The 72,089-nt window shown below is 42.0% G+C and overlaps 4 protein-coding genes and 1 pseudogene across 4 annotated transcripts; 1 reads left to right on the top strand and 4 right to left on the bottom strand.

The window, feature by feature from the left end:
• Positions 1 to 17,976: 17,976 nt before the first annotated feature.
• LOC139444042 (lysosomal proton-coupled steroid conjugate and bile acid symporter SLC46A3-like) lies at positions 17,977 to 23,779 on the bottom strand. Its single transcript, XM_071224948.1, has 4 exons — positions 22,653 to 23,779; positions 21,580 to 21,663; positions 18,594 to 18,750; positions 17,977 to 18,162 (listed from the first exon to the last, which is right to left on the bottom strand). Exons 1-4 carry the CDS (start codon positions 23,767 to 23,769, stop codon positions 18,060 to 18,062), a joined length of 1,461 nt encoding a protein of 486 aa, XP_071081049.1. The 5' UTR covers positions 23,770 to 23,779; the 3' UTR covers positions 17,977 to 18,059.
• Positions 23,780 to 34,551: 10,772 nt separating this feature from the next.
• Positions 34,552 to 38,099, bottom strand: LOC139444424 (lysosomal proton-coupled steroid conjugate and bile acid symporter SLC46A3-like). The gene is made up of 4 exons (XM_071225411.1): positions 36,578 to 38,099; positions 36,363 to 36,446; positions 35,847 to 36,003; positions 34,552 to 34,672 (listed from the first exon to the last, which is right to left on the bottom strand). The coding sequence occupies exons 1-4, from the start codon at positions 38,097 to 38,099 to the stop codon at positions 34,552 to 34,554; spliced, it is 1,884 nt and encodes a 627-aa protein (XP_071081512.1).
• A 1,471-nt stretch (positions 38,100 to 39,570) lies between these two features.
• On the bottom strand, positions 39,571 to 43,258 carry LOC139441988 (proton-coupled folate transporter-like). Its single transcript, XM_071222740.1, has 4 exons — positions 41,761 to 43,258; positions 40,699 to 40,782; positions 40,128 to 40,284; positions 39,571 to 39,720 (listed from the first exon to the last, which is right to left on the bottom strand). The coding sequence occupies exons 1-4, from the start codon at positions 43,256 to 43,258 to the stop codon at positions 39,603 to 39,605; spliced, it is 1,857 nt and encodes a 618-aa protein (XP_071078841.1). The 3' UTR covers positions 39,571 to 39,602.
• Positions 43,259 to 52,348: 9,090 nt separating this feature from the next.
• LOC139443813 (uncharacterized) lies at positions 52,349 to 59,328 on the top strand (annotated as a pseudogene).
• Positions 59,329 to 65,134: 5,806 nt separating this feature from the next.
• On the bottom strand, positions 65,135 to 71,287 carry LOC139443812 (lysosomal proton-coupled steroid conjugate and bile acid symporter SLC46A3-like). Its single transcript, XM_071224724.1, has 4 exons — positions 70,171 to 71,287; positions 67,691 to 67,774; positions 66,203 to 66,359; positions 65,135 to 65,276 (listed from the first exon to the last, which is right to left on the bottom strand). Exons 1-4 carry the CDS (start codon positions 71,285 to 71,287, stop codon positions 65,135 to 65,137), a joined length of 1,500 nt encoding a protein of 499 aa, XP_071080825.1.
• Between the last annotated feature and the right edge of the window lie 802 nt (positions 71,288 to 72,089).

The following is a 72,089-nucleotide window of genomic DNA, read 5'->3' as shown; positions in this document are numbered from 1 at the left end:
GTACGAAAATATTCAACCTCCACTATTATACACTGTTATACACATGCTCCTTTGTAGCTAACATATGTTAATTGTTGTCATCAATGTTACATGTAATCAACTATCACTGAGTTCACTCAACGCTGTTATTTTCTTACATCAACAGACAGAAACAAAAGTGAACCATGCTGATGAGGTGAATTCCAAACATTGGGATCAGGAATAAGACCCATAAACAAAAGGTTGGCAATACCAACAAGTTTAATTCATCACATCTATCCACCCTCAGGATTGCCTGAAACATCTACCAGTACACATTTTCCCAAGGCAAGGGAGTTACCTGACTATAAAAGTCCAGTTTGTGGAAACTAGACTTTTATGGTCAGTTAACGCCCTTGTCTCGGAAGATGCCCAGCAGAGTGCAATTTGTACTATATATTAGATGATGAAGATAGTATTACTGCTGTCAATATATGGTGTTTCTACCACGATGTTTTAAAAAGATATCCTTCTATATGTCGTAGGAGTGGATTCTTTAGTAAAAGTGCAGCACAGCATATAAAGCCTCCGTACGTGAAGTTGGCATTTTAAAGTGACAGTGACTGGGCTGTTCTGACGGAGAGGACACCCTCAACTAGTACTTCACCTAAGTCTGTAATATATATCATCATTGTACAGCATATGCTTCTGAAATGACAGCTTGAGGCTTGCCATGTTGAATAAAATGAGCACGTTCACATCAATGGTATACACGTTCACAGGATATATTGGGGATAACTACCGAAGAATATGAATACTAATAAAAACATTTTATTAATGACATCTATATTTACACTCAAACCTGTATCGAAGACAAAATGCGATTGAACATATTATTAATTTATCTGTTATATAGTTTAGAGGTTTATCAATATTCTTTCCTATCAAAAAACGACTGTACGCTATTTTCAAAATGAACTATCGGAATAACATTACCACCACAAGGTTGGAAGAAAGTAGGAAGGTTTGAACGTGGAAGTGGGTTTTAGTTGTTGCTTACGACCAGTAAGTTGTACTGGGGACGTGAATGACGTGACTATCCCCGCGAGAAATATCTCAGCACAAAAACACTCACTTGCGCCAGTATTCACGGGATGGTCTGTCTGCTCCATATTCGAAACTTCAAAAGCCGCATTGAAATTACTGCTATATTGTAAAATGCGGTATTCAACATTCACTCACTAACTGATCATATTTGTAGCGCAAGCGCAATAAACATAGTTTGTCCATTACTCTTCCCGACCTTTTTCACTTTGATATCTGTATCTATCATACACGTCACTTTGTGTAGCCACACAGCTGAAGCACAGATTACAGACAAAACGATAACCCATGGTCATTACCTCCACAGAGGACCCGTGAAGGTCCGGGGTGGAATAGGTCATGCCCATGCTTGCCGTAAAAGGCAACTATGCTTGTCGTGTGAGGCGACTAACGGGATCGGGTGGTCAGGCTCGCTGACTTGGTTGAAGCATGTCATCGATCCCATTGCGTGGATCGATGCTCATGATATCAGTCACTGGATTGTCTGGTCCAGACTCGATTATAGTGTTTGTTTGCTGTATAACGTCGCACTCAGCAATATTCCAGCTATATGAGGGCCGTCATAATCGATTCTCGACCTGACAATTTCAGTGATTGACATCATGAGCATCGACCGGAGCAATACGAATACGATGACATACATCAACCCGATCTCGTTAGTCGCCTCTTACGACAAGCATTGTCGCCTTTTACGACAGGCATTGTCGACTCTTACGACAAGCATAGACGCCTCTCACGACAAGCATAGTTGCCTCTTACGACAAGCATAGTCGCCTTTTACAAGCATAGTCGCCTCTTACGACAAGCATTGTCGCTTCTTACGACAAGCATTGTCGCCTCTCACGACAAGCATTCTCCTCTCACGACAAGCATAGTCGCCTTTTACAAGCATAGTCGCCTCTTACGACAAGCATTGTCGCTTCTTACGACAAGCATTGTCGCCTCTCACGACAAGCATTCTCCTCTCACGACAAGCATAGTCGCCTCCTACGACAAGCATTGTGGCCCCTTACGACAAGCATAGTCGCCTCTCACGACAAGCATAGTCGCCTCTCACGACAAGCATAGTCATAGTCACACGCTGCAAATTTCCCTCCTCGCATACACCCTACTCTGTCACACATACACCCTACTCTGTCACACATACACCCTACTCTGTCACACATACACCCTACTCTGTCACACATACACCCTACTCTGTCACACATACACCCTACTCTGTCACACATACACCCTACTCTGTCACACGGCGCATATTTCCCTCCCTCACATACACCCTACTCTGTCACACAGACACCCTTCCCTCTCACACGGCGCATATTTCCCTCCCTCACATACACCCTACTCTGTCACACATACACCCTTCCCTCTCACACGGCGCATATTTCCCTCCCTCACATACACCCTACTCTGTCACACATACACCCTAATCTGTCACACATACACCCTACTCTGTCACACAGACACCCTTCCCTCTCACACGGCGCATATTTCCCTCCCTCACATACACCCTACTCTGTCACACAGACACCCTTCCCTCTCACACGGCGCATATTTCCCTCCCTCACATACACCCTACTCTGTCACACATACACCCTACTCTGTCACACATACACCCTACTCTGTCACACATACACCCTACTCTGTCACACAGACACCCTTCCCTCTCACACGGCGCATATTTCCCTCCCTCACATACACCCTACTCTGTCACACATACACCCTTCCCTCTCACACGGCGCATATTTCCCTCCCTCACATACACCCTACTCTGTCACACATACACCCTACTCTGTCACACATACACCCTAATCTGTCACACATACACCCTACTCTGTCACACATACACCCTACTCTGTCACACATACACCCTACTCTGTCACACATACACCCTACTCTGTCACACATACACCCTACTCTGTCACACAGACACCCTACTCTGTCACACATACACCCTACTCTGTCACACATACACCCTTCCCTCTCATACGGCGCATATTTCCCTCCCTCACATACACCCTACTCTGTCACACAGACACCCTTCCCTCTCACACGGCGCATATTTCCCTCCCTCACATACACCCTACTCTGTCACACATACACCCTTCCCTCTCACACGGCGCATATTTCCCTCCCTCACATACACCCTACTCTGTCACACATACACCCTAATCTGTCACACATACACCCTACTCTGTCACACATACACCCTAATCTGTCACACATACACCCTACTCTGTCACACATACACCCTACTCTGTCACACATACACCCTTCCCTCTCACACGGCGCATATTTCCCTCCCTCACATACACCCTACTCTGTCACACAGACACCCTTCCCTCTCACACGGCGCATATTTCCCTCCCTCACATACACCCTACTCTGTCACACAGACACCCTTCCCTCTCACACGGCGCATATTTCCCTCCCTCACATACACCCTACTCTGTCACACATACACCCTTCCCTCTCACACGGCGCATATTTCCCTCCCTCACATACACCCTACTCTGTCACGCATACACCCTTCCCTCTCACACGGCGCACATTTCACACATCTACATCTACGGTCGGGTAGCCTATAGCTAGTGGTTAAAGCATTCGCTCGTCACGCCGAAGACCCGGGGACGATTCCTGACATGGGTACTATGTGTGAAGCCCATTTCCGGGGTAGGGTGTATGAGAGAGGGCGATAAGTGTATGTGTGAGAGGGTAGGGCGTATGAGACAGGACGATACGTGTATGTGTGAGAGGGGTAGGGCGTATGAGACAGGACGATGCGTGTATGTGTGAGAAGGTAGGGTGTATGAGACAGGACGATACTTGTATGTGTGAGAGGGTAGGGTGCATGAGACAGGACGATACTTGTATGTGTGAGAGGGTAGGGCGTATGAGACAGGACGATAAGTGTATGTGTGAGAGGGTAGGGTGTATGAGACAGGACGATACGTGTATGTGTGAGAGGGTAGGGTGTATGAGACAGGACGATAAGTGTATGTGTGAGAGGGTAGGGCGTATGAGAGAGGGCGATAAGTGTATGTGTGAGAGGGTAGGGCGTATGAGACAGGACGATACGTGTATGTGTGAGAGGGTAGGGCGTATGAGACAGGACGATACGTGTATGTGTGAGAGGGTAGGGCGTATGAGACAGGACGATACGTGTATGTGTGAGAGGGTAGGGTGTATGAGACAGGACGATACGTGTATGTGTGAGAGGGTAGGGCGTATGAGACAGGACGATACGTGTATGTGTGAGAGGGTAGGGTGTATGAGACAGGACGATACGTGTATGTGTGAGAGGGTAGGGCGTATGAGACAGGACGATACGTGTATGTGTGAGAGGGTAGAGAGAGTATGAGAAACAATGTCTCCGAGGGTTTACAATCTCTAGTAATCTCGAGGAGACATGGTTTGTCCAACTTATAAACCGACTCATCGCATAGACAACGTTTTTAGTTAAATAACTGTAATAAAAACTCTCAAATGTATAACCTGTATCGGAGATGAAATATCGCCTGCAGTCGCGAACTCGGTTCAATGAAACTGGTGACCTCAGCACGTGGGTTTCGTAACGGTGCAAAATCTGCACGTGTGTCTCGCAATGGCACGAAATCTGCCCGTGCGTCTCCTAGGCTGTTCGTAGTTTTTGTTCTATCAAGAGTTTACAATGATTGTAAGCCTTCCTGCGAGGTGTTACAATCGTTGTAATACCTACTGCGAGGTGTTACAATCGCTGTAATACCTCCTGCGAGGTGTTACAATCATTGTAATAACTCCTACAAGGTGTAACCACAATTTCAAAAACTCCATATCGAGTTACACAAACAGCCAGGAGTTTTATAAGTCGTTATCAAATATCTTGCTTCTGTTAAAAGACGGACTGGCTATAAGTTTCCTGAGTCTTTCTTCCTCATTAGTTCTGACCAATTTAACATCAACACACTTCTTTAGATTCTCAATAGTTTTACCAAATACTGAGTTATTCATGAGCTTATATAGGTTCTTTTCAAAATCGCTGGCAGCCATCTTTCTTAAATCTGTGTATAGGGCTCCATTCAAGGGCTTTAATCAAACTTTAGAACTCTGTGTATTTTCTTTAGTTTCATACCTAACGAAAGATATAAATGGATATTTCTGTAGTGAACTATATATTTTGTATTATCCATCAAATTTGGTACGAGTTTTTCTACGTTAGACAACCTAGTATTACCCATCAGGGAGTGTTGATATTCCGACATCCAATCTTTATTCACCATTAATCTTTGGGGAGCTAGTGGATAACTCTTATGGTCTTTGTGCAACGAATTTGGATATACCAAGTCAACTTCTGGTATGTATCCTTTATCGGAATCTGTGGGGATATCATTCACATCAATCCACTCAAAACCACCCGTGGGTAAAGGTTGACTCATAGCCCACCCGTACAAATTATTGCATCGAGATATAATATATGCGTATCAGGTTTACTTGGATCATATCCTTCCACTAATTTATTATTAGCCTTAGAATACCTTTTCGCCACCATCGATATACCACCTGTTAATCCTTTCTCAATAAACAAGTGCATATCGTAAACCGTGAGTAGTTTTAGTTTTACACTGGTCTTCTTCAACAATGCATCCCACGATAGTCCGGGACTGGAATAATACCATGCCGGATCCAAGCCGTATTGTTTTAGACATGTCTTTCTAAATATCTCGAATATATCGGCGAGTAACAGTACAGATCGTGATAATCGCCTAAATTCTTACAACCTAATTTATCCCAGACCGTCAGAGTGTGTTCATAATCGGCATCGGTTATTTTAGATTTTGTTAAGTTACTATAAAATGATTCAATGGGTGGTAATTTAGTTTCATCGAATCTAGACCAATCATCCATATATTTGTAAGATTTTACACCTTTTCATAACAACAAATGACGTGTTAACCGATCAGTATATTGATTTGTTATTGCAAAGTCATTGGGATTGTTCGCATTAGCTAAATTGTCCAGGGAAGATAACAGAAACTGTACGGAGTCTATGAATCTAAGCCCATTACTTTGCTTTATTCTAACTTTCCCATCCTTGTCCGTATAATGTATAGTTTTAGTCAACGAGAATGATATGTATTTTTCCATTTTATTAGGAATGCATGTTAAGCCACTGTCGGTCGTTGAGATAGCTTGAATGATGAGATGAGAATCATATCCTCTAAGGTTGAAACACAACAGGGATGGGTATTGTTTGAGAATTAATTTTTAGTTTCAAGTTACACTCGTTATGCACGGGTCCCCAATAATTACCCGTGACGTGGCAATGATCTCTTACAGAATCCCCATTCAGGGGTTTATTACAAACATGACAACTCTTTGACTTCTTATAGTCCATACAATCATCCCTCGTCATACACTTGGGTTTCCTACGTGATAAATTTTCCCTGATTATTCTTTCTTCGTTTTGTAGATAGTCTACGAACTTTCCCGCTGCATCGGGACCTCTGTAAATCACGGGCGGGTTTGTTTTCCATCATACCTTACAACTATATATCCAAACCCACATGGAATATGTTCTTGAGTTTTCTACATAAAACTATCTTGATTGCTTCGGTCGGTATTTTCTATAGGTTTGATAAGTGCTTCGAAGTCAGCGTAAATTACATACGGTACTGGCATTTGATTACAATAATGTTCAAATTTTGATATAGTTTTTCCCTCTTTAGGCTTATCAATCCTGATAGCAATCTGTCCAACACCTCTACAGTCTTCTTTATGTGCTTCTAATAGATCTTGTCTGCTGTACCCATGCTGGCATCTTTCCCGAAATATTTCTTTTTCTTATGTTTTTTTTTTATCGTATAATAGTCTGCTTAAACTCATTATCCATGTATAACGATATTTACTATTTTTTTCGATCAGAAATAAATTGATTCTCGGGATATGTTCTGGGCGGAGCTTATCCTTTATGAGGATGTCCAAAAACATTTATAGCTAAATTATTTTGCTTTTCCACTTTATCAATTTGTGAGATTGGTGTAGGTTCGTCTATACCATCGAAGTTGAGTCCATCGTTTTGAGGATAGCTAGAAGGTCTATTTGCAATTTTAGAATCTGCGGGGAACGATGCAGATCTTATCATCATTCTGAAACAGTCATTGCCTTTATTCTTTACATTATTTATGGCTTTTTTCTTCGTATAATACGGGGGTTAATCTATATAAGATCCACCTTTGAAAGGCATATAATTTGCTATCTCTAAATATAAACTATCGATTTTATCCACACCCACACCCGAACCTCTATTAGTCCAGCATTCTAAAGTTTCTTGTATCTTCTGCATTGATGTATCCAATGATGTGTTTATAGTATCGGATTCGGTTATAACTTCTTGATTGCCTCGGAAATAAGGGACGGTATATTCAGTGCTATCGTCTGCATTACTTTTACTCAATGACATTTTAACCGTCAGCTGTGGGTACAAATTTAAACTCATTATTATCAACAACAGTGGGTTTATCAACATCGTCAACTGATATATTATTATCTAGTAAAGCGATCAATTCAGCTTTTCTCATTCGAGAATAACCTCTCAGCCCACTTTTTTTTCACTTGAGCTTTGAGTTCTCTAACAGTCTGGGGTTTGTTGTATTCCAAACCGAGTAAATCAATCAATACAGCTTTTCTCATTCGAGAATAACCATGTAGACCACGTTGTTTTTCCAAAGCCTTCAACTCTCTCACAAAACCATTGTGGTTTAATGGTATATGCAAAATGAGTCAAATCTCTAAATGGTTGTTTTTCATAGATCTAAATACGTATTCACCCCAACGTATTCCTCTCGTTGATGTAATCTCTATCCCTATCCCACATACAGAACATATGTATTTTATATTTCCCTGTCTGATGTAATAAGAATGGATCTCACAGTAAACACCCACACAACAGCGGCTGCATTGAATCGGCTTCCCCATGAGTGTAAATCTGCACAGATTCATCGTTATACATCTATCATATCATTTGTCTAAATGCAAATCACATATCCACTGATGAGTCATAGTTGTCATCGCTATTTATAGATTAGCAGTCAGGGTTATTATTAATGGCTGATACGCAATAGATCATGGATTATGCGTAGTTATTGTGAAGTTAATAATAGCAATGACTGATAACCCAAACACTATAAACGCTATCTCGCGGTCTTTCTGAGCCTCTGACGGTGTATAAAACTGACTTATTGTTGGTCTCTGTATTGGATCAAGTTTTTTTCCATTAAACAAGGAAGTATTCGTGTATTGCAGATTCAACATCCTTAAATGTTTGAATTCATTGCCCCTCTTTACGCAGTTCATCATGAATAAAATCTAATCTTAACATCCTATTTCGAGCCCATCCTATTTCGAGACTGGGCTGTTTTGAGTTGTTCTAATGCTTTATTTTGTCTTTTACACTCCTCTCCTCTCATACTAGAAAATAAAAAAATACTCCCGAAAAAACTAAAGCATTAACAATAGCTCCACCGACCATCTGTTGCCATATTCAAATGTTTTATATGAATATAAAATATTCAAATGTTCAATAATATAAAATATTCAAATGTTTAATTACTTCATTATGTCTTCTTGGATAAGTCCTTGTATGATAAGCATATCTTTTGTAGCCATTGCCAATCCTATATGAAGAATCATCATACCGATATCATAACCATTAAAATCTAGCTTGGGTGGTGTGGCTTTAGTAATCATTTTAGCCATACGGGCATAGCCAATGGCCAAGCCGCTGACCACCCCTGAATGATACGTTGCATTGACCAACATTTTACCATCTGTAACTGTAGTCATTGCTTTTATAACATTATATAACTCTAATTGAACTTGTTGTTGTGATTGTGCAATCGGGGTTGACGTTTTCTCTTCTCCGATCTAATAAGACTATACTGCTGCTATAGCAACAACCCCAAGTACATAGGGAGACCAAGTTTTAATCGGACGACTATGTTCAATATTTGAATTGTGTATTAGTTTTGACTTTCTCGCTACTGCACCCTTCCTACCAGCTGCAACTTTTCGAGGATTCTCAATTTTTTCAGTGGTATAATTTTCCCCAAAATATTGGGAACATTTTCCACCAGCTACCAAAGTCGTGAGTCTTTCTTTATGTTTATCTAAAGATTTATCTGTATGTTGATCTGCATGTTGATAAGGTTCTTTTGAGCATTTGTTCGATAAGTTTGTCGCATTCCATAATGTTATACCTAAGGAGATATTTAAGTGAAACATAATAAAATATGACATATCCAATACAGCCCAAAATAATGAACTGTTGCAAAAGAATGAGGATTTCAAACCACATTATTACATAATAACCGCTAAGGTTCAATTTATCGTATTTTTGCTATTTTTGCTTTATTATTGCTATATTTACTATATTTTTGCTTAGCAGTTGCTATATTTTTGCTCAGCATTTGCTATATTTTTGCTTAGCAGTTGTTATATTTGGTATATTTTTGCTAAGCAATTCTATAAGCAGCTGGTTGATCGGTTTTTAATACGAGTTTACAATGCTTGATTTCCGGTTACAGTTTTCTGACTTGATCTCGTTCGAGCTTGGTATAAATAACATCATTTTCGTGTAGACATTTCTCAAATGAATCTCGGTCTTTGCAATGAAACAGGGCTACCCTTTTGGTCTGCTCTCTGAGATCTTTCAGGACAGAGTTGTATTTTTGAGTAAGTACCCACACGCTATGCTTCATATGCCTGACCGGAGAATGCTAAATATGAAAGCATATCTTTCTTTTTGGTAAGTTCTTTACTCGTACTGCAGTCGTGACATACTCATAAACAGTTTTGTAAACGATCGCCTGGATCAACTCTGTGCACCCATGGATCATTCATTACCCAATCTCTCGATAGGTATGCTTTATTAACGCTTATAGTCAGGCACAGAATAATAATATGGTCCAATACATCATGATAATGACTAGAAAAAAAATCTAGAACAAAAACTGTTTTCCACAACACGTTTGCCCGCAGATGATAGCACAGTGCGGTTCTTTAGATAAAAGATTATTAATAGATCACTTGCACGAATCTTCCATTCTGTATATTAAGTTGCGCGTCCATAATCACGTACAAATATATGTTTATTTTACCAGCCGCTTCCTGGAGCTTCGTTATTTGCATAGTAACAACCTCACTAGCATTTTCTATTCTCTGCCCACTACCGTGTAGTTGGTCATTGTCTGTGGTTCGCATGTCAAGCCATCGTGCATACTTCGTGGTAAGGAATTCAGCCATCAATACATCCCCGAGAGACAGATCTTTCATGACTGCGTTAATTTCTGGGCTTTGTTTTATAGAAGGGAGTTTTTTTAATCTCATCTCACTGACTATATAGTTGATTAGGCACACCCTCGATAGTCAATTCTACTTTTGTAATATTGGGGTTGTAGAACTTCTCTGTATCTCTTGCAAATGCATCAGAGGGGTCCTCGAACAACATTAAAATAACGATCTCGCGGGGATGTTGAGATTGATATTCCATGTCATATCTTTTTTGTTCCTGGTGATCTTTGATGTCGAAGCACGCGATTGTACAAAATGGCTAAACTTCCGTTATACTGGTTACGAATTTGTCTTGCTAATTCAGGATCTGTTATCATGTCTTACTCTAGTGAGATATTGTCAATAGAATAGCTAGTACCATCTTCAGCGGCTTTGATTACTCTCCTGTAGTCATTAAAAGTGAGTTTGTATTCTAACCTATCACCTAGGGATGCTTGATAAAAGGGCATGTGACTATCTAGTAATTCAAAGTCTAGCGGGAATATGGAATCAGTTAACTAATGCATCAGCAATAGCCTTATCTCCTACGACGGTATTATTGCCACTATCAGCACCCACACGCAGTCTCAATGTGTTCTGATTACAAATACCTTGGTATTGTAAGTTTTCCCGTTCTTTAGACATTCTCAAGAGATCCATGTAACAGAAATATACATTGCTGTTGTCAATACTCAAAACTTCATTGCCACTAATTTTAGTTGCGATTTTCTTAACAATTGCACGACCTATGTTCTGACTGAGCTCTCTGCTAGCGTCGGTAGAATTCAAACTAATTGTAAATGATAGTCGGTCAGTTCCCGGAACTAACACATCATGAGCTCCGAGATTAGGAAAGCTAACCAGAAGTGTTTGATGCTGATCAATGGTATTCGGGTTATTAGTTATAGTTACAGACTTGCGAATTGCTTTGACCTAATGGATCCTGAAGTGTACGTTGTGGGTTTCACTTGCATCCGTATCGCATGTGAAGACATTGTTATATTGAAATTATGTAACCTTATGTTTCATATAAAAATGGATGATTTGAATCTAGAGATTTTTTATAATCCAAGTACAGTCGAAAAGGGTACTGATGAAACCAGCTTTATGAATCTTAACGATGAACTTTTGCAATCAACCGTGAGTGATTAGTACGATGCCTTAAAAGATAGTCCTATTGGTAGTGACTATTCAAAGTTTACGATAGATAGTAAAGGAATACTGTGACTGCGTGGCTCTCTGGATATTGACCTTATGAATTCTCGTACTCATAAGACCCTAGCCTTGTCTACGATAGCCAGTAAATACGGCATCAACACTGTTCGTAATGAATTAGGTTTTGTAGACTACTCATGAGAAAAAAATTCTGCAAAGACTACTAAGGCTCTTAAGACTGTGCGTACTAAACTCGGCAACATAGATACAGATAATTTGGAAGAAAGCTCGAAGCTGGCCTCAGCCAGACTCGGAGAAGCCTTGGATACCTACTAAGATAATTCCACGTTACAGGTATCATCCTCCGAGTATAGTATTAGGGAATTATGAGGCCTTGACAAGGCAGTGCAAACTATGCGGGGAGAACTCATCAATAATATAGCCAAGCTATCTGAACTCGACAAGCATATAGATCAAGAGAAAAGAAAACTTGAATTCAGTAGATGCCGCGTTGCAGAAGATTGCATAACTTAGAAATGAAAGATCGGCCCGCCTCGAAGCGGCTTCCAGTAATAAAAAGGCACTTCGTTCACAAATAAGTCGAATTCGAGAAACTGTCGATCAAGTCCTCAACGATGATACTATCCTGACTGAAACATTGTTCAGAGAACAGTGGATAACCATTGCCAGTATTTTAACAGCATTGGGATTTATTATATCGACTTTGACTCTCGCGTTAACCGGTGGTACAGGCAGTACAGGAGGTGACGCACCGCCTAGTGATAGGGGTGGTGTAAAAGAGTGGATAAAAAAGTATTTAAAGGCATTAGGTTCAGCACTGGGAAAGCTCGCTGATAAAGCCGTGTCTGCACTTCCCGGTATAATAGGGAGTATTGTTTCCTGGCGCTTGAACTTATTAGCAAAACCCACCACTTGGCTTAGTCAAAACTTGTGGGCACTGATCGTAGCAATTGCCGGGCTGTTGTACGTATCAGCTAAAGACTATTTAAGCAAATCATAAGTAAACCAGCCGCGACTCCACCAACTCCTCCGCTGTTTTTCATCAATATGTTGTTGATTTTTAGCTGCAATATGTGGTGACACTTGTGGTTGTGCGTCAGTAGATGGCTGTTGTGGTGTCTGTGGCTTGACTTTTCCCGTTTCCCCTTTGGTTGTTTGCATTATTAATTCGGTGTTAATATCTGAATTTATACCTGGTTTTTGTTGATCGGTAGCAATAACAATTCTATTATTATAACCTATCACTTGATCAATCTTAAGTTCCATATTACTCGGAGACATGTATAGGCCCGGCGCATAAACGTAGTCTACTTTGGATTGAGCGTACTGTAATACATCTTGATAACGCTTTATAGAAGATTGTCTGTTAAGGGATGAATTAATAGCATCCTCTACATTTGCGACAAACTGTTTTTGCGCATCGAACGCTGTCCCAGAACCAATTATTCCCGTTCGTGTTTGCGATTGTGCACCAAGAATTGCCCATACATTAGTTCTTATTGATTCATTAACCCCTGGGCTAGTAAAATTATTTTCTGTTTTATCATTAAGAAATTCATTCCAAGCGTTTGCGGTATCATTTAGTTGCACAAATTTTGTAACAATATAAGCTTAACCACCCTTAAAACTCATAAGATCTCCTCTCCAATCGTTACTCGAGAGTTCCCAGCCATGATTAAGATTATGCATTCTTACAAAAAGATTGTTTTTCTGTAACAACTTAAATGGATTGAATGGTTGATGAATTTTTTAAACTAAATCATCACTTTCTTCTTTAACAGTTCTTTGTCCACTGTTTGGAACACCTAGACCATTGTTAAGTCCTTTAATACACCAATCGTTACTCGTAGAAACATTAAATTTGTTACAAATACGTTCGAAGGGCCTCTTATCGTATTGATTATTTGTGGAATTCCATGCTCGATCCTGTTGTAATGGGGCACTAATTTCTTTAAGAATACGTCTAATCTGATAGTACACGTGAAATGATAAAACAGACTTATTCAGTTCAAATCCTGGAGCATAAAGAGATACACCACATCCTGTTGTTTTACACCATATGGCAAAGTTTAACTGGTTCTGCCAAAATTACATTGGATTGTGGAACCAATCGTGCACCATTTTATCGCTAGTTGCAGTGACCCTGTATTTTTCAAAGAAATCAGGGAATTAACCAAAAAAATTAGCACCAGAGGCACTTACTGAAATCGATTGATTAGTAATGTAAGCTGATTTCATATTTAAGTTATGATATATTATCTTTGTATATTTAATATGTATGTTACACTCCCAGGAATAACAAATGGTCAACTGCTTCATACTATCGATAACTCGGCTGATGTAACGTATTACCCGTAGTGGACCAATATAAATGCTGCGAGAGAAAATAATTGGTTTTTAATAGGTGAATTAAGTATTGATCACACTATCATTGTTATACCTGATGGGTATTACAGTATGTTCACTCAATGATGAAATATTTTAGCCTAATGGAATTAGTCTCACACAAAATGAGTCTAATGGGATGCTGAAATTAAGCGCTGGAGAAGAGAAAGTACTACTTGTCCATCGCTTAGCAGAAACACTTGGATTTGAAGGCAGAACGGGAATAATACCTGCCAACAATGTAGTGCATGGAATTAAATTGCCCCATTTAGTTCCCTATAAAGACTTGTGCATCCATCTTGATCAGATCAGTACAACGGATAATTTTCAACTCGAAAGTCCTTCAACTCTGCTAAGAGCTATTCCAGTCAAAGATGAAAAATACAATAGCAGTAGAATGGAATCTTTCTCATCATTGCAATATAAAAGATTAAAGTGGGTTATTATTTCAGACCTCAAAACTTCTGTATTAGATGTAAAAAATCAACCTGTACATGTACATATAGGATACTTCAGTGTAACACTCTATATCATAAATAATGATTGATTTCATATTTAAGTTATGATATAGTATCTTTGTATATTTAATATGTATGGTACACTCCCAGGAATAATAAATGGTCAGTCTATTCAACTGCTTCATACTATCGATAACTTGGCTGGTCAGCTTGAAGTCTCTCTATGCGATGTAACGTTTTACCTGCGCTGGACCAATATAAGTGCTGCGAGTTATTACCAGGTGGAATAGATGTTCATAACATTTACATTATACCTGATGGGTATTACAGCGTATGCTCACTCAATGATGAATTTTTTAAGCCTTTGGGATTTAGTCTCACACAAAATAAGTCGAATGGGACGCTGATTTTAAACTCTGAAGAAAAGAGTTTAATGCTTGGCCTGAACGTAGTAAATACAGTTGGACTTGTAAACTCCAGAGGGAGAATAATGATAATAACACAACCCAGCGAAACATGGCATGGAACTAAATTACCCGAGTTAGTTCCCTATAAAGACTTGTGCATCCATCTTGATCACATCAGTTCAACGGATAATATTCAACTTGAAAGTCCTTCAACTCTGCTAAGGGCTATTCCAGTCAAAGATGAAAAATACAAAAGCGGTAGAATGGAATCTTTCTCATCATTACAATATAAAAAGTTAAAAGGGGGTATTATTTCAGACCTCAAATTTCTGTATTAGATGTAGAAAATCAATCTGTACATATAGGATACTTGAGTGTAACACTCCATATTGTAAATAATGGTTGATTCATCAGGCCCTGGAACACTCAGACAATGTAATACAATTGCATTTTCCGATCTTGGATACACAGAAGGATTCGGTAAACCCGGTATCGATGGCAAGTTATACGCTTTACACTGACAAGATAATGTATACAAGCGGAAAGAAGTTGCATTCACAGGTAATCTAGGAGATTTAAGTGATGTTGACGTTAGTAGACTCAATAAAAACACTTCATACAATCTTCTTACTCGCAACGATGATAATAAATGGACTAGGATCGAAGCAAAAATCGAGTGGCTACTGAATATGGCCATTACCCCACCAAATGTGATGATTGGTAAGGGACATCAATTAAAAAATGTTAGTTTAAATTTGGTTACTGAATTCAATTATATTACAGATAACTTGAGTGCAATACCTAATCCCTCTACGCTTATCATTGAAGTCTTGTTTGGAGATGTACCGGTAGATGCCTTTGAAATATTACCAGATCTATCAATTAAATGGCTCAAGCAACATGAGCGTCGACGTTGTAGTATTATTTATATGGGAGCATCAACCGTCTCAACCCTTGAGGGTGTCCAAATTATTAAAGGTGATAGCATTTCTCCTACTAAGATATTTGTGCCGTATAATATACATTTAATAAGGTTGATGTATACTCTCAAAACATTGAAGCAAGAACAATTAAAGACTATTATATGATATAATAATATACACTATGACTTTATATCCAGCGCTCGATGAAGCGCCTGAAAAGATGGATACTGTTGATGGATTTCGATTACATCAAATAAGCGACATAAAACATCGAATAGAGAAGGAGAGGGAATTTAGACTTGGATTGTATAAAAAGTACCGCAGAGCTGTGAATGCTCTCGACGGAGTTGACACTGTGCTTGTAACGGCTGGCATGGGACTTGGTGTAGCATGTGTTGGTTTATTATCAACTATAATCTCCGCGCCTATCGTACTTGGCATGGAAATAACAGTCGGAGTCTTAAGGAGTGGCAGGAATAGCGATAAAATTTATTTATTATAAGTTGCAAAAGAAAGCATTAAAACATGATAATATTCGGATACTCACCGAAGCAAAGTTGAACAGCATTGAGGATCATATTTCAACAGCACTGGCTGATTGAAAGATTAAGTTTCGTTTAGTGTGGTCAGAACTCACCAATGAAGCAGGAGATTCGATCAAATTGTGGTATTAGCGAAGACGAGAATTTTTTTTTCATAGAACAGGGGAGACAACAAGTATATCAATTATTCCGTGCCAAAACCAAAGAATTGGTTGGAAATTAAAAATAGATTGCTTCCTATCGTTGGATAGCACCGCATAAAAAATCATACATTCATTTAAACGAATGCTTACATAAATATATAATAATGGAGAATTACAAACCAACAAAGGAAGAACTCGAAAAAGCTATCGAAGCATTTATGCTCCAGGGCAAAATTATCAAATGGAGAGAATTACCACAAGGTATATATTATATCAATGATGTCAAACCAACCAAATACGGTCATCAATTGTTTCTTCAAATTAACAAGAGGAGTATATAGTCTGGTCTCCTAGTTAAATGACCGAAGAACTTAGTAAAAATGTTGAATATCACTTTGTTAAAAATAATGGTATGCATATGAGTAAAAATAATAGAGAATATTTTCATTACAATTTTATTTAGTCTCATGACGATCATTGAATCGCATCATCATTTTTCATAAAAAATTCCCTCTGTAGTAGCTCCAGTGAGGTTGCGGCAGAACCCCCATTACCTATACTACTCCATGGGCATGACGTTTCGGTACATCTGTAAATAAAGCGACAAAACCCTTTCCATATCCAATAGAAATCTATGCGTAAAGCAGAGTTGATTGTACGATTCGGACTATATCATGAGCATGTGTTTATGAATCACTATGAAAAAGGTATGATACCAGGTGTTCGCAAAAAGGTGAGCGTATCCTGCCCCTACGGTGGCACCCGTCACAAACACAAGAAAAGGCAATCGTTTCAGGTGAAGTCAATTGTTCACCTGAAAAAAACACGGGAGCATGTGGTACAAGTCAAAATAGGGAATTGTAACAGACATCATTTTTGTCACTGATAAGTTAGATATTTCACTTACAATTGTTTATTAACTGACATATGTTTGTGTATTCAAAGACCCTAAATCAAAGACCCCATTAATGTAACATACACAGTGCAGAATAGAGCATATTATTGGTGAAATTAACATTCGACATTCCGAATAATATTATCATTGCCTTAATTGTCTTGTATAATGATAATCATCATCATTACTATCACTCTACGGTCTCGGTTACCTATACACGAGGCGACTTAATGGATTGGGTGGTCAGGCGAGGTGTTGTGTTTGATAGTTTATATTATCGTATCCATTGGCGAAACTACCATTGCAGAAAGGCAGTTGCTTACACCTATGCAAATCGGCAATGGTGTGTATTTAATGTAAGAGCTGATGAAATGGTACAAATATACTGTTCGACAAATACTGTAGATCTGCGGTACAACATGGATCGACTCTCAAATGTTGATATTGATATCAGCATGCCTGCTGAAGTCAAAGGGAGGTAAACCGTATATCATCGCTGGAGCCTAATCTGCTGCACCAGTGGATTAAAAAAGCAGTGCTTGATTTCATTAAGCAAACTGGTATATATAACATAATCTGAACATGCTATCATTCAGTGTAACTGTTCTGTAATAAGATCGAGCATCTGTATTTAATAGACTAAAATTCAGCAATAAAGAAAAGTTTTATTTCCACTAGATAAAAATGTCAGTGTCCATGTAGGAATGATTTAGAAAGTGTCCTAGATCCGACATCACACCTCCGAGTCCACAACTGGCTTTTCTAGGGCAGTGTGACAACGTGCTCCCTCTCGTCCTGGTCGTTAATGATGACAGCCTCCGTTTTGATCTTGCGCAGTATACCTGGCGCCATGCAGTAAAACACCCTGTAACAGTATTGCTATACGTTAACGTTTGTCACACTGTCAAGCAATGCAACACCCTGTGACAGTATTGTTATACGTCAAGATTTGTCAAGCAATGCCACACACTGTAACAGTTTAGTTATACTTTCAAGCAATCAACATGTTTCACACTTTCATGCAATATACCCCACGGTAATAGGCACCACAAGCACAGAAAGAACTTCTTGGAAAAGGAAGCGTGCAGGTTCTGATCTCAAGTGTAACTGTAACAGGATAGTGCCCTCTGTTTCGTTTCGTACAAGTGATATTTTTATGAAACGATGTCACAAAATGAAACAGTGCTTACAATGCATTAATGTTTATTATTATTCATACACACACCCTCTGGATCAACGTCAGAAAGTTTAATAATGTTTGTACATGTACTAAGTAAGTATGATGTTTGTACTTACACAAGTATGATGGCTGTCAGGACATGTGTTCCACCACACGTGAAATAGACGAAACCGCGCATCGTCTCCACGGTTGCATCATACACTGCTCCGTAAACTGCCAGCCCCGTCGTACTCGACACAACTTCCGCCACAGTCAGTCCCGCAAACAAAGAACCTGAACGAATGAAACTTATATCAGTGTATGGCATAACTCCAGTATCAACCGATTGGTTATCAATAGTATTATCCTGATTCTCAAATCAGGAGCCACAAATACCAATCACAACAACACAAGAGTGTATGACAGAACTCCAGTATCAACCGATTGGTCATCAATAATATTATCCCGATTCTCAAATCAGAAGCCACAAATACCAATCACAACAAACACAAGTAGGGTGATTGTGAATAATAGAAATATAATAAGTAAATACTCACACAACTTCAACAAGGTCGATAAAGAAATTGAAATAATTACGAATGATACATAGTTCTACACAGGTGAGGAATATCTTAAAAATTCAAACAGTCAAGTTTCCCTTTATGTCGAGCACTATTCCAGAAGCCTTTGTTGTCTACATTTCACAACTAATGACGTACCAAGGGTCAGGGTTGCAACATTCAAAACCTTAGTAAAGATTTAAAAAAGTTTTATGGCAGACACGTGGAGGACATTTCCAAATTGACACAACAGTGATTATACTCATGTTCGATGTTCGATTTGGAATTGTAACATTATTATGTTCCCGTGTTTCTTTCAGGTTAACATTTGACTGGCCTTTGCATGTGTTTCTGAGGGTGCCAACGGTTGGGCAGGAACACATGGTATCATCACTTTTTCATAGTGATTCACAGTCACATGCTCCTGAAATCCTCGGAATTAAACCATAGATACTACAATATCAGTGTGCACTGGATAAAGCCAGGCTTTGTTTGTTTTTAACGTCGCACTCAGCAAATTCCAGCTTTATGACGGTGGTCTGTCAATAAGCGAATCTGGATCAGACAATCCAGTGATTGACATCATGAACGTCGAACTACACATTTGGGATACGATGACATGTATCAACCAAGTCAACGAACCTGACCACCCGATCCCTTCAGTCGCCCCGGCAATGATAAAGCCAGGAGCTATCTAAATCACATAAGCTATCACAACGTTAATGAAAAATGATGAGCACTGTGTAGTGTAATTTACGTAGAATGGGGGCGGTCGGGTAGCCTAGTGGTTAAAGCGTTCGCTCGTCAGGCCGAAGACCCGGGTTCGATTCCCGACATGGGTGCAATGTGCGAAGCCCATTTGTGGTGTCCCCCGCCGTGATATTGCTGGAATATTGCTAAAAGCGGCGTAAAACCGAACTCACTCACTCACTTACGTGGTTTGGTATTACACTTTCTCCAATAATAATACACCGGAAAAAAGATTTCCTGTGTTTTGTAACCACTCGGGATCATTACGCAATGATTTAGGCAATCTGATTGGCTGGCTGAGAGTAGAGAGCTGTGTCATCGCGTTTTGATTGGCTGTCTAAAAATAATTGACTGCACTTATTTCGGATTGGGGATACCCGAGGTCGTTTTAGTACAGGAAATCCCCAGCCAGTGTACGAGATTCAGTTGCAGAATGAGAAGACGGTAACCGAAACATATTTTATAGTTACATTAAATAAATCAAGGCTTAAAATAAACACCTTAAATAATTTGAATTAAAAGACATAATCAATTTTAATGCATTAAACGATTAACCTTTGCCGGAAAAATATAAATACATATATCTAGGTACTTAAACTAAATATTTGTCAGCACCATACCCGTGCTCGTGGGTTTCACCGAAGTGGTAAACGTCTGAGACCTGCATCACTTCGGGCTTTCCTCCCACATTAAGCTGACACGCCGCGATATAACTGGAATACTGTTAAAAGCGGCGTTAAACCAAACTCACTCACTCACTCACACTTAAACTAAATACATTCAAGTTTAAATGTAGTTATGTTTTTTGTTTTGTTTTTAAAAAATGAGTTTCTTAATTGGCCTGAAATAGTATGTTTAGATAATTGAAGTCTTCAAGTTAAAAAACCAACCAAACAAACAAATAATTACAGGCAAAAATGAATGAATTATACTGATCTGGATAAACTCCAACTGTTGAAAGGGGAAACAACTGCGGTGGTTGCAAAACATCTTGGTCGTGAGATGTTCAGTCCGGCAAAGGTTGGTCGTTTAATGCATTCAAATTGATTGTATCTTTTAATTCAAATTATTTAAGGTGTTTATTTTCTTAAAATATGAAATATAAGCCTCGAATATTTTAATATAACTATAGAATATGTTTTTGACGGTGGGTTTCACAAACGATCGATCTGCTCTAGATCAACACTTCGAAACAACGTGACATTTCCTATGTGGTTGATGGTTATTTTTTTTAAATATCGCTATTTTATCAGTATTCTTACAAGAATTAATTAACTGTTTCATAAGTTGTTTTATTTATCTTGAAAAAGCCCAGTAAAGAATCTACCGGAATGGCTTCCCTGGTCCTGTAATATCGAAGCGGCATCTCGCTTCGGTTACCGTCTTCTCATTCTACAACTTAATCTTGTACACTGGGAAGCCTAAATTCTCTGATACATCTCCACATATCACATACCTTCCTCCACGATAAATTTTCTCTTGGTCAACCTTCTTTCGGAGATGGAAACATCGTCAATACGGTATTGTTTTGACAGCTGGGGATTTCCGGTACTAAGACGACCTCGGGTATCCCCGATCCAAAAAAAGTGCCGTCAATTATTTATAAGACAGCCAATCAAAACGTGAAGACACTGCTCTCCACTCTCAGCCAGTCAATCAGATTGCGTAAATGAAAATAAACCACTACGAATAAACCATTGCTGGCGATTGGAGATCAAGCCCTGTTATGGGAGAAAACACAAAAAGCAACATACCAGCCATATTATGGCGCATCATGTACACTTTAGCCATGAAGGGAATGGTGAGTCCTTACCCTGAATGTCTGCTGGGGCCATCCTGGACACAATCCCCCTGATAACTGGCAACAAGGGAGCGGCTAGTCCTGCCAGAACGGTTTCTGTAAGGCACAAGGACACACGCATTAGGGCTGGGACGAGTCCAAATTTACTACCTGGGTACCCACCCCACTATTACCCGACCCTACCTAGGTACCCGCTCTAGGTCTCAAGAGATACAAATGTCCCAATGGAATAGTTTAACCATAGCCCTGGCAAAATGTATTTAGATACACGTTTAAAACGATCTGGTCATGCATACACTGAAGTTGACTGAAGTTTTATCTCTATTCACATTTATATAGTCAGAAAGGACTTCGAACTATTTTTGCCATTAAACAATATATCACGTGACAAACCACCGGTCCGGGTAGTCGTGTTGGTATCACACAGGAACCACACAGGAACCACCCTACCTGAGAACCCGAGTTACCCGTCCTAGCCCTAACACGCATACAGAGAAAATGAGGGCAGGTGTAGGGTGCTTTCCATGAAGCTATCACTCACACTTAACATCATTTAATGAAACTTAAAGTCATGTTTAAAGTAACACAAGTGTAAGGAAGAACTATACAGTTATGCATAAATGGTATTTGTAACAATGTAAAAGGATTCCATACTATGTTAACGGAGATGTTCTAAGGCATCACGCGATGACATTAACATAACCATTACACCTGAACATTTCAAGACACATTGACCACTTATTCTGTCATATGACTGCGTTTGTTGTTTGTTTTTTAACACCGCACTATCACGGCGATGTGTAAATAATCGAGTTTGGACCAAACAATCCAGTTACTGACGTCATGAGCATCGATTCATGTAATTGGGATCGATGACATGCATCAACCAAGTCAGCGAGCCTGAAACCCCGATCCTGTTAGTCGCCACTTACTACAAGCATAAACGCCTTTTACGGCAAGCATGGTATGATGAAGACCTATTCTAACGCGGTTCACATGATTGTGTGTCACCTGAATGTTAACAGCTTTGCTGAAAGCAACTAGCACTAATAAGTTGCTGGAACTTAAATACACAGAGTACTCACGTGCATATATCATGTAATCAGTGTAGGCGAGGCCGTGAAGAACGTTGGATCCCCCATTCACCAGTGCCGTCAAAATGGCGATCATCTCGTCCCCTGTGCACTTGTGAAACAGCTTGATCACACCAACAGTCAGGAACTGATACAGTAGCATGGCCGCCATATTGACGTAGCCAATCATCTCTGGCCCCCAGCAAAACGGTTGATTAAGAAGCAGCATATAATCTATGTATCCGGTGCCAGAAATACCTGCATATGTGATGAAGAACGCTATGAACGCTATCCAAAACAATGACCTCTTCCTGCCAAAATCTTTGGAGAAATAGAATCCAAATACGTTCTTAATAGCTTTGATTGGTGCAATGCAAGGCAATTGTTTCTTTTCAAGAGGAACGGTCTCAGGAAGTATAACAATAACGAAGAAGACTGTGAGAAATACAAGAGCTGCTGTCACAAAGGATGGCCATACAAAGCCCGTATATTGGATAAAGTATCCAGTTCCGGCTTGAGAAAGAGCAGCAGCGAAGTATGATGTAAAGTCTACAGCAGCCATTCCAATCGTCCGGGATGCTTTAGGTGGTGTGTTGTCCGCGGTATACACATAGCTGGCCAGACTTACACCACTATATCCAGCCGTGATTCCGGCGATGGCCTCTCCAATATACATGTATCGCAGGTCCATGTCCCAGCACATGACAGCTGTACTCAGCGCATTGCGAATACCTTCGCCCATCAATGGAATCACAAACAGTATCCGTCGGCCGATAAAATCAGAGTACGAACCAAGCAGTATGCAGCTTATGATACGCATCGGTGTGCTGATGTAGCCAAACATTACCGTTATGTTGTTACTCATTTCTTCAGCTTGAACATGAATCAGGTATGCAGGATCTGATTTGTTGACAAGACATTTTGATGTTACGTTGTTGGAGGAAGTATCTGTCCCATTGTCCACTAGCTCGCTTAAGTAACGCTGATATAGATACTGAGAGAGAACAGGATCCCTCATAGAAACAGCCAATTGAAAGGTCAGGAACACGAGATTGGCCTTGAGGAGATTTCCCAACTTGGATCTGTCTTCTGACTCTTTCCTAACATTTAGCAGCGGCGTTGACTCCATACTGACAGCAGGCAAGGTTATTCACAACACCCACCACTTCACTGTGTGGGAAATTACCATAGGTTATCGTTTTGTCTGTAATCACACATGTGGCTACAGAGTTACGTGTATGCGAGATACAGTTATCAGAGTTACTAGGTCGGGATGAGTGATGGACAAACTATGCTTTTAAGCTCGCAATCAGTCTTGAGTGAGCTAGTGAGCGAATGTTGAACAATGCACTTTACAATATTGCGGTTATGTCAATGCAGCTTGTGAGGATTCGAATCTGGACCAGACAGACCATCGAGTCAGTATTGGCACAAATGAGGTTTTCTGTGCTAAGGTATTCCTCCCATGGACTTCAGTACATTACAACTTACTGGCCGTAAACAACAACTGTGTGGATGCAGTTTATGTCCTGGTTGTCCCGTGACCCGATGGCTTGTATTTTTGCACATGCAACCTACGGCCGTGCCCCGTGAGGACTATATTATTTACAGATTGTCCGGATATAATGGTAATATTGCTGACGTTAAACAACTCATTCAATCACTTCACTTCAGTTTAAGAGATGATAAACGATGGATGGTGGTAAGGTGCATAAGATGTAAAATAATGAAAAATGGAGATTGCACGAACGATGGAACCTTTGTATTATTGCAAGCGTACATAATGGTGATCGCTCCTCCTTTAATATTTGGTACATATGAAAGGTAAGCCGACCCTCATACACTACTTGGCTCCTATACACACATACACATACAAACGCTCCACACTGCATCGCATAACACTACAACACACACACACACACACACCACACCACACCACACCACACCACACCACATCACACGTACAAACACACACATCACACGTACAAACACACACATTACACGTACAAACACACACACCAGACATACATACACACAACGAACAAACAAACCCACACACCACACCACACGTACGAACCCATACATACCAGACATACATACACACATCGGACAAACAAACACACACACTCACAAACCAAACATACAAACACACCACACCACACGTTCAAACACACAGACAAGAGGGGGAGGAGGGAGGAGGAAGAGCAGGAGGGAGGAGGGGAGGGAGGGAGGAGGAGGAGGGAGGCGGGGGAGGAGGAAGGAGGAGGAGGAGGTGGGTTCTTTGTTTTGGTTTGAGGGTAGTCAAAGCAATCAATGAAAGCGTTCTTTCGGAAGAGATGGGTGGCCCTGAAAAGGGCCGTTGGAAAACAAACCGGAAACTGGAAACGGCAGGAACTGTAGGAAAACTGGAACACTGGAACGCTGGAAACTGGAAACGATTGGAAACTTGAAAAACAGTGGAACAGCATGTGCCAAGCGTTAGTCACTTTGCTCAGATGATCTATCTTCTTTTTCTTCTTCCTCCTCTTCCTCGGACTGATGTCGTTGCCGACGCTTAGGACAGTGGTTTATTGAGGGTCTTCTATCCCGTTTTCTTTTGCCTAGACGTGGTGTGACGTCTGCATGGAGTTGTGCGATGCATTCTTAGGACACGGACCTCGATATGCATGGCTTCTATGAGATGAAGCACTTGTGTCACTGATGGCGACATGGACGGCGCTGCTGAAGTCTTCAATCGACTGGGTTCTGGGCAAACTGCATCGAAATGGCCCACGACTTGGCAGTTGTAACATGGGCCCTGGGGAGTCTTCTTTTGACTGGGTTCTGGACAATCTGCAGGGAAATGACCCACAACTTGAGAGTTGTAACATGGGCCCTGGGGTGTCTTCTGCTTATCTTCACTGCTTGTCTTTGGACAGACATAGTGGCAGTGACCTTGAGTGTGGCACGCGGTACATGTCACTTCAGGGCAGTACAGGTAACTATGACTGTCGGTCTGGCACTTCATACAGTTGTATTGAGACGACATGGTTGATTTCACAGAATGCAGTATGTGTGAGTGGGTTCGCTCTTGTTTTATTTGAAAGGGACTGACACCCTGCTTCCTGATTGGTCCAACATGCAGCCCCCCTGATTGGTCCGTTCCGGCGCCTGGTCTGCACTTCGGTTTTCCAAAACGGACCGACCCTTGTGTTTCTTTTTTTTAATTTTTCGTTCACTTCTCCATCAGGACAAAACACACACAATTATTCTCTGGGGACTTTGGCGTGCATCAGATGTTCTTTCCAGGGTTTGTCTGTAGCTTCCCATTGGCAGAGTGTCACACCGCAGCAATAACAGATAACACGGTCACCTCGTCGTTGATAGAAATAGCCAGCCATGGCCATGTCATAAAGGGTCTGGGTCATCTGTTTAGGCCACGTTTGAAAAAACCTCAGAGCTTCTTAAAATGAATCATAGTTAGGATGAGAAGGATGACACAAAGTGTAAGAAGGAGAAGGTCCCTCCAGAATGTCACTGAGTCGCCATGTGTCGTCCATTAAGAGTGTGTGTTTTCTCACTTGTTCTCTTGCCTATCTCTTGCTCATCACCTCTACAAAGGGATCCATGTGAACCGTCCTGATGGCGTTCTGTCGGAAGTCAGCGCATCCACGTCTCAAAATGTCGACATCACTCTGACAGTAGGCTAAGAGTTCTTCTTGCAAGTCAAACAAGGCTCCTTCTTGAACTTTCTTGGTATGCCACTGGAGGAAGGCAGTGAGTTCCGCGGGAGACATGCCATCGGGATCGTACATGACGGCTGGTGGATAGGGACCTCTGTAGGTCTGGTTGGAAAATAAGTGTGGAAAATACCCTCCACCGCCAACAGGCTGGGTGCGTCCACCTCCATGGCATCCTCCCCCTTTCCCTCCTCCTTGGGTGATGAACGTCGTTGATGTTTTGTAGGGCGATAGCCTGATAGGGTTCCATCCTGTTTTCTTTTCCCTAGTCGTGTCTGTCTGTCTGTCTGCATGCATGCATGCATGCATGCATGTATGTATGTGTACACGAGTGTCATCACGTTTGCTCGTAGACACGAGTAAAACACCACCTATGTCTATCGATCTCTCTCCTTATCCATCTCAATATGATAAATAATCATATTGATAAACGTCTGTTTGAAGACACGTGTGACATCACGTTTTGCATGAAGACACGTGACACCACGTTTGCATAGAGACACAATGTACATCACGTTTGCATGGAAACACGAATGGTAGTATGCATGTAGGCATACACGTGTGCTAACACCTCGGTGTGGATGAACGAGTGACAACGTCATAATCATATGGATAACGTCTGTTTGTAGTTACGTGTGACATCACATTTGCATGAAGACACAAAGTACATCACGTAGGCATTCCCAAATCACGCAAATGTCTGTCCATGACGGTCCATCTTTAGATTTCAGACGACCGTCTACCTAAAAACATGACTACCCGAAAGAATAGGATCGAAATCTGACCAATCAGAGGCTTGGGTTGTGGACCAATCAGAGGCCGCGCTCAGCCTGTGCTGGCCTCTGATTGGTCAAACCGGGGTTGTGCTTTCTCTCCATGGTAAAACCCATTTCCTATGGAAAAGAAACACAAGGGTCGGTCCAGTTTGGAAAACCAAGGTGCAGGCCAGGCACCGGAATGGACCAATCGTTTCGCTGCGTGTTGGATCAATCAGGAAGCAGGATGTCAGTGCCTCTCCTATAGAACAAGAGCGAAACCACACACACACACACACACATACACACTGCATGCTATGAGATCATCATCACATCGAGAATGGCAACCACCTCAGGAAATTGGGACTTGGAGTTGCCGCTGTGCAAAGAATGTCAACGAAACATGGAGACAGAAGCAGTACCAGCATTGCTATCTCCATGGCAGTGTAGCCTCTGCCATGGCTGTCTGCCTGTGTATGCGCATGGAACGAGGGCACGTGATGGCACATTCCAGTGTGTCTATTGTCACACCGTCCTGAAGGACACTTACGTGAGGTGTTTAAGCCACACAAGTAAGTGTCCTGTCAGGAGATAGATAACAAGCCATCCGTACCTTTGCACCACTGCGTGTATGTGGGTGAGGGAGTAATCTTCTTTTTCTTCTCCAAAACGGCCATTTTCAGGGCCACCCATCTCTCCCGAAAGAACGCCATCACTTTGACTACCCTCAAACCAAAACAAAGAACCCACCTCCTCCTCCTCCCTTACCCTCCTCCCTCCTCCCTCCTCCCTCCACCCCCACCACAACTACTTTTTTACAGAAAGAAAACAATGAAAGAGGAAGATTTTACGTGCGCTTCTGTAAATTCTTTTTCATTTACGAGCTCTTTTTATGTCCTCCTCCTCCCCGAAACCGGACGTGACGTCCTCTTGGAAGTGCCGCCATGCGCACGCATGACCCACAATGCACCCTCTCGCGCATGCGCAGAACCACTTCCGATTCTGGAGTGCTGCTACCAACTACTAACACACACAAACACACACACACACCAAACATACAAACACACCACACCACACGTACAACACACACACACACACACACACACACACACACACACACACACACACACACACACACACACACACACACACACACACACACACACACACACACACACCAGACATACATACACACACCGCACAAACACACGCATTCACACACACTTACTTTTAGAGACAATCTTGTTTGTCTGTCAAGGCTGTCTATAGATGCTACTCATGATATCAGGTTGTCTGCAGGGACAATGGCAGACAATGACGGTGTCTACATCCGTAGGGAATGTCTTATACGGGTTCCCTACCTAATTCTGGAAAAAAGTTCATTTTGGGTTTTCTTCTTGACTTCAATGTTTTACCTTTGTTTATCCAACAAACCAGGTTCTTGTCACGTTTATACTTTCAACTTGTTACATTGTGGTGGTGAAACGTTAGTCCTGCACCATGACTGTGGAATATATTTATTTTATGAAAAAAAAAACAATCTAGAAACGCATACAAAAGCAAGTTAGCCAGCTCTGGATAGCTCTATTCCACAGTCTATGAAATCAGCATAGGGAATTAAAAAAAAATTAGAGTCAAGAAGGATATTGTGTAATATAAGATTTCAAGACTAATGTTAGTCTATGTGAACGTGTGAATGGTGTGATAGAAAAGAACGTGAAATGGTTTTCTAGCTATGAAAGAATATGAATTCTGTGGCACACTGATGATACAACCCAGGTAACAGCTGAAAGTGAAGTGCTAGTTGCAGGTGTCATTTCCTTCAGAACAGTCACTAACTCTAAATGTTTAAAATGCCAACATAACATCAGGGTGGGAGGTATTTAATACCGCCACGTAGACATCTACTCACGTTATGATTGTACCGTGAAGGTCTTCAGCAACCCATGCTTGCCGTAAAAGGCGACGATAATTGTCGTAAGAGGCGACTAACCGGATCGGGTGGTCAGGCTGACTGACTTGGTTGACGCATGTCATCGTATTCCAATTGCGTGGATCTATGCTCATGATGTCAATCACTGAAATAGTCCTGATTATTTACAAACCCCGTCATATAGCTGGAATATTGCCTGAGTGCGGCGTAAAACAACAAACAAACAAAACATTATGATAACTGCAGACACCAGTTGGAATCCCGCACAGATGAAGGAGGCGAAACCACGGAGTATCTCCAAAGTGGCATCATACAACTCGTTGAAAACGGCTACCTCAAACCCTTCTCAGATGATGTTCACTAGTCCAATGTACACTCTTCAAAAAGAAAAAAACCCGCACAGTTAGATTTTTAGTAAATTTATTGTCGATATATTTAATTAATATCATAGATATAAATATGAAATTTTGGATTTCGATAGTCACATGTTGTCGTTATGCAAAGGCATTGAAAACTGTTTATTGTCATGTCACATAAGGCCACAAGGTAGCGCTGAACTTATTATATCGTGTGACCGCCCAGGGCTGTGTGCGGTGGGGCGTTGTCCTGTTGAAACAGCTCCCTCTGGCGGTCAATGTTTGGAAGAAGATGAGGTTGAAGAATTTGATTCATGTAGCGATTGGCTGTCAAATTTCCCGGAACCACAACCAAGTCAGATCTCGTGGTGTAGGGTATGGACCACCTCACTATTACACTACCGCCACCGAATTTGTCAAATTCACGTACACAATGTGGGGAAAAACGCTCATTTCGATGACGATAAACACGTTGTCTTCCATCTCGCCGTGAAGAAATCGTGATTCATCGCTAAACCACAGTCGCCTCCAGTTTATCAAATTCCAAGGCTGTAAAGTATGGCACCAACACAAGCGTCGCTGTCGATGGATCTGTTGCAAAACAGGGACGATAACTGGTCTTCTTGGTCGGATTCCAGCCTCGCGAAGATGGTTCCTGATAGTCTTGTCCCATACCCTCCTCAAACCAGGAATGCGTCCTGCAGTCTCCGTAGCTGTGGCATTGCGATGACGTAGGTGGAACAGTCGAATGTAGCGATCCTGTACAGGGGTGGTAACTCTTGGTCGGTCGGTTCTCGGACGGTCTGCAATGGAATTGAACTGTGTGTATCGGTCCCAAAAGCGGCAAATGGTGCTGTACTGGACGTTGACAACAGAAGACTGCGTTCCCCTCTTTGGATACGTCGTATGGCGATGTTCCGATCGGCAGCGCTGAGCCTCAGCATTTTCGAACTTGAAAAATGTTGACAATTGAATCACACATTATTGGCTCAAGCTAGCCTGTTTATAGCCATTACCAAGAGTTACGAATGCCAGAACTTGCACCTGCATTTTGCTTTACGGTTTTCCTCCATGACATTTTTTAACAAAGGTGAAAACATACCGTTTAAGACATTGCAAATCGACAATGGCTGCGTTTTGACGCACCGTTTGTCGAATATCAGGCCACGAACATTTTCAAAAACATATATTCAATTTATATACCGGTTTAATGTGTAGTCAGGTTCAATGAACTACATACTACCTGTGCGTTTCTTTTTTTTTGAAGAGTGTACATGCATTTGGTGAGTTGAGGTGAGGTGAAATGGGGTTTAACGCTTCCAAGATTATTGCACTTATATAGCGACGTGCATGCACTTGTGTGGCTACTTGTACTAGTCCGAACTGATGCCGATTTATAGTGCTAGCCCACTGAGATACTATTGTTATTAACAGTTTCTTTCCTTTCTTCTAATCGGTGCACATTTTTATACAAATGAATAAAGAAAACATTTTGATTTCTTGAATTTTAAAGAAAGAGATTGTACATCCACACTGGTATCTTATTTCCCTTGAATATATATATATATATATATATATATATATATATATATATATATATATATATATATATATATATATATATATATATATATCATTAAAATCAAATTTTTGTTCTCGCTATCGCTAAACAAAGATCTGAGGACATCCCATTACGGGTCACGTCAGAACGACCTTTCATCCGACCAATCAGAGCGTCGCTTGCCAGTTCGTGAAAGTGTCAGTCGGAATGTGTTTTCTGATCATGCAACCTCGAAAACGTTAACACGGGCGAACGACTGATTCCGTCAAAATTATCGTCTTTCTCTCGCTTCCGTGGGATAATCATTTGAACGGAGGAGGCCTTGCACAGTACGTGGAAAGCACTGCCATAAAATCTCAACCATATATTAGACATTCTTGAATGTTCGTTTGTTCAGTTTCCAAAATTTTAATCGAGAACTGTGTCCAACTGTGTAAAGCTCGAGAAAGCTGCTTTATAATTGGCTGATGTCGACTTCTTGTTAGTCATTTCAAAGTTCGCGAAAGGTTGTTGTGACGTGACTCGTAATGGGATGTCCTCAGATCTTTGTTTAGTGGCAGCGAGAATTTAGATCTGATTTGAATGAGATTGATATATATCATGTGTTTCAGTTTGCAGGGTTACTGTTATAGACCTTCCAAACTGCATTAATGAAGGTTATCACGAACAATAGCGTCTACACATGGTGGCTATAAGATGCAAATATATGACATTGCTTTTAATACATGGTTTGTATACAAGGAAATAAAAAACAACAACACATCCACATTTGACTTATCAGTGACTAAAATGATATCCAATGAAATGTGTGTGTGGCGAGTGTCATTTCGTGAACAACTGGTATCATCTCTGTTTGAAACTTACTGATAAGTTCATACTATCTCCGCTAGACATAAAGGGTTGGTTGTTGGTTGGTTTGTTGTTTTACGCCGCACTCCGCAATATTCCAGCTATATGACGGCGGTCTGTAAATATTCGAGTCTGGACCAGACAATTAAGTGATTAATATCATGAGCATCGATCCACACAATTGGGATCGATGACATGCATCAACAAAAACAGCGAGCCTGACCGACCGATCCCGTTAGTTGCCTTTTACGACAAGCATAGTCGCCCTTTCCGGCAAGCATGGGTTGCTGAAGACCTATTCTACCCCGGATCTTCATGGAATATTGGAAGTTGACGTCATACTTCTTGTCATACTGTATTGTCCCAATCATATCGTATGTTATCTGAAAGCTATTTAATCTGTTATCATCACATTGAATTTAAAGAATTATTCTAATGTGCATAGCCATACACGAGGGTTCAGCTGAAATCGAATGATGTCTATCATGGCCAGGTGCCTCTAAGTAGGGCTGGACCACCTCCGTGGAAAGAACGTGGTTTTAGTCTTGCTGTGTCAGCAACATACAGGTCACCAATGTGTTTCGCTGATCTGGAACGTCTTACAACTCATTCATCACTCACACCCGTATTAAACAGACGTGATCAAACGACATTTTTCATATCAGAGGATTTGTGTAATCATGTCAGCAAGATGTGTTTATGTTGGTCTGTGTGTGCACCATTCTGTACTATGGTCCTCAATTACAAAGTGCGCCAATTGTGGCATGTAAAGTGTGATACAATGTCTCGCGCGACATGTCAAGTACTTGATGATACGGATAACGACCGTTGGGTTCAAGGAACAGTGTTTACATCATCAACGAACAGGGTTGACAGTTTGAAACCATGTCAAATAGCCTTGACCTGTTCTTGTATAAGGATTAAAGGAGATACGTAGGTCTCAGTTACCACTGTTAGAAACAATGTAATGTCCTTTATTGTTTAACGTCGCACTCGGTATTCACGTCATGTCCGCTCACGTGTGCGTCACAGCAGAAAAAGTATGTGACTAAGATACGTGTTCATGCATTTCCCTGTTCCTGCAGCTAAATTCCCGAAGTGATTTTGACGCACAGACAATACATATAAATATCATAACTGAATACACTGTTCATGTAATTTATTATCTATCAATAAATTCTGTAAACATGTAAATCTGTTTTGGTCACCCTCTCCCTCATTGGTCTGTTTCAGCAAAGACGTCACTCTTAGAAACATCCTCGTCACGCCGAAGACCCGGGTTCGATTCCTGACATGGGTACAATGAGTGAAGTCCATTTCTGGTGTCCCCCAACGTGATAATGCTGGAATATTGCTAAAAGCGGCGTAAAACCTCACTCACCCCTCTTCATTGTCCGTGGTAACATTGAAAACACAATTGTCAAGAAAGTAACCCAAATGTGATGTTTAACATGTGTTATGTTGATATGTACGGGCGATGAGATGTATGGACATTGGTGCCAGTAAAGCAAATGCTAGTGGCAGTATGCTGCAGTGTTTCTATTTGTGCGGTAGTCCTAGAATTGCCCTGTGGGTGCTTAAAATGATGCATTCTTGTGTATATTATGTTTTACGTCGCCAAAATCATCGGTGTCATGATTACATGCCGAATTATTCCCCGGCGTCGACAATCACCTGGTACCCTGGTACCCCCCTCTCTGATTCCTCACAATAATCACTAAATCGTTTCCTGTCCATATTCCTTCATCCCTCCACCGTCACTTCCACCCTCACCCCCCAATCTTGTCTCGCTCATATTCCTTCCATATATCAACACCATGTACAACATCTTTTAGAATGTTAATATAATACACAAGCTTTTAAATATGTACCTGTATTTAAATAATGACGACTCCCTGAATACAGGGTGGTTAAGTTTGGTACCTCCCAAATATTCTCAGGTATCGGAAGACATTCAACACAAAATACATTGACCTCAAAACATTGTTCTCACGGCGCTACCCATGACTGTTTCTCAGTGATGTTGGCGGACATGGCCATGGGGTACATCCTCCGTTGCTTAAAGGTTGTACTGGAAGCTCCGTCCCCATAGTTGTAACTGTACAGACACAAGGCATTCCTTGAACTGGAACAAGTAGAGTCATTCTGGAATAAGAAAAAAATATTAGAATCAAGTCGGTACGGGTCTATGATGTCAAGAGTTACTATTCAATTCATATTTCGCTATATTTCCACAGAACACGGCGGCACGGGTGGCCCAGTCGTCTAAGGCGCTGCGATTTGTTGTGCAGAGTTGCGTCCCATGGCCATGCCAGAAACCTATGAGTGTGGATTCGAATACCGGTTCGCCCGGATTATGTTTCTAGGTTTGTCAGCGCCATACCTGTGCTTGTGGGTTTCACCGAAGTGGTAAACGTGTGAGACCTGGATCACTTCGGGCTTTCCTCCCACATTAAGTTGACACGCCGTGATATTACTGGAATACTTTTAAAAGCGGTGTTAAACCCAGCTCACTCACTCACTCCACACAACACAGGGGCATGCTCAAAGCGCTCCATTATTACCCTGGTCAATGGATCAGTGTGCACTAGATTTTCATTCTCAGCTCCCCAGGGAGTATACAACAACCCAGCTGCCAGTGTTTAACATGTTACAAATTCAATTAACAAGATAGCGTTTGTGTAAATCATTCGAAATGCATTCAACGTTTCGTCTCAAACCATCGGGTATTTTTACTTCTAAACTTTCGAATCTTCTTCTGCTGCTGTGGATGTGCTTGGTGTGGGTTCCTTGTTGTCCTGTATGTTGATGATCTCCGTCTGTTGCATGTACCCCATCTTGCCGAGCACAGCGAACCCACTGCAACCAGAATTGACGATCATCACTCTGTTACTTCTTTTTTGACATTTTATTTTTCTAGTATATTATTCTTTTATTCAAAGAAATTCATTCAGTTCAGCTTGGTATTTTAAATTTTTAACTTATGTTCTTTTTTTACTACATTTCTGGTATTTTTGTTTTTTTCCTGGTTAAAAATCCGTGTCAGAATGCTCAGGGTATCTTCCTGATTTTAAAGTTACTTCCTATCATTCAATACCGTATGTTCTCCCAAGACAGACATGTTGAAAGGATTCAAAGGAAATCATTGAAGATTTAAAAGGAATTGCAAAGGATTTATTATGGGAGTGGAAAGTCCACAGTATTTGTAAGTTTTTATTTTGTCATTTGTAAGTTCTATATTTATTTTCACTTTTTATTGTTTTGTTTGTTTGTTTACATTTTAACTTATGATTGTTATTGTTTATTCATTTTAGCTTGTACCGGTTTAACTGTGTACAGAATATGGAATAAATTATTTACCACACACAACAGCTATAACTACATACATGGAAACCCTTCACCGGGAACTCGTTCAGAACAACGTAATCAGTCGTTGAAGTTGAACGCTGCTTTTAAAGAATTTGCGCCATTAAATGACAGGGGTAATAAGGAGTATACCTCACACAAGGTATCCATGTGTGGAATCAAACCCATGCCGATGAGCGAATGCTTTAGCCACAGGTCTACCCCATCGCCCCTTGTTTACGGATTTAGAAGGGAGCAGTTGTATATATTTGTCCCTTTGTATATACATGCATGTAAAGAGTAGGGATCACGGGTGGCCCAGTCGTCTAAAGCGCCGCGATTCGCCATGCAGAGTAGCGTCCCTTGGGTACGCCAGAAACCTATGATTGTGAGTTCGTATCCCAGTTCGCCCCGCTTATATTTCTAGGTTTGTCTGCACCATACCCGTAGTGGTAAACGTCTGAGACCCGCATCACTTCAGGTTTTCCTCCCACATTAAGCTGACACGCCGTGATATAACTGTAATACTGTTTAAAACGGCGTTAAACCCAACCCACTCACTCACTCACTCACGCAACAGTAACCGTCGAAAAGCGGGGCTTCAAGACAATTGGGGTTTCTTGATATGTTAATACATATCTTCCATGAAATGATGTACTTATACAGCAGAGGAAATGCTTCTACATACATCAGACAGATGGTGGCCGTGCACTGAAGTCCCGCAGAAACAAGGTAGGTAACTCCCTTAAAGATGTCCAACGTATACTTGTAGATCTCGCTAAACATGGGCGTCCCAGTTATCGAGGTAATGATGTTGGTAATGTATAGGCTTGAGAACACAGCACCTGAAAAGTTTGTTTGTTTGTTCGTTATTTAACACCGCACTCAGCAATATTCCAGTTTTATTATGGCGCTATGTAAGTAATCGAGTCTGGGCCAGACAATCAGGTTATTGACATCATGAACATCGATCCAAGCAACTGGGATACGATGACATGCATCAACCAAGTCAGCGAGCCTGAACACCCGATCCCGCCTCTTTCGACAAGCATAGACGCCTTTTACGGCAAGCATGGATTGCCCGGATCTTCACGGGTCGCACCTGAAAAGAATTACTCTCAAATATATAGCATGTTCTTTGCCAACAATATTTGAAAACGCATGCTTAGAATGGTCTTCAATTTGCCAAAAAAAAGATACAAACCTTGTCGATCAGCCCCCGCCATGCTTGATACCATGGATTTAATTATTGTTGAAACTGACAAATCAAATGCCGATATGAAGGCCACTGAAATAAACAAATATGATATATTGTCAAAAAGAATGATAAAGTAAAATGTCCTCGCTGTATTAAATGTGATAAAGACAAGTAATGGCCCTGTTCTCCCAACGGAGTGGCCAATAGTTTGTCATGCTCACCTCCATACATCATGAAGTTGTCATAGGCAAATGCCTTCAAAACAATTCCTCCTGTGTAGGCGATGTTGCTCCAAATGGCGATGAACCGATCGTTGAAGCAGCATTGAAACAGCTTCAAGAGAGGGAGTTTTATTACCTCAGCGAATATGGAGGATGCCGTGCTATAGTACCCCATCATCTCTGGGCCCCAACAGAAAGGGTAGTTCATCTCCCATAGTGTACCAATGTTGCCAGTCTTTTCTGCAATTTCGTGGAGGAAATATGCAACCAATGCCAAAGAAAACATTACTCGCAGTTTGACTGTACCTTCGAAAAAGTAAAAGCTAAACACGTTCCGCACAGCTTTAAGGGGAGTAAGAATTTTTTTCTCCTCGAGTTTCTTCTTCCGTAGTTTGGATGCGGCGGCTACCTTTCTCTTCCCGGGGAGGATGAATACAACAGCCAGTATGTTGAGCAGTAGGATGGCTGCTGCAGTGAGGGAAGGAAGGACGAATCCTTGAAGTTGTATGTAGTAGCCCACGCCGGTGGACAACGCGGCCCCCGTCAGTGACTCGGTAACGGCTGTCACAAGAAGAGCAACGGTTCTAGACCCTTCAGGTGGCGTGTTGTCGGCAACGAATGTGCTGCATGCAATGGCGAAAATTTCGGCTGCGCAAACGCCAGTTAGGACTGCTGTTAGAAAAAATATTCTGATGTCCAGAGACCATTGTATGGTTATTGTCACTAGAATACAATCTATCAAATATCCTATCAAGGGCACCAGGAACAGCATCTTTCTTCCAAAATAATCCGAGTAGGCACCGAATAGAATGGTGCTGACTAGGGAAAACGCACAGCTGACCAAGGAAAAGTACATGTTCATCTCAGATGCAAGTTTTTGTGCTTCTTTTTGAAGAGAGTACTCGCTGTTGCTATTAGAGTCGCTCGCATTACTGGAGGGTTTATAGCACTGAGTGTCGTTCAAGGTACTTGAATTGTGCCCTGACGGTAGTGTGCTGTTACCTAGCACTTCATCCAGGATTCGTCGATAAAGGTATTGTGAATATACAGGAGCGTGCATGTGGTTAGCAATGGTCCAGATGATCTGAATAATGTTCAGCAACACCAAATTCATTACCTGTACCTTGGCAGTGACCTTGCCTTTGTTCGCCTCTTTGTCCAGGAAAACCTCATCCTCACCTCCACCGCTCCTTTGCCTATTGAGGATCCTACAGATCTCATCTGGGTCTATCGCAGTCCTTTCATCAAGGCTTGTTTGGGGTCTTCGGCGTTTCCAGCTCTGAGTCCATCCATCATCACTATCATCTGATTCTGCCGATTGTCGGAGCGGTGGTGCCGACTTTGCTCTGACTCTAACATAGATATCCTTGACATCCCTTGCTCCTACACTGGCGATGCTATTGTCCCAGGATATCTGTCTACGATTGAGTGGATCGCAGTCTTCTGTGGACTCGGAGAATTGGATTTTACCGCCAGGAGTCCTTTCTAGATCTCTTCCCAGTAGGGGTGTCCTCTCGCCCATCTTTGCTGCTGCTGATGTGGGTATGTGTTACATCTACTACAGATGTGTTGTTCTGTTTATGTCAGGTATCATATAGCTGATATGATATGTCATATACGTCACCTGTCTAATGACCTCTCCGTGTGTGTAACTGATCCCATTATCTCTTGTTAGCCATGGTTAAAGACTTCCAGCCGAAGAACATTTGCATCATGGTAAACGTGAATTATAAAATGACATATTTTGTGCCAGCTATTACACGACTCATGTCTTCATGATAATTGCAACTTTGATTTTGAAGGAAGTGTAAGCTTTGTCCTGAAACAATACCTTGCCGGTCATGCGATAGGTCAGACCAGTGGTAATCTGAAGTTGGTCATATGTCATATAACCCACTAACTGACTTTGCTCCTTCCTGATTTACTCGGGATTTAATAGGTCATGGGTGGGTGTTGACAAGTTGTGTGCCACAGATAAGTTCGTGTGCCGGCAGCCAAAGGTTTTTAATCAGGTGAATCAAGCTACAACTATGTGACACCAAGCGATGGCGCCTCAACGACCCGCTGATAGAACTTGGCAGTACTCTTCTCAAATAAAATAGAAACGTTTTATACCAATAGTACTCAAAGAAAACGAATACGTGAAATATGTACATGTTTATAGTATTTCCATCGCAAAAGCATATCCGAGTGTCATGATATCATATCATAAACAAATAATTCAATGACAGTATTGATAACATCACACTGTGTCAATCTATATTTTGGCTCATTTTCACAGTCAAATGTTAAGACTTAAGCAATATCCCAGCTACATTGACGATGGCCTGTAAATACTGATCCAGGTAATCCAGTGACTGAAAGTACGAGCAACGATTCTGATCAGCCGATCCTGACTACCCTATCACTTCCTTATATGGTCCTCAAGACAATAACAGCACACTGCGACCTTGGATTCCCCACACATCCCATGGATCCGAAACGCCGCAAATCCCTGAATTGTGTTTCTCAGCTGCCAGAGGGGCGATGAGGTTTCATCGTCATCACAGGCGTCTCCGCCCTGATGGATTATTGCTAAAGGAGGCGTTAAACCACTTATTGAAACCCGCTGATCTTGGGTTCGAATCCCAGGTTGTGCCATCAGCATATCCAAGCTCGCTGAGATGAACAGTGGTTTGTTTGTTTGTTTGTTGTTTTACGCCGCACTCAGTACTATTGCGGTATGTAAATAATCGAGTATGGAACTGACAATCCAGAGATTGCCATCATTGCAATTGGGATGCGATGACATGCATCAACCAAATCAGCAAGCCTGACCACCCGATCTCCTTAGTCGCCTCTTACGACAATCATGGTCGCCTTTTACAGTCTATGACATATGTTAAGCTAACACGCCACAATAGGAACCATTCTGGAACCATATATATAAAGGAAGTGTGAGGTTTGATGAGTGATTGGATGAATTCATGCATGGCTTGTGATCAGTTGTACGATAGAGATCCGAGGGCAACCTCATCACACGTAATCACACCTGGTCGTCGTCCTCCGTTGGGGTCGTGCTCTTCGGCTCCGTCTGGTTGTCATGGATACTGATGTGTTCCACCTTAGTGTGGTATCCCATCCGACTCAGAACAGCATATATTCTGCAATAAAGATGAGTCAATAAGTATGATTTTAAGGCCACTGTATGATTTCAAATTCACAGCGAAAGAGCCCGATTCGCATACGACTGAGGTAGGCATGGGAACCAGAGTAGGGAGCAAAGGCTTCAACTACTTTGCCAATAATGTGGATGGAGATGGCATGACATGTCCATCCTGACTCCAACTGATAGGGTACCATACCGAATATTCTTCAGAATCATACTCTTGTTCATGGGTTTCACCAAGGGTGTACCTCTTAGATCTGCATCACTTTGGGATTTCCTCCCACATTGTGCTGACACGTCAGGATATAACTGACTGAAATGTTGCTGGTCAAACCTCACTGACGGAAACAAATTTCCATTTGAAAATAATAGTCGGTGCCTGTTCAAGTCCACAATACTTACACAATCATGATGGTGGCAACAGCTTGAAATCCTCCCACGACCAGATAGGACACACCCTTGAATATGTTTAAAGTGTACTGGTAGATTTCACTGAAGACAGGCGTCCCTACCAGACTGCAGATAATGTCAATAATGGATAGACTTCCAAATAAAGCACCTGTTGGAAGACAATGACGTCATTTAGGCATTATTTATACACAGAAGGCTTGGGAAGAGGGGATATATGTCCAATCGAATGAAATAATTTATGAAGCGGTCCAAAAACTAGCTTGAATATTTTACAAGTGTTAGTTCAATGCAAAGTATATTGTCAAGTATGGTTATACAGGTTGTCATAAGGAAACAAATGTCATTACATTCCTAAGCGTAACATCACGTGCGAAAACTCATCAGCGTTATTCTAACATGTGATGAAACAATTTACATGTAACCCAGAAAAGTGATCAACCAATCCAAATGATCAACCAATCTAGCGTTAAGGTGGCATGTGATCAACCAATCTAGCGTCACACTGACTAGTGATCTAAATACCTAGTTTGCCCTAGCGTGTGATAAAATATCCAAGTTTTACCTTGACGGTCAGGACCGGCCATTGCTGACATGATAGACTGGATTGCGGAGATTAGAGCTACATCAAAGGATCCGACGGCTGCAACTGAAAAGTAACTAACATTTAATAAACATCCTATTATATGCGATTACTGTCAAATGTGCGCATATAGTTTTGCAATAGAAACTATACAATACACATCAGTCGGAGAACTAACTCGAAGAATTTGCAAAAGTTATTTGTCAGTTCCAATTCAGAAAATACAAATGTTTATTAAAAAATGTTAGTCCCTATTCCCTATTTTGATTTGTACTATATGTTCCGTGTTTCTTTTAGGTGAACAGTTGACGTGCCTTTGCATGTGTTTGTGCCAGGTGCCACCGGGGCAGGATACACTCACCTTTTCGCGAACACCTGGTATCATTACAATTTGATAGTAATTCATAAACACATGCTCATGATATAGTCGGAATCGTACAATCGACTTTCTACGGGATTATTATTGGATATGGAAAGGGTTTTGTCGCTTTATTTCACTTTGGATCACATGCTCCAGTTTGGTCCTCAATCTATGAAAGTGCCAAAGAACTCACTACTTTATACCTCGAAGAATGTACACACAATTGCATTTAGTATGTGTACATTAATGTGTACTCTGACAGCCACACAACAACAACCTGTATCACGGAATAAAATAGTTCCTCAAAAGGAGAGGTGACATGAGCGTATGTATGCCAAATTTACTACATTTTAACATCTTTTGTAGTTGACTGACAACAAATGGATTTCTTTGTTCTTCACTATTATGAGTCGCAGCGAGGGTATTCGTGAACGAGCATGCAGTCAGACTTTCTTTCCTAATAAAAAAATAACTCGCACAAGTACACGTAACAATCACGTTCCAAAACACAGTCAATAAGAACCTTTAATATCAGATTGTACATCTGATTTTTAATAGCCATAAACATCGGTCGATCAAATTACACTTCACTTCCCAAGCTAAACAAACCGAGTCTGTTCGAATGTTCGGGAATCTATAAGGAGTCTGGAAAGCTAGATAAATCCAAGAAATGTGCTCCTTACCCCCGTACATCAAGAAGTTGTTGGTAGCAAATGCCTTCAGAATATTGGCTCCAACTACGGCGAGGTTGCTCCAGATGGCGATGAGCACGTCGTTGAAGCAGCACTGATACAGCTTCAGAAGAGGGATTTTTATCAGTTGAGAAAAGATGGAGGCTCCGGTCCCATAGTAACCCATCATCTCCGGACTCCAACATAAAGGCCAGGTCATCTCCCATAACGTACCGATGCTACCAGTTTTCGCTGCAATTTTGTGAAAAGCCATTGCCAACAAAAGAATTGAGTACATTATTCTAGTTTTCACAGTACCTTCGGTAAAGTAAAAACCGAAAACATTTTTTATGGCTCCTAACGGAGTAAGTAACTTCCTCTCCTTCTTCTTCTGTTTCCTCAACACTGAAGACGATGGCGTCTTTTTACTTTCTGGCAGGATGACCACAACAGCCAACACTGCTAGCAGGAGAATTGCGATCGCAGTAACACTTGGGAGGAAATAGCCTTCAAGTTGTATGTAGTACCCAACACCAGTAGACAAGGCTGCATTGGTTAAAGTCTGTGTTATTCCCATCACAACTAAGCCAGTGGTCCGCGAACCCTCAGGGGGCGTATTGTCAGCGATGTAAGCCAAGCATGCAATAGTGAATATTTCATAACTACAAATTGAGCCTATTACAGAGCCTATGAATAAAATGTAAAAGCTTAATGACCAATGAATGATGGCGGTTGTCAGGGCAAAATTGAGTAGCATGCCAATCATTGGAATTAAAAACAACACTTTTCGACCAAAGTAATCCGAATAGGCACTAAAGAGGACAGTACTCACAAGACTAATAGGACATCCTGTGACTGTAAATCTTATGCTCCATGTCGTCTGGAGCTGTTCGGCCTTTTCTTGTAGGGAGTTTGTCCCGTTTGAACCTGAAGCGTTGAGTGATGGTTTTTCACAGTAGGATGCCTCGTAGCTCGAATTATTGCCGTCAGAGGAACGCGACATATTCCCAAACACTTCTTCTTCCAACCTATGGAAGAAATACTGACTCCATGCCGGACTGTGGATATGGATGGCTATAGACCAGATGATAAGGATGATGTTCATAAGAATCAGGTTTATAACCTGAGTCTTGGAAGAATCCTCCTTCCTATTGGTGTCTTTGTTGAGGAACTCCTCATCCTCACTGTTCCTACTCTTCTGCCTGTTGAGGGCCCAGCCTACCCAATCATCGTCATTCATCTCCTCTTGGTCGCCTATGCTTGTCTTAGGTCTATGTCTCTGTGCAGACGTTGTGTCTTCATCGTCATTAACAATGAGGGTTCGTCTCAAAGGTGGAGCAGACTTTGGTCTTGCGTTCACCCTCACTTCAACATCAGCAATGATATTGCCTTTGAATTCAGTATCAGTGGACGCCCTGATCAAAAGGGGATCACCCTCCCCATCCTGTAGGATACCCCTTACATCAGGCCTATTTGCAGACCCATCAAGAAGTGGCGTTCTTTCATCCATTGTTATGGAAGAAACAGTTCAAGTCAGAATCATTATTGCAACGTATCTTGTGCAGCTAGCCCCTGGACAGTACTCATGAGTCATTCATCCTAAATGCCAGCATTATCTTACCCTCACTCTAATCAGTTTTATCACTGTAACATGTGAGATAACCAAAGGTTAAAAAAGGGGCTTTCTATGTCACCAACGTCACATGTTAGATCATCTGAGTCGAAGATAATGTAAGCACACGTAAATTGTTCTCACATATGATACATCATATTAGTTTTGTCAATGTTGGCTTCATATATTCGTCTGTAATGATGAATGAGTCATTGTTGAGCCGTATCACGACAGTCTCTAAATACTCCAGTCTGGACCAACTTAATTAATACTCTACAGTTGATGTAAAATAAGTTGTATTTAGGATTTACACATTTTAGTAAAGTGCAAACTCTGGCACATTTTGGGGGTTTGAGTCACATCAGAATAAAAAGGCACCTAATAGACAGCACTTAAAGTCACCGACCCAACACTTTCAGCCACCGAACTTTCTAATGAATTGAAACCCACCACTGTCGTCCAGATAGCGTACTTGTCTTCCCTTCTGAGAAGTGTAACTTGGCTAGGATCCCATGAGTAGGTTTGGTCGCTGCCATTGAGTCTTAGCAATAAGGTGCCTCACTCTGAGAGTGTGGGTTCGAATCCTGGATGGGACTCAATCCGAAGAAGTACTCGAATTTGTATTTTACGAGGAAGGTGTAATCTAAATATAACATATGTTACATCTGACCACTTTCTTATGCTAATGGTTGCCATGATATATATATATATATATATATATATATATATATGAGCTGTCTCAGGAACTTTTGTTGTTGAGTATATATACAGTATACTCAACAACAAAAGTTCCTGTGACACCAATATTTTAGTGTATTTTTCAAACAAGTAAAGTTTGGTTTTCAATAGTGTAGTACATGTATAGAATCAAGTCACAAAAACGCAACTGCTACAGAAAAGCATGCATTCCATGCAAAAGTTGACTTTTATGCAAGTCCCATACATTTCACTACCAAAGAATGGGTATAAAAACATGTGCGTTAATGGGATTCCATATGCATTGTTTAGCATCGTGCTGAAAACAACCACTCAGAAAAACAACAAAATTACGCAAATATTCAACATTACGAAATGCCACGCCTGTCCAAAAATGAGCGTCTGCGAGCCATTGGTATGCTTGAAGCAGGATCAAGTCAACGTTATGTTGCAAGACAATTTAACGTCCACAGAAACACCATTTGGTGTTTATGGCAACGTTGGCAACAGACGAATGCAGTCAGAGACCATCCTCGGAGTGGCAGGCCACGCGTAACCAATAATCGACAAGACAACTGGATTCGAACAACACACCTACGGAATCGATTCCAGCCAGCAACAGTGACTGGAAGAAGCATCCCTGGCCTTTGACGAATATCTTCACAAACCGTACGTCGTCGCCTCAGATGTGCAGGGATTGTCGCCAGAAGACCCGCCAGACGTCCCATTTTGACAGGAAACCACCGTCAAGCACGTCTACAGTGGTGCAGACAGCGTCTACGCTGGACGGCCATGCAGTGGGGACTAGTTCTATTCACTGACGAGTCTCGTTTTCACCTCAGCCACAGCGATGGACGGATTCGAGTGTACCGACGTCGAGGTGAACGTTATGTCAATCATTGTTTCATGGAAGAAGGTCGATTCGGGGGCGGCAGCGTTATGGCATGGGATGGGATTACAGCAAGACAGAGGACCCGTTTGAAAGTGGTAGAGGGAAATCTCAATGGACAGCGCTACCGAGACGAGATCATCAGCCCTGTTGTTCTACCGTTTTTGCGTCGTCATGGCCCAGGCATTACCTTTCAACATGACAACGCCCGCCCGGAGGAGGGGGAGGGGGGAGGGGGGAGAGGGAGGAGAGGGAGGGGAGAGGGAGGGGAGAGGGAGGAGGGGGGGAATGGAGGAGGGGGGAGGGGGGAGGGGGGAGGGGGGAGGGGGGAGGGGGGGAATGGAGGAGGGGGAGGAGGGAGGGGGGGAGGAGGGAGGAGGGAGGGGGGGAGGAGGGAGGAGGAGGAGGAGGGAGGACATACGAAGCGCTCGTAAATGAGAAAGAATTAACAGAAGCGCACGTAAAATCCTCAGCTTTCTTTTCCGCTGCTGCCGTTGTTGTTGTTCCTCCATGTAGTCTAACATTCGAATTTCTGACTGAGGACGTCCACAGATCGCTGACCAATGCACACGGCAGTTGTACGACTTGACCAAATGTGGTAAGACTTTCAAATAGTGTCTGGTCCCATGCTGTGTAAAGTATCGCCACATTTTATTTTTCAGAGTCCTTTGAAACCGTTCCACTACGGCTGCTATCGTTTCAGGATTTTGACTGGTGTAGAAATGAATGCTATGCTTCGTCATGAGAGCCTGGAAAGGGCGGTTGACAAATTCTCTGACATTGTCTGTTCGCAATTGAGCAGGGAGTCTGCTCTTGTCCTTCAGGTGTTGCACCCATGCCATCTTTGAAAACACATCGATCACGCACAGCAGATATTTGAATCCTTGGTTGTCGTCTTGAAAGGCAATCATGTCACTCAAGTCTGCTTGCCACAATTCATCGACGCCTCCTACACGATAGTGGTCTCTCGGAAAGGAGCGTCTGGCTGGTTTGTGCAAGGTGTAGGTACTTTGCGTACCACCGCTTGATTTGACTTTGCGATGGCATGGTTTTCTTCTTGCTTTTACTGGTTTTTGCATCTTGAGCGTGGATGCGTGCTGCTTTCCACAAAAGGTCGCCAGCCTCCAAAATTTGCCGGATGTTTAGGATGAAAGTAGGTTTTTTCCAACCAGGCCGTCCAAAGGGAAGTAGGAAATCCTTTGTTTTGTTTCTCTTCAGCAGCAGAGGGAAGAATGCGCTGTCGCGTCTTGGTCTGTCGCTTCATTTCTTCCAGACTGATGCCACTAGGTACATGAATGACCTTTTTATTGAGAGGGGAGAGATATTTTTTTCTTATGTGGTGCTAAAGGGTATCCATGAACCTCGCCTGTTGATGAATCTGTCCTGTTTGGTATCAGACGGAGGTGGGGTCATCAACCATGGGGTTGGCATCTCATCTTTTTCTTCTTCCGCTTGTGGATCCACCTGTCGCGGAGGAGGTGGGGATGGCATCTCATCTTCTTACGCCTGTGGATCCAGCTGCCACCGCATCCTTCTTCTTCTCTCTTTGTGACTTTGCGGGGAGAACTTGGGAAGGGGGAACTGGGTATTGGGTATTGGATGTTTTTGGTGTGGCGTGAGGATGGTGTTGCTGCTGCTGCTGCTACTGCATCCATTGCCATCGTTGAGGATTTCCAATCCAATTTGGCCAAATGGTGACTCAAAATGGTCCAACCTGCAAGCCCCTCTTTGGTTTTCCGGTGACGCACTAAATCGTTGATCAAGTCCACCATGTGTGTGCCAGGGATGGGTTTCCCTTCCACGGTCAGGGTTCCCTCTAGAGTCCAACTCAAGTCGGGATTTTTTTAAAACTTGTCATCAAATTCATGGGTTTACTGGACATGGCTTTAGTGACACTCATGTTGGTGGTGGTGTCACTTTGGGTTATAGTGGTTTGATGGTATTGTTGTTGTTGTTGTGCTGTTGGCGCTGCAACTCTAGCATGCGTTGCAACAGTTGGTTGTATTCGTGTTCTCGCATGTGAAAAGGCTGCTGTGACCTCTGCATCAACGCGTCCATCTCTTCCAAATTTTGGAGACGTTTCTTTTCAATGTGTCTTCAGGCACCAACACCATCTTGTGTGTGTACTTCATGGTGGCACACCACATACTGATCCCAACCTTCCTGGTGTCAGACCATTTATTACTTTTCTCCAAACAAAGAGGCTAGGGCAGAACCAATAAGAGGAATGAGTCCCCCTAATAATCCTCCTCCATGTTGAAGTTTCTTGCTTAGAGGTACTTGTTTTTTTATGAGCGTTTTCAAGACTTTACCGTGTCATTGCAAGTTTTGAATGGCTTTGCGCATTGCTGGAGCGGCAGCACACAAATGACACAGAGCGTGTTTCTGTTTCCTGAGGCATCTCATAGGTTCAGCACATACACGATGGGCATCTCGGATCTCGAAAACAGGCGGGCGCGTACTCGATGGTCTTGCAACGTGTTGGGTTTCAAGTCCAAGAACAGGTAAGCGTGAGGCCCTCGGGTGGCATCTTCATAGGCTTCACGCAGAAAAGTAACTTTGCCTGGAAACACCTGGCGAGCCAGACTGTCGATCTGCGATGCATCTCTCGGATTTTTAAAGAGGACCATGTAGTGAGCATTCAGACTTATGGTACGATGTTGCGGCGATTAGGCAAACAAGTTCTGAGTGAGGTACAGCACGGATGTGTTTCGGTGATGACTTTTCTTGGTGAACCATCTCAGCACTTCCATTTCTTTCGTATTGTTGCCCAGCAAATCATCGATGACGAGTCAGTGTGGGGCCACCCCTTTTTCGGGCAAGGCACGATCCGAACTCAAGAGCGATCCCTAAGTGATCTTCCATCTCTTCCAACTCATGATGAAGCGGTTGCCATTTGCTGTACACCCACACGATGAGATGGGGTGGTGTATCCAATACCTCAGGGCAATGCATCTGCTCCATACATGATTTCACAAATGAACTTTTTCCTGATCCTGTGGGTCCTGCAATGAACAACGTAAAAGGATGGTGTAGGGTCAAAGGGGAAGTCATCATCCTCATCACATGACGTCATCCAGTGTTCTGGCTGACTGACACACGGCAGCGGCGGTGACGGTGCTGGTGGAGGAGAGTATCTTCCCGGAGGAGAAAAGTTTTCCTGTCGGGGTTGCAGAGGTTTATGGAACAGTCTCCTATGTCTCTCCATATTATCATGTCTAGTGAACTGTTTCCCACAGTCTGAACACCATGTGGACCTTCAAGGCAACTGATCTTTCAAGCATGGCCTTTCTCTTTTATCTATTTTTTCTTTACTTTTTCTTTTCTGTTTGACACACACACACACACACACACACACACACACACACACACACACACACACACACACACACACACACACACACTCACTGTGCGGGTCTCTGATGGGTCGAACAGTGGGTTGTGCGTTCTCTCCAATGACCCATACAATTTCCTATGGAAAAGAAACACAACGGTCTGTCCAGTTTGGAAAACCGGGGCTCAGACCAGGCGCTGGAACGGACCCATCAGCGCACTGCGTGGTCGACCAATCAGGAAGCAGGGTTTCAGTGCCTTTCCTATAAAAAGAGAGAAGTCACGCACACCGTCACAGTCATAGCACTAAAGGAGAGATCAACGATGTCGTCTTGATACAGCTGTATGAAGTGCCAGACCAACAGTCAGCAATGTCCGTGGATGTCTAAAGGGTCTATTCGTGGACAATAGTGGCCTACCCACCTGGTGAATCGGAGACGATCCTATCGCAGAGCCCACGCTGGTTTAAGAACAAGTCTGAGGCTATTGCAGCATTTCAACAAGCAACAAGCTATACAACGGGGAGTTGACGTCCTCGACTGTTGGGGTTGTCCGTATTATTATCCAGTATCGAGATCAAAGAAAGGTCGTATTTTCATCTAGTATCGAGATCAAGGAAAAGTAATGTAACAACGATGGAATACACACCCCTTACAACATGGATATAGCACGTTGTGTGGCGTGTACTGTCTCTACATGCTGACATATCGCGTGCGTGGGTGGACATTTAATCAAGTGTTTGATACGTTGGACTGGAAGGACACCGCCAAGAATGATGCCACGGTATTAGCATGGTTTCATACCAAGGTGTCTACCTCTGTTCCTGTGGATGAGATGCCAGCCTTTCGACTGAGTGTCCAGACGCATACCCTACAGCAAAAGAACCGACCTTTCTGCCCTTATTGACCTGACACTTGTTCACTGAACCTACGAGCACCTGACTTTCAACGTTCCTGTTTGAGGAGTGTACATACGTTCACTGCGTGGTAGAAATGTACATACGTTCACACCCCCAAGTGACAAAGTTCCTTTTCACTGTGTTTTAGGAGTGTACATACGTTTACACCTTAGTGGTAAAAAAAACAAAAAACGTTCATGTTCACAAAAATCACAGGGACGCCCCTATTCCTGTGGCTTTTGTTTTGTTGTGTTGGTTCATGTGAGCGGGGGATTAAAAAGTTGAAAAAAAGAAGAAGTGTTGTGTTGTCTTTTTTAGGATGGGAATCGACATGCACACCCCAGAGAGAAAAAAACAACAAACAAGATCGACATCTGACCGCTTCCTGCATTCCTACACCACGTCCATGTCTGTGCATGTTGATTCACCTTTAGAATTCAGGCGTCCGTTCCACAACATGATCGTAGCGCTGAGGTGATCGCCACTCACATACTTTAACTTAGACGAACGACTGTCATTGTGCTACAATACGATCGCCTTGTGGAACGAGACCTTGCCCCTTGCAAGATGCAAGATCCTTCGGGGATGTGACGTCAACCTAGCAACACAAGTTGCTCGGTCATAGACTGTGTATAATCCGTCTCAGTGATCTATCATCTCCACACGCAATCGACACACACCCTCCTGCCTCCTCCCTCCCTCCCTCCTTTTTATCACATATTTGTATGACAAATTGTGTTAATTTGCAAAAGGTTACGATAAAAGTAAGTGAAATATCAAAATATTGAAAAACAGACTCCATGTCCCTCATCGTACTGAGCACATAGGATAGTTTCTCTCTTAAGATACTCAAGATAGTAATGTTTTTATTATTCTTGGTTGTAAGCACAATACTCGTGCTCGCGGATTTTACCAAAGTGGAGGTCTAACAAAAAACATCCACGTTCAGCTGACACATCAAACTGAAATAACCCAACTTTCTAATGTGCCAGGAGTGTGAACGTCATTTCAAGAACAGATTGTCGTGAAAAACGTAAAAATGTCAAATGAGTCGTTCATACACTTATGAAAGTCAGTTTCGCGGTCATGTGACCGGCCACTCGTCTAATAAAAGTATGTATGTGCCGTGTAAATTTAACATTAAACATTATATGAGGTTATACCTGGTAGCCTATCAACGATCTGCTACCGCTTAACAAAGATCTGAGGATATCCCATTACGGGTCACGCCAAAGCGACCTTTCATCTGACCAATCAGAGCGTCGCTTATCAGATCATGAAAGTGACAGTATGATTTTACATCGTGCAACCTCGAAAAAACCAACATATCGTGTATTCCGAACGACAGTTATGAGCTTAATGGCTATATTCATACAATCTAGACCATCTATTAGCCATTCCAGAATTTTCTTTTCTTCAGTTTTTATTTTTATGCTTTTAAATGAATGTCAAAATATGTTTCGAAGCATAGTCGCCAGTTTAAAACTTGTGTCGTAAAGCTGCCTTCTGATTGGCTAATGTCGACGTCAGTCATTCAATTGGTCGGTCAAAGTTCGCAAAAGGTCGGTCTGTCGTGACCCGTAATGAGATGTCCTCAGATCTTTGTTTGGCGGTAGCGAGAACTAAGATCTGATTTAAATGAGATTGGGTCTAGGTGCATAGCTGTGTAATTTCACAATGTATCTTGTCCAATGTCGTACAATTTTGCATTGCGTTGGAGAAACTATCCAGGAAATATGTTTACGTCCATTATTTTCTCAATTGAGGGGCAGTCTGTTGTCAAGTCAGACAAGAGTGAGTGAGTTTGTTTTTACGGCGGTTTTAGCAATATTCCAGCAATGGGCTTCACGCATTGTACCCATGTCAGGATTCGAACCCGGGTCTTAGGCGTGACGAGCGAATGCTTTAACCACTAGGCTACCCGACCACCCCTAGGCAGGCAAGAAGAAACCTACCTGGACAGCATGAGCATCGTTCAACGGCGTATGATAACATACAATCACAAGACATGCCATGTGGTTACCAAGAATAACAACAGCTCATTTTAGGACGAGCATAAGGTACAATATGATACTCTCATTGAGATTAAAAACTACCAAGTATCTACAGTGAATCAGACAGAGACAAGCCAGATATAAGGTAGCATCAAATCTCACACGATCTATTTAGCCAATAAAATATGTTTAAGATTAATATCAATTTTCGCTTGTTGCACAGTAAAAACGTTGTCATTAATTGACGAAACGTGACAAAATATTTCTTGTTATTTATTCTTTGTTTACGTTACCGTGTATCGAATAACGTAGAACGTTGTTTGTTTGTTTCATGTTGTTTAACACCGCACTCAGCATTATTCGAACTATATGACTGTGGTCTGAAAATAATTGCGCGTGAACCAAACAATTTAGTGATTGACATCATGAGCATCGACCCACGCAATTGGGATACGATGACATGTATCAACCAAGTCAGCGAGCCAGACCATCCGATCCCGTTAGTCGCCTCTTATGACAAGCATAGTCGCCTTTTACAACATCCATGGATTGCTGAAGACCTATTTTACCCTGGATCTTCACGGGTCTAGAATAAGGTAACGACACGTCATTTTGATGTGTTTCAAATAGCAGTAACTATAGGTTACTGTCGCGTGTGTAACAATACGTCTCAATAAATATAATATAGGAAAAGCCACTGTGACGTCAGTGTTTTGATCACGTGACGCACTGAGAACCTCCGGTAGGCAGAAGGTAAACATAAACACGAGAGAACCACACAATGTCCACCAGTTGCAGTTTGTACTCCAAGCGAGCAACACCTCTCCAAGCCTCCCAAAGCCAACGCACAGCACCGCTGATAGCAAGCCCAGGGAGAACTTCAAAGGTAATTATATAACCACTCACCCATCCATTCACAACAACCTATACCTCCTAAACAACGCTCAAACCCAAGCCCAAACCTAAAACTACACTCACAAAGCCCACCTAACCAAAGACAAACACTTCAAATCAAAACACAAGCCCTCTAATTAATCTCTTAAAGCTTAAAACAACTCACAAACCCTAAACAACCAAAAAACACCCAAACACTACTCACCCCTTCCAAAACACTCCATCCACAACCCCACAAATACCACAACTCACACACACACATCCTATACAATCTCAATCCCAACATGGCAGACCAAAGACAAATCGAGATAAGCGAAATCTCTGACATTACATCCCCTACACCTGCGGAGGCGCACAACACCTCCGACAGGGCAACACCCTCACTCATCCCCACAGGCTACGGCGATCAAGACCCTCAAGCCTCCTACATGGAAACTCAACCCAGCACCCCACCTCCCCAAGCATGCAACTCAAAAAAAACGCAAACTAGACGCATCGGCATCACCTACCTCACACACCCTCTCACCCGCAGCCCTCATCACCACGTGGGCCCTCTACTTTTTTTCGGCCACCCCCTCAGTACAACTAGCTCCAACACTAACCATAAATAAAATAGGCATGTGGCTAAGGCAACAAAAAATCAACTACTTAAACATCAAACGTAGCTTCAAAGGATATCAGATAATCTTCCCAAATCAGGACTCCTACATAGCAGCAACTAAAATTAAACAAATATTCCAATTCACCGTAAATAGCTCTAAACCTAACTGGCAAATATACACTAGGGGAGTTATTCGACTGCACCCAAGGGAAACCGACGAGGACCTCGATATATACGCCCAAGAAGCTAACACTATCCATACCCAACCACAAATAACTAGCCTCCGCAGGATTTAAACAGAAACGGGAAAACCCTCCCCACACCTATTGTAATAATAAACTTAAAAAAAACAACTAAACACCCTGAAGCCCTCAAACATATCACTTTCGGCGCTAACCATAACTTAGAGGTCAAACCATACATCAAGCAAGTAAAGCAATGTTCTAATTGCCTACAATATAATCACACCGCTAATCAATGTACTTTCAAAAAAAGCTAAATGCAAAAACTGTGCCCAAACGGACTGCCCAGGCATATGCACACCCTGGTGCATCCATTGCAAATCCATAAAACACTCATCACTCTCCAACCAATGCCCCCACAGACTATCACTCACCCAACAGGCCAACAAACATATAGACATAAACACGGCCAAAATCTAAACCAAAAAACCCACACTGCAAGCATACAAACCAATACTACCAACACCACCCCCAAACAGCAACACTCACGCATGCACAACAGTATACCCAGGCTCCGCATGGGACCAAAATCAGCAAGACGCGTACATCGCAAACGAAACAAACAACCCACACATCCCACAAATCCACACACCCACCCTCCCCGCCTCTCTCCCTCTTACCACATCTACACCCGCAAGCAAAACCCAACGCACAACGACCACCACACAACCAGCCTCAACACAAGCCATCACTCCCACAAGGGCAACAACACCCCAAACCCTACAGGCACCCCCCGAACATCCAGTCAACAGGGAAACTACAGAAACCACTCAGACTCTCACACCCAAACCCAGCATGCAACCCACCACCGAAGAGAGTGACCAAACTAAAGATAATTTAACAGAAGAGGACGAGTACACATCCTCATAGGAAATATACGATCTAACCTTGGCAGCCCCTAAAACCAAAAGCCATAGAAAAACACTCAACCAAAACGAAGCAAGCAAAAAACTAAACAACTTAGTCCTCCTACTAGCAAAGTCTGATGTGGGACGTCCACCCAGTACATCTAGGCAGCGACCACTTTCCCATAAATATAACCCTAGGAAATCTAAAAATACCAAATCAAACCCCTAAACAGGAACCTAAATTTCAGTACAAAAACGCCAACTGGGACAAATTCCAAGAATTATGCAACCAAGCTAATCTAAACGACTTAGAAACAAAAGACCCCGAAACATTCTGTCAAAACCTAACTAACTTCATAATCAACGCAGCCAAATCCGCAATCCCCTTCAAATCATCCAACCCAGGAAAACCCACCGACCCTTGGTGGAATGAGGAAATAGAGCTAACTAGACTAAAACGCAAATCGGCCTTCAACAGAGCTAAACGAGACCCCTCTCATCTCAAAACAGCCCATGAACTTAACCACCAAGTCCAAAACCTAGTTAAAACTGCTAAAACCAAAACCTGGAAACAATTCTGTGAGGAGCTAAACCACCACACCGACGCTAGGAAGGTGTGGCGCAAAATTCATGCCATCAGAGGCATCAAACGGCACAAAAAAAAGCCCCAATATAAACAACTCAACTAACCCCACCCAAAAGGCAAACAACCTAGCCAAACACTTCTCTAAAGTTAGTAGCAACAGTAACTTCAGCAAGAAATTCCAAGATAAACTGAAAAAAGAAACCAAATTCTCCAAAGAAAACAGACAAGACAACCTAGAAATAAACCAGCCTTACACCCTAGAAGAACCTAATCACGCACTAAACAATAGAAAAAAAGGAACAGCCCCTGGCCTAGACCTACCAAACTACTCCAAACTTTACTTAAACTATACAACCTAGTCTACCTAAACGGACAGGTCCCTTCCTCGTGGAAGGAAGCTCTAGTAATCCCAATACCTAAACCAAATAAACCAGCAGATCAGGCTAACTCCTATAGGCCCATCTCCCTAACCTCAAATCTCTGCAAAATAATGGAACTTATGACTAAAAATAGGCTACAGCACTACCTAAACAAACCAAATTCTTAGGACTCATTTTCGATCAACACCTCACGTGTAGGCTCATGTCCAAAACCTAAAAACTAAATGCAGCAAAGACCTTAACACACTAAGATGTCTCACCGGCTCTAACTGGGGAGCCTCCAAAGATACCCTCCTCTCACTCTATACAGCACTAATTAGATCAAAACTAGACTACGGCTGCGCCATATACAATACCCTAAACAACTCTCTATCTAAAAAACTTGACTCAATACAATACCAAGCCCTTACACTAATTACACGCACCCAACATGGCACCTCCTACACCTCACTTCAGGCACTTACAGGGGAAATGCCACTAAATCTACGCAGGGAACATCTAAGCCTTAATTTCTGGGCCGCGTCCCAAACAAACCCTCTCATCCAAAACTTAATTAACCAAAATATTAGCCCAAGAAACCAAGCTCTAGCTCGCAAACACCCCTTACTCACCCCAATATCCCAAAGAATAACTAACTACCTCAATGAACACCAAACTCAAAATCTTAAACAAAACTGCAAAAAATCAAATATCTTCACCCCTAAACTTAAAATACCCAAAATAGACACAACGCTAGCAAACCAAATAAATAAACAAACCGACCCACACATAGCTAAAACCACCACACTCGCATACATACACGAAAATTGGCCAAATTGGTGTCACATATACACTGACGGGTCTTCAGACCCGATCTCCAACCACACAGGCTTCGGAGTCCATACCACACAACCAGTTATATCCACACAATCTTACCGACTCCCTAACAACCAATCTATATTCACGGCCGAACTTATGGGCATGGCCTCAGCCCTGCATAACCAACAATCTAAAAACAACAATAAAATCCTAATTCTCACCGACTCCCTTAGTGGACTACAAGCCCTCCAAAACAAAAATACCAAAAAACGACCTAAATTAATAAACCAAATACTTAAAAGCTCCAACGACCTAACAAAAGCAGGCAAACAAATAACCTTTTTGTGGATCCCCGCCCACGTAGTAATTTACGGCAACGAAAGCGCCGATAAAGCAGCTAAATTATCTCTCAAAATACCAGAAAGAAGCCTAAACCTACACATCTCAAAATCAGAAATTAAAAGTGTTAACAAACAAAAAAATAACCAAAAAATGGCATAATCAATATCAAAACACAAATAGCCAAATCAAAAAAGTGCTCAGAAAACCACTAGCCAAACCTAAAATCCTACACCCCTAAAAAAAATTGACAGATCAATTACAAAACTCCAAACAGGACACTCTAACATAAATAACCACCTAAAAAACTTAAAAGGCACACCACAGGCAACTGCCCCCACTGCAAACAACCAGAAACCACAGAACACGCACTCATCCACTGCACCCACTACAAAACACACAGAACCACACTACAAACCACCCTCAATCTAAATAAGGTTCCTACTCTAGATGAAATACTAAACCCTCAAAATAAACTAGAAAACTTCAAGGCCCTAGACGTATTCCTAATCAAAACAGACCTAATTAAGCGCATCTAAAAACTAATTAATCTACCAATCCAAAATCCAATAAACATACAAACACCCACCTCACCCGGCTCCCTTAGTTCCCTCCTCCACCCACCTCGGCATTTATTCCAAAAATTCAATATAATTAAGCAACCCTTAAAAGCCCCCTCTTGGGTTGCACACACCACTTTCACCCTTTTCGGAATACACTAAATGGTCTGGCCAGGCCCGTGTGCGAAATACGCTACAGTCGGAAAGCGCACGTTAAATCTTCTATATCAGTCAGTCAAACAATGTCTACACATTTGATCATTGACTTTGGATACGTAACAACACTTCCCGATTTCATTTTTGCTTTTGATGCTCATTATTACGACAAGATGGTCATTTCTTGTGTAGTGGTGGGTTGCGCGAATCGATTTAAGAAAGGTTCAGGCGTGAAATTTCATCGTATACCGACTGAAACTGGCAGACGACAGAAGTGGTTACAAGCAATCAATCGAAAACACTGGTCGCCGGAACACAGCGGGGATCGTGTATGCGGGGATCATTTCATATCAGGTATAAGACTGATTAATACTCAACCTATATCAATACAGTTGAAATGTTCGACGAAAGTTACCTTAGTAAATAACCGTGTAAATGACAATTGTCTTGTTTTCGATCACCAACGTTAAATTGTTGCATCCTCATAATGTTATTAGTTATCAATTACCTAATATATTTATCCAATAAATTACATTATTCATATATTAATATATATATATTAATTCATATAAAAATATTATTTATTAATTTGAATTTGTTACATATTAACTATTTTATAAAAAGCCTCAATTTCCATAAATTTATTTAAGTCATCCGAAAAGTTCCAATTTTCATCTTAATTCTTTATAATGCCAGGTTATTGTCTAATTAATTGTGTGTCCCATTTCACATTGTTTTCATTTTTGTACATAGGTTCTGCAAGCTCTGAACTCAATAATCCTGACTATGTCCCAAATCTGAATATGGGATATCATTCCACATCCCTGACCACCCCTGAGGCAAAAAGGGAAAGATTTCACCGAGCCCAAAGGCGGGTTGACGACAGAGTGCAAAAGGAGATTGACCTTCCCCAAAAAGAAGATGCTTCCTCCATTCTCCTCGAACTGTCATTGAACACTGCGACCATGAATCGCACACCAGAAAGGCAGGAGGAAAGAGAAAATGGACCCTCAACAATTTCAGGTATACCTTGTATTCACGCTTTTGCCTCTATTTTCTGATTTTAGTAAATTAGTTATTTTTATTGTATAATGGGACAAAACTAGTCTTCAAGAAAAACACCTTTAATTTGATAAATTTGATGTGGAGAGTATTGATTCATAATCCAGATTACATACTTAAGACCGATACTGAAAATCTGAAATGTTTTTCGAACAGGAAAATAATACAAAAACAGCAAGTGACATACATTGCATTAGGTCCATGGCGCTTTCTTTTTGCAAACCAACAACAAACAAAAGATGTAAGAATGCATATATTTTATATTCCCTTCAACACATTGTCAAACAAGACAATGCATGATTATAAAAATAATCCCTCACATCCTGTTTCCTTACTTACACATTGTCACTCAATGTCACTGGTCTACTCAGGAATTGGTCACTAATCTGCCACATCTGCCAGTCTTACATCTTAGATAAACACTACTCCATCCTTCCTCATCAGCTACAACAACACATGTATCTACAGTTTAAAACTCTTTAAATGACACTGAGTTACCATTTCATCACAACAGTTCCTACTTGTGAAATCACACATGCAGATGTAGCTTTGATCTCTTGTTATCTCATCAATAGGGCATCGCAAAACTTTCTAGACAGTTAGACTTTGATAGACACTTGCAATATTTTCAAGGTGCAAAACAATCCAGGTTTCAAGTATGTCACTTCAACAGTTACCTCATACAAATAATTTTTCTATTGACAGATATCCATGACACATGTCTACAAAAGATCCTTAGACTTCAAACAGAAAATAAGCAACTGCTTGAAGAAGTGGGAACACTACAGAAAGAGTTGAGAGATACCAGAGAAAAGCTTGAGCAGAATAAGTTTGGAGATTCCATTCTTGCAGGTGAGAAGAAAGATGTGAGGACTGTTTTCTACACTGGCGTTCCTGGTTCAGTTCTGCACGTCTGTGTTACCTACATCGATGCAACTCCGACCTGCCAGTGTTCTGATGCTTGTCTTGATGAAGCTAAGATTAGGATGAGTCAATCAGGACTTGGCCTACAGATTTAGTGTTTCGAAACAGCATGTGAGTGATCTGTTGAACAATGCCCTGCCGCCATTAGCACAGAAGCTGACCTGTTTCATTCTCAGGCCTGTTTCATTCACTGGCCTGAGAAAGAAGACGTTGTTAAGTATATGCCCAAGGTCATTAAGAACTGTTAAGAAACAATGCAGAGTGATTATTGACTGTTTTGAAGTTTTTATTGAGAGACCCGGTAATTTTACAGCTCGGGCTATGACCTGGTCAAACTACAAAAGTCACAACACTGTCAAGGTTCTTATAGGCATATGTCCAAATGGATCAATAACGTTTGTGTCAAGAGCATTTGGTGGCAGGGTATCTGACAAGGTCATCACACAACGATCTGGATTTTTGCAACTATTGGAACATGGGGATTTGGTTTTAGCCGACCGTGGATTTCTGATAGCTGGTGATCTGTCTGCACGTGGAGCGCAGCTCGCTATTCCAGCATTTACGAAAGGGAAGGCACAACTTAGCCCCAAAGAGATTGAAACTGGACGATTGTCAAGAGTGAGGATACATGTCGAGAGGGCCATTGAAAGACTGAAAAACTATAAAATTCTAAGTACAACAATGAAGATCAACATGGTGCCTCATGCTGATAATATAATCACCATCTGCAGTGCCATCACCAATCTACTTCCTCCACTTGTGGAATGAGATCACTGATCAGTCATACTGATGAAGTTGTAACCATGGTAACAATGTATCATTTATGACTAATGCTAGTTTGTGAATTACATGATGGTCACAGTTCATAGTTTAAAGGTGACTATGCTTGTCATAAAAGACGACTAACGGGATCGGGTGATCAGGCTCGCTGACTTTGTTGATACATGTCATAGATCCCAATTTTCTTGGATCGATGCTCATGATATCAATCACTGGATTGTCTGGTCCAGACTCGATTATTTACAGACCACCATCATATAGCTGGAATATTGCTGAGTGTGGCGTTAAACAACCAACCAACCAACCAACCATCATTGTTTAAATGTACCAGAGAAGAAATACATCACCGATTTAGTCACACTTTTTCGTGGTATTTGTTTGTTTGTTGTTAAATGCACTCAACAATATTCAAGCGGCCTTTGAATAATTGAGTCTGGACCAGACAATCCAGTGACTGACATCACGAGCATTAATCCATAATACATGCAATTTGGATACAATGACATTCATCGACCAAGTCAACCACCTTTTAAGGCACACATGGGTTGCTGAAGACATATTCTACCCTGGATCATCATGGGCCTTGACACACTGTAATATTGTCATTTGTAGAAAAATACAAATTATTACAATGATTGTAATACATTAATGCAATCACAACAAGTTACTTTGTTTTCTTATCCATACATAACAATTATTCAGTTAGTTACAGACTTAAGTGCCAAAAGAACGTAACATCATGACAATCGGTACATCTGGTACATACAAGAGCAAGATTTATTAATTCTTCGATCGCAGTTAGCATGTTTAGCATTAACTTAATAGCTGTCAAATGAAAGTATAACTTTTTGAGGACATGAGCTGTACAAACGATTTCAAAGACAAAGAGTAGTAATTAGGATGAATGTGTTCATTCTTAGGTGCAATCATACATGTTGGAGTATCCATGATACCATTTTGACCAATCAGCCCATCACACAGCTTGGGCAAAGCCAAGTTCCTTTTGGTTTTCTGCGAATGCTGAGACATGGATAGTGAAACCAAGTGTATGAACAGTTCGCACCCTCACACATTATCATGAGTCCATACTCTTCCTGCTGACACAAACACCAAACATTGTTTTCAGCATGTTCAGCTTCCTCGTTGTCACACTCAGTATTTGGTCTTGCTTTCTCAATTTTCCGTGAAATGATTTCTGGCAGAACATGTTTCAAAAAGAAATATTCACAGTTGGTGACCAGCTTGGAACAGAAACTACTGTCTCGAGGTATTCTTGCAATAACCATGTCCACATTTGAAAACACAACAAAGTCACAATAAGTCACATTGTGAAAATACATTTGCAGTTGCACTTGGGTGTAATATTTATGTCCCGTCTTCAACATTAAGTCACCATTCAAACAGAATCTCTTATCTGTGGTGATATCGGTGTCTCGGTGTTTGTAAGGGCATTTGATTTCAATGCAGCCTTTCCCACAACAATCACAAAATACAGTTCCATCACTGGAAGCGCCAATACATGGCTTACTGGCACAGATTAAGACGCCAGCACGCCGACATTTGAAGTTGACATGCTGTCTTGATTGATGCTTTGAGTAGCAGATACGGGCCTTGTCCTCATTGTCTATGCCCCAAGCAACCGCCTTGATCTTTGTGAGGTCTCGAGAGCTGTAACCCATAATCCTTTTAATGGTGTTTGTGGGGTCAGTGGTGTCCTTCATAACAAGGATGTCATGAGCTTTGGTCCCAGTGATCCGGCCTTTCCTGTGTTCATACACAGTTTCTTGTCACCTCTTCAAGATTTTGTATATGGGCAGGCTCACAGTTATAATCATTCCATTTCTTTTCACAAATTGAAACCAAATCTTCGTCAGTTGCCAAATCATGACATAAACTTGTAAGCGAAGGTGGGAATGACTCCATGTCCTCATCTTCATCAGCACTGTCAGTTTCCTCTTCATCCAGTGGGGGTATGGTCTTGAAAAAAACAGCATCAGGGCAGATATCTTTCAGTGACCGGAGGACATCCAAATCAGGAAGTGGCGCCCGACATGTATGTCATATACAAATGAAATAGTGATGAAATGAAATAAAATAGTGATCTTAATTATACAAGAAATTTATATATACATGTATATAACATCTCTGTTAACCTTTTATTGAGTTTAATATTTTAATACATATTCAAATTGTACACACCTCTTTCCTGTAAGCCGAATTCCACTTGCATGCATCACTTGTGCATGCCTTTGATGTGAGACCAGCTCTCACTCACAGATCTACCTTAAACAGCAGTGCTGCCATATGCCTGCAAACCTCCCCTAGTCTGAAAAAAATTACTGAAGTATAAACATGGGACATGTTCTTCTCTATCATATTTGCCAAAACAAATCTTATTGTTATATCATAAGACACAGATAAAATCACAAATTCTAAAATTCAGTTAAAATTACAATCTTCAACATAATTTCGTGTGATTTATTTTTAATATTAAATAGATATATACATACCCTGCCATACATGTGCAATGTGCACAGTACACTGTTCCATTTGCCTTATCGACGCAGACCCATGGTTGATGTGGTTTATCACGGAGGCGCTGAGATGGGATAACCTTCGTTCTCATCAAACACAAAGGTGATTTGTCATCGACGTTGTGATACTGTATGGGAAAAACGTGTCCACTTTCCACATGTTCATATGCCTTCAGTGACTTATAGGCTCTCAGGATTCGTGGGTAAACTGACCAGGAGTGTCGATCAGATAGAAATAGATATCGGTGAAACTTATCCCTGGCCATGTTGTCGGATCATCAACCCAGCCATTTCTCAAACAATACGGGTCAGGCAAAGTACACGTGCCCTGGCGATACTTCAGCTTAGTCTCGTATCGCTTGCGAGCCTCGATGGGCATACTAAGTACATAATCCGACCATTGTTTGCTTTCCACGCTACACCGCTTCGCATTGTTATCGTCAGCCATTGTTGTGGTTTCTGCCTACCAGTGCCTGAGGGAGCGTAGGTCGTGACGTCACTTCCGTAAACATATGGCTTTTCCTATACAATCTAAAATAATATTGAAAGCCATCCACTTTCAAGGACTGCACCGATTTCAGTTTATCGTGTTTGACTATTAACGAGAGCAACGGACAATCGCTTGGTATGCACATTATCTGACATTACTGCATGGATTGGTACAAAGGAGCTCCTTTGTCTCGGAATTTACTCGGCTCATCACAATCCCATCTATCTATCTCGGTCAACATTGGGAACATCCATATTGCAGCTGGAATAAGTCTCACAAGTCCTAGTGACAATCACGTTCCACATCACACACTGGTGGAAGTCGTGACCATTCAATACAATAGTGCGGGATATATGATTATAATTTCATTTCGTGGTCTGATATTTGGAGTTCACACACCTGTGAACGGAAAAAAAAGTTCACACGATGTGAACAATTTTTTGTGAAATTGATCTGTGAACATTTGCCAAAACTACTTTCCGGGTTTTCCCCGAATTCTCAATCAGTGTTTACGATGAACTCGTTTTTCTATTTTCTTTTTAAACCCTGCATTTATCAGCAGTATAATTAATTTAGTATTTTTGCCTGGTTTTGTAACATTTCATCTGACTTATAAGTACATAAATGCTTTGGTTCTGGTGTTTGATGTCATCTAGCTGCTACATGAAACAAAATGGATTGTCCTTACGGTGATTTGGATATGGAATGGCTATCTTTCAATACTAATAACGCAAATAAAGAAAATAAATTCTCTAAAATTACTGAGGTGAACGAAATTGATATATTGACTTTGATGCCTTGTTTTCGGAAATGACAGGAATCTAGCAAAAATGAAAACAATGTAGTACCCTACTCAGATGTGGCCGCTGACATAGAGAAAACGCGACTGCTCCTGATCAATCCCAAACTAAAACCGATTCACTATTGTATCGGGCAAAAAATCTAGGATTTTGAGAAACTTTAAAACATAAACATAAATTTTAAAAACAAAAAACAAAAAAACCAACTTGCCTACCTGTTTTACCGATTGGTCATCGGAGACGAGAAAATATTCGTAGACGGAATCAGAAATCTACTATTACGTTTTCTGAGCTTGCCGACAGTCTCCATGCAATCTAGGTCGTGGAGTGGCGGCACATGAGGAGTGACGGGGCACAGAAATGAAGCTGGTAATACAGTAGGTCCTCTCAGGTGACAAGAAACACCAGCTAAGCAAAGTATTACAGCACACGCGACAAATCCCAAACTCCAAATATAGCACACCCTAACGTTGAAAATTAACACAAAACACGCAAGTTTCAGAGCATTCGGTTCAATCCCCACAAAACCAACAGCAGGGGACATTGTTTCAACACGACAATGCCAGGCCCCATCCTGCAAGACTGACTCGGAACTTTCTAAACCAGCAGAACGTTGACGTTTTGCCCTGGCCTGCCCACTCACCCGATATGAATCCTATTGAACATCTGTGGCACCATCTTGACAGACAGATTAGAGCACGCCATCAGCCTCCCGTCAACAGACAAGAATTGCAGCAGGCCCTGAGAGACGAGTGGCAACGGATTCCAGTCCACGTCATCAGAAGACTGACGTCATCGATCAGGCGGCGTATCACAGCATGCATTGGGGCAGCTGGACGTCATACACGCTATTGAAGGAAACTGTGTCGACAATGAACTTGTAGAGTGTCTGACAAATGTTTTGGTGACATTTCAGACAACTTTTGAAAATGAAATGTCCTACTCCACCATTGTTTACCTTGAGCTTACATTACCTGTGATTGCACAATTTCATTCAAACTGTGGTTGATCAATCATTTGTTACCCCTCACCTATATTATATTATAATTCACAACAAAACCTCTTCTTGTTTTGGTTTTTTATTGATCATGGAACTCGACCTATACTTTCTTTTCCCGCCCTGTTTATTTATTGTCTAACTTGAAAATTAGAATCTTTACGCACTTTAGGATTTTAGTGGTAGACGATTAGTGACGTAAGCAAACCGCGCTCACACAATTATTTTCAGTATGATGATAGGTCGGCTCGCGTTAAGATATGAAAAAATGAATAACCATCACATACTACGAATGAACATGTAAAAACACATAAACGTAATATAATCGATTCTTTTTAATGTTCAAATGTAATTTGTCATCATAGTTTTTTGAATGAAAGTCGAAAATGTATTGGTGAAACATAATAATAATATAAATATATCATAAAACATTACCAATATTTGTTACAAAAAGAATCTAACATGAACGGTCTCCAAAAGCTAGAAAAAACGTTAAAAAGCAGCTAATTGTCCACAATACGCAAACAGTAAGTCATCTGCGAACTTGTACAAACACTATTTACAAGTCGTGAACTGATCGTAACATACGGCAATGGTGTGTATTTCGTGTAAGAGCTGATGAAATGGTACAAATATACTGTTCAACAAATACTGTAGATCTGCGGTACAACATGGATCGACTCTCAAATGTTGATATTGATATCAGCATGCCTGCTGAAGTCAAAGGGAGGTAAACCGTATATCATCGCTGGAGCCTGATCTGCTGCACCAGTCGATTCAAAAAGCAGTGCTTGATTTCATTAAGCAAACTGGTATATATAACATAATCTGAACATGCTATCATTCAGTGTAACTGTTCTGTAATAAGATCGAGCATCTGTATCTAATAAACTAAAATTCAGTACCAAAGAAAAGTTTTATTTCCACAAGATAAAAATTTCAGTGTCCATGTAGGAATGATTTAGAAAGTGTCCTAGATCCGACATTTCACCTCCGAGTCCACAACTGGCTTCTGGGGCGGTGTGACAACGTGATCCCTCTCGTCCTGGTAGTTAATGATGACAGCCTCCGTTTTGATCTGGCGCAGTATACCTGGCGCCACGCAGTAAAACACCCTGTAACAGTATTGCTAAACGTCAACATTTTGTCAAGCAATACAACACCCTGTAACAGTATTGCTATACGTTAAAATTTGTCACACTTTCAAGCAATGCAACACCCGGTAACAGTATTGCTATACGTTAACTTTTGTCAAGCAATAAAACGCCCTGTAACAGTATTGTTATACGTCAACATTTGTCAAGCAATGCAACACCCTGTAACAGTATTGCTATACGTTAACATTTGTCACACTGTCAAGCAATGCAACACCCTGTGACAGTATTGCTATTCGTTAACTTTTGTCAAGCAATGCAACACCCTGTAACAGTATTGTTATACGTCAAGATTTGTCAAGCAATGCAACACCTTGTAACAGTACTACTATACGTTAAGATGGGACACACTGTCAAGCAATGCAGACCCCTGTAACAGTATTGCTCTGCGTTAACATTTTTCAAGCAATAAAACGCCCTTTAATAGTAGTGTTATACGTCAAGATTTGTCAAGCAATGCAACACCCTGTAACAGTATTGCTATACGTTAACATTTGTCAGAGTGTCAAGCTATGCAGCACCCTGTAACAGTATTGCTATACGTTAAGACTTTCAAGCAATCAACATGTTTCACACTTTCATGCAATATACCCCACTGTAATAGGCACCACAAGCACGGAAAGAACTTCTTGGAAAAGGAGGCGTGCAGGTTCTGATCTCAAGTGTAACTGTTACAGGATAGTGCCCTCTGTTTCGTTTCGTACAAGTGATATTTTTATGAAACGATGTCACCAAATGAAATAGTGCTTACAATGCATTAATGTTTATTACCATGAAAGGGGGATGCGCGTCCATACACACACCCTCTGGATCAACGTCAGAGAGTTTAATAATGTTTGTACATGTACTAAGTAAGTATAATGTTATAAAGTGTATAATGTACTGACACAAGTATGATGGCTGTCAGGACACGTGTTCCACCACACGTGAAATAGACGAAACCGCGCATCGTCTCTACGGTTGCATCATACACCGCTCCGTAAATTGCCAGCCCCGTCGTACTCGCCACCACTCCCGCCACAGTCAGTCCCGCAAACAAAGAACCTGGACGAATGAAACTTATATCAATGTATGACATAACTCCAGTATCAACCGATTGGTCATCAATAGTATTATTCCGATTCTCAAATCGGGAGCAACAAATACCAATCACAACAAACACAAGAAGGGTGATTGTGAATATTAGAAATATGATAAGTAAATACTCAGACAACTTCAACAAGGTCGATAAGGAAATTGAAATAATTATGAATGATATACAGTAAACTACGGTTATAACGAACTCAAAGGGACCACTTATTTTAGTTCGTTATAACCGTAGTTCTTTATCAGCATATATACAACAAATGGCCGGACTAAAAAATAAGTTTGTTATATCAGACAGTTCGTTATAGGCGTGTTCGTCATAACCGTAGTTGAGGAATAACTTAAACATTCAAACAGTCAACTTTCCCTTTATGTCGAGCACTATTCCAGCAGCCTTTGTTGTCTACATTTCACAACTGTTGACGTACCAAGGATCAGGGTTGCAAAATTCAAAACCTTAGTAAAAATTTCAAAAAGTTTTTTGGCAGACACGTGGATGACATTTCCAAATTTGACACAACAATGATTATACTCATGTTCGATGCAATTCCATATCTGGAATTGTAACATAATTATGTTCCCGTGTTTCTTTCAGGTGAACATTTGACTTGCCTTTGCATGTGTTTCTGAGGGTGCCAACGATGGGACAGGGACACATGGTATCATCACTTTTTCATAGTGATTCACAATCACAAGCTCCTGAAGTACTCGGGATTAAACGACGGATACTACAATATCAGTGTGCACTGGATAAAGCCAGGCTTTGTTTATTTGTTTTTAACGTCGCGCTCAGCAATATTCCAGCTTTATGACAGTGGTCTGTAAATAAGCGAATCTTGATCAGACAATCCAGTGATTGACATCATGAACGTCGAACTACACATTTGGGATACGATGACATGCATCAACCAAGTCGGCGAACCTGACCACTCGATCCCTTCAGTCGCCCCGGCAATGATAAACCCAGGAGCTATCTAAATCACATAAGCTATCACAACGTTAATGAAAAATGATGAGCACTGTATAGTGAAATTTACGTAGCATGGGGGCGATCGGGTAGCCTAGTGGTTAAAGCGTTCGCTCGTCAGGCCGAAGACCCGGGTTCGATTCCCCACATGTGTGAAGCCCATTTGTGGTGTCCCCCGCCGTGATATTGCTGGAATATTGCTAAAAGCGGCGTAAAACCATACTCACTGACTCACTTACGTAGTATGGTATTACACCACAAAAAGCAATATTCCAGCAATATTATGTACACTTTAGCCATGAAGGGAATGGTGAGTCCTTACCCTGAATGTCTGCTGGGGCCATCCTGGACACAATCCCCCTGAGAACTGGCGACAAGGGAGCGGCTAGTGCTGCCAGAACAGTTTCTGTAAGGCACAAGGACACACGCATTAGGGCTGGAACGAGTCCAAATTTACTACCCGGGTACCCACCCCACTATTACCCGACCCTACCTAAGTACCCGCTGTAGGTCTCAAGAGATGGGTACAAATGTCCCAATGGAACAGTTTAACCATAGCCCTGGCAAAATGTATTTAGATACACGTTTAAAACGATCTGGTCATGCATACACTGAAGTTGACTGAAGTTTTATCTCTATTCACATTTATAAAGTCAGAAAGGAATGCGAATAATTTTTGCCACTAAACAATATATCATGTGACTAACCACGGGTCCGGGTAGTCGTGTGGATATCCGGGTCCTACACAGGAACCACCCGACCCGAGTTACCCGTCCCAGCCCTAACAGCATACAGAAAAAAATAGGGCAGTTGTAGGGTGCTTTCCACGAAGCTATCACTCACGCTTTACTCGCTTTGGGAGAAACATCATTTAATGAAACTTCAGGTCATGTTTAAAGTAGCACGAGTATAAGGCAGAACTATACAGCTATGTATAAATGGTATTTGTAACAATGTAAAAGGATTCCATACTATGTTTTTAACAGAATCGGAATGAGATGTTCTAAGGCATCACGCGATGACATCAACATAACCATTACACCTGAACATTTCAAGACACATTGACCACTTATTCGGTCAATGGAACTGCGTTTGTTGTTTGTTGTTTAACACCGCACACAGCAATATTCCAGCTATATGACGGCGATCTGTAAATAATCGAGTTTGGACCAAACAATCCAGTGACTGACGTCATGAGCATCGATTCATGTAATTGGGATCGATGACATGAGTAGTTATAGCCCGTACCCTGGTAACCAAGCCAGCAGGAGTTATCTCCCCTAAAGGAAAGACCGCCATCTTGGATTGGCAAAGAGGGGCATGCTTGCGCATCCAAGATGGCACTTCCGTTTCCGGGAGGGCGTGCGCATGCCTTCAAGATGCCGTCACATCCGGTTCCGGAGAGGCGTGCACCTCCAAGAGGGCGCCACATCCGGTTCCGGGGAGGAGGAGGATAGAGAAGTACTCGTAAAATCCTCCACTTCAATATTAAAATAAGCGCACGTAAAATCCTGTACTTCCATTAAAAATGCGCAAAAAAAAGTAGGTGGTGGGGGAGGGAGGAGGAGGGAGGAGGAGGGAGGGAAGGGAGGAGGGAGGGAAGGAGGAGGAGGGAGGGAAGGAGGGAGGGAGGAGGAAGAGGAGGGAGGGAGGGAGGGAGGGAGGAGGGAGGGAGGGAGGAGGAGGAGGGGGAGAGGGAGGGAGGAGGAAGAAGAGGAGGGAGGGGGAGAGGGAGTGAGGGAGGGGAGGGGGAGTGAGGGAGGGGAGGGGGAGTGAGGGAGGAGGAGGGAGGGGAGGGAGGGAGGGAGGGGGAGTGAGGGGGGGAGGAGGAGGAGGGAGAGGGAGGAGGTGTAGGAGGATGAGTTTTGTTGTGGTTGGTAGGCAAAGCAATGATGAAAGCGTTCTTTAGGGAGAGTGGGGTCCTCCTCCTCCTCCTCCTCCTCCTCCTCCTCCCTCCCTCCCCTCCCTCCCTCCCTCCCTCCCTCCCTCCTCCTCCTCCTCCTCCCTCCCTCCCTCCTCCCTCCCTCCCTCCCTCCTCCTCCCTCCCTCCTCCTCCTCCTCCTCCTCCCTCCTTCCTCCCTCCTTCCTCCCTCCTTCCTTCCTCCCTCCTTCCTCCCTCCCTCCTTCTCCTCCCTCCCTCCCTCCTTCTCCTCCCTCCCTCCTTCTCCTCCCTCCTTCTCCTCCTCCTCCCTCCTCCTCCCTCCCCCCCTCCACAACTACCACCACCAACAACAACACCAACACCAACACCAACACCACCTCCTTTTTTTGCGCTTTTTTAATGGAAGTGGGGGATTTTTCGTGCGCTTCTTTTAATTTGAAGTGGAGTATTTTACTAGCGCTTCTTATGTCCTCCTACTCCCCGGGACCGGATGTGGCACCCTCTTGGAGGCGCACGCCTCCCCGGAACCGGACGTGACGCCACCTTAAAGGCATGCGCACGCCCTCCCGGAATCGGCCGTGACGCCATCTTGGAAGCGCACGCATGACCCAACATGCCCCTCTTCGCCAATCCAAGATGACGGCACTTCCGGTAGGGGAAATTACTCCTGCTTGCTTACCAGGGTACGGGCTATAATTACTGACATGCATCAACCAAGTCAGCGAGCCTGACCACCCAATTCCGTTAGTTGCCTCTTACGACAAGCATAATCGCCTTTTACGGCAAGCATGGTATGCTGAAGACCTCTTCGAACGCGGTTCTCCACGGGTTCACACTGCGTGTCACCTGAATGTTAACAGCTTTGCTGAAAGCAACTAGCACTAATACGTTACTGGAACTTAAAAACACAGAGTACTCACGTGCATATATCATGTAATCAGTGTAGGCGAGGCCGTGAAGAACGTCGGATCCCCTTCTCACCAGTGCCGTCAAAATGGCGATCATCTCGTCCCCTGTGCACATGTGAAACAGCTTGATCACACCAACAGTCAGGAACTGATACAGTAGCATAGCCGCCATATTGACGTAGCCAATCATCTCTGGCCCCCAGCAAAACGGTTGATTAAGAAGCAGCATATAATCTATGGATCCGGTGCCAGAATTACCTACATAGGTGATGAAGAACGCTATGAACGCTATCCAAAACAATGACCTCTTCCTGCCAAAATCTTTGGAGAAATAGAATCCAAATACGTTCTTAATAGCTTTAGTTGGTGCAATGCAAGGCGACTGTTTCTTTTCAAGAGGAACGGTCTCAGGAAGTATAACAATAACGAAGAAGACTGTGAGAAATACAAGAGCTGCTGTCACAAAGGATGGCCATGCAAAGCCCATATATTGGATAAAGTATCCAGTTCCGGCTTGAGAAAGAGCAGCAGCGAAGTATGTAGTAAAGTCAACAGCAGCCATTCCAATCGTCCTGGATGCTTTAGGTGGTGCGTTGTCCGCGGTATACACATAGCTGGCCAGACTTACACCATTATATCCGGCCGTGATTCCGGTGATGGCTTCTCCAATATACATGTATCGCAGGTCCATGTCCCAGCACATGACAGCTGTACACAGCGCATTGCGAATACCTTCGCCCATCAATGGAATCACAAACAGTATCCGTCGCCCGATATAATCAGAGTACGAACCAAGCAGTATGCAGCTTATGATACACATCGGTGTGCTGATGTAGCCAAATATTACCGTTATGTTGTTGCTCATTTCTTCAGCTTGAACATGGATCACGTATGCAGGATCTGATTTGTTGACAAGACATTTTGACGTTACGTTGTTGGAGGAAGTATCTGTCCCATTGTCCACTAGCTCGCTTAAATAACGCTGATATAGATACTGGGTGAGAACAGGATTCCTCATATTAACAGACAAGTGATAGGTCAGGAACACTATGTTAGCCTTGAGGAGATTTCCCAACTTGGATCTATCTTCTGACTCTTTCCTAAGATGAAGCAGCGGCGTTGACTCCATACTGACAGCAGGCAAGGTTATTCACCCAACCAACCACTTCTCTGTGTGGGAAATGACCATAGGTTATCGTTTTGTCTGTTATCTGTGCGTGTATGGATAGATACAGATATCAAAGTTACTAGGTCGGGATGAGTAATGGACAACTATGCTTATACGCTCGCAATCAGTCGTGAGTGAGCTAGTGAGTGAACGTTGACCAACGCACTTTACAATATTGCGGTTATGTTAATGCAGCTTGTTAGGATTCGAATCTGGACCAGACAGACCATCTAGTCAGTAGTGGTGCAAATGAGGTTTTCTGCGCTAAGGTATTCCTCCATGGACTTCAGTACAGTACAACTTACTGGTGGTAAGCAACAACTGTGTGGTCCATGTGGATGCAGTTTATGTCCTGGTTGTCACGTGACCCGATGGATTGTATTATTGCACATGCAACCTACGGCCGTGTCCCGTGAGGACTATATTATTTCCAGACTGCCCGGATATAACGGTAATATTGCTGACGTTAAACAACTCTCACTCATTCAATCACTTAACTCCAGTTTTAGAGATCGTAAACGATGGATGGTGGTTTAGTGCATAAAACATACACACACCAAACATACACACACCAAAAATAAACACACACCACACCACAAGTACAAACACACACGCCAGACATATATACACACGCCGCACAAACACCCACACCACACGCACATAAGCACACGCGCACGCACACACGCACGCACACACGCACACACACACACACACACACACACACACACACACACACACACACACACACACACACACACACACC

Source organism: Haliotis cracherodii, unplaced genomic scaffold (genome assembly GCF_022045235.1).
Source record: "Haliotis cracherodii isolate W230 unplaced genomic scaffold, xgHalCrac1.p SCAF_5, whole genome shotgun sequence".
NCBI classification, from domain to species: Eukaryota; Metazoa; Mollusca; class Gastropoda; order Lepetellida; family Haliotidae; genus Haliotis; species Haliotis cracherodii.
The sequence above is the reverse complement of the archived record's forward strand: the minus strand, read 5'-3'. Positions and strand labels throughout refer to the sequence as shown.

Excerpts from the sequence above, each read along its gene's own strand:
- LOC139444042 (XM_071224948.1), bottom strand. The coding sequence starts at position 23,769 with ATGGAGTCAACGCCGCTGCTAAATGTTAGGAAAGAGTCAGAAGACAGA. Across the intron at positions 21,664-22,652 it reads TGATTACATGATATATGCAC|AAACCGTTCTGGCAGGACTA; the intron begins GTGAGTACTCTG and ends TGTGCCTTACAG. Across the intron at positions 18,751-21,579 it reads GGCCCCAGCAGACATTCAGG|GTTCTTTGTTTGCGGGACTG; the intron begins GTAAGGACTCAC and ends TCATTCGTTCAG.
- LOC139444424 (XM_071225411.1), bottom strand. The coding sequence starts at position 38,099 with ATGGGCGAGAGGACACCCCTACTGGGAAGAGATCTAGAAAGGACTCCT. Across the intron at positions 36,004-36,362 it reads GGCGGGGGCTGATCGACAAG|GTGCTGTGTTCTCAAGCCTA; the intron begins GTTTGTATCTTT and ends CAAACTTTTCAG. Across the intron at positions 34,673-35,846 it reads ACGGCCACCATCTGTCTGAT|TGGGTTCGCTGTGCTCGGCA; the intron begins GTATGTAGAAGC and ends TTCTGGTTGCAG.
- LOC139441988 (XM_071222740.1), bottom strand. The coding sequence starts at position 43,258 with ATGGATGAAAGAACGCCACTTCTTGATGGGTCTGCAAATAGGCCTGAT. Across the intron at positions 40,783-41,760 it reads CAACTTCTTGATGTACGGGG|TTGCAGCCGTCGGATCCTTT; the intron begins GTAAGGAGCACA and ends GTTACTTTTCAG. Across the intron at positions 40,285-40,698 it reads GGCCGGTCCTGACCGTCAAG|GTGCTTTATTTGGAAGTCTA; the intron begins GTAAAACTTGGA and ends GTCTTCCAACAG.
- LOC139443812 (XM_071224724.1), bottom strand. The coding sequence starts at position 71,287 with ATGGAGTCAACGCCGCTGCTTCATCTTAGGAAAGAGTCAGAAGATAGA. Across the intron at positions 67,775-70,170 it reads TGATTACATGATATATGCAC|AAACTGTTCTGGCAGCACTA; the intron begins GTGAGTACTCTG and ends TGTGCCTTACAG. Across the intron at positions 66,360-67,690 it reads GGCCCCAGCAGACATTCAGG|GTTCTTTGTTTGCGGGACTG; the intron begins GTAAGGACTCAC and ends TCATTCGTCCAG.